Genomic DNA, 72,089 nt, shown 5'->3' on the forward strand with positions numbered 1-72,089 from the left:
GCCGTGAAAACCAGCGTTAGAGGCTCCTAACGTTGGTTTTAGGCTACCGCCGGTATTTGGAGTCATTCAAAAAAGGGTCTAACGCTCACTTTTCAGCCGCGACTTTTCCATACCGCAGATCCCCTTACATCAATTGCGTATCCTATCTTTTCAATGGGATCTTTCTAACTCCGGTATTTAGAGTCGTGTCTGAAGTGAGCGTTAGAAATCTAACAACAAAACTCCAGCCGCAGAAAAAAGTCAATAGTTAAGAGCTTTCTGGGCTAACGCCGGTTTATAAAGCTCTTAACTACTGTGCTCTAAAGTACACAAACACCCATAAACTACCTATGTACCCCTAAACCGAGGCCCCCCCACATCGCCGACACTCGATTAAATTTTTTTAACCCCTAATCTGCCGACCGCCACCTACGTTATACTTATGTACCCCTAATCTGCTGCCCCTAACACCGCCGACCCCTATATTATATTTATTAACCCCTAACCTGCCCCCCACAATGTCGCAGCCAGCTACCTACAATAATTAACCCCTAATCTGCCGACCGCAAAGAGCCGCCACCTACATTATAGCTATGTACCCCTAATCTGCTGCCCCTAACACCGCCGACCCCTATATTATATTTATTAACCCCTAATCTGCCCCCCTCAACGTCGCCTCCACCTGCCTACACTTATTAACCCCTAATCTGCCGACCGGACCGCACCGCTACTATAATAAAGTTATTAACCCCTAATCCGCCTCACTAACCCTATAATAAATAGTATTAACCCCTAATCTGCCCTCCCTAACATCGCCGACACCTAACTTCAATTATTAACCCCTAATCTGCCGACTGGAGCTCACCGCTATTCTAATAAATGTATTAACCCCTAAAGCTAAGTCTAACCCTAACACTAACACCCCCCTAAATTAAATATAATTTTAATCTAACGAAATTAATTAACTCTTCTTAAATAAATTATTCCTATTTAAAGCTAAATACTTACCTGTAAAATGAATCCTAATATAGCTACAATATAAATTATATTTATATTATAGCTATTTTAGGATTTATATTTATTTTACATGTAACTTTGTATTTATTTTAACCAGGTACAATAGCTATTAAATAGTTAAGAACTATTTAATAGCTAAAATAGTTAAAATAATTACAAATTTACCTGTAAAATAAATCCTAACCTAAGTTACAATTAAACCTAACACTACACTATCAATAAATAAATTAAATACAATTCCTACAAATAAATACAATGAAATAAACTAACTAAAGTACAAAAAATAAAAAAGAACTAAGTTACAAAAAATAAAAAAATATTTACAAACATTAGAAATATATTACAACAATTTTAAACTAATTACACCTACTCTAAGCCCCCTAATAAAATAACAAAGCCCCCCAAAATAAAAGAATGCCCTACCCTATTCTAAATTACTAAAGTTCAAAGCTCTTTTACCTTACCAGCCCTGAACAGGGCCCTTTGCGGGGCATGCCCCAAGAAGTTCAGCTCTTTTGCCTGTAAAACAAAACATACAATACCCCCCCCCAACATTACAACCCACCACCCACATACCCCTAATCTAACCCAAACCCCCCTTAAATAAACCTAACACTAAGCCCCTGAAGATCTCCCTACCTTGAGTCGTCTTCACCCAGCCGAGCCAAATTCTTCATCCAAGCGGAGCAAGAAGAGGTCTTCCATCCGATTGAAGTCTTCATCCAAGCGGGGCAGAAGAGGTCTTCCATCCGATTGAAGTCTTCATCCAAGCGGCATCTTCTATCGTCATCAATCAGATTGAGCTCGCATTCTATTGGCTGATCGGAACAGCCAATAGAATGCGAGCTCAATCTGATTGGCTGATTGGATCAGCCAATCGGATTGAACTTGATTCTGATTGGCTGATTCCATCAGCCAATCAGAATATTCCTACCTTAATTACGATTGGCTGATAGAATCCTATCAGCCAATCGGAATTCGAGGGACGCCATCTTGGATGACGTCATTTAAAGGAACCGTCATTCATCGTTCAGTCGTCGGCCAGGATGGATGTTCCGCGTCGGAGGTTTTCAGGATGCTGCTGCTCCGCTCCGGATGGATGATGATAGAAGATGCCGCTTGGATGAAGACTTCAATCGGATGAAAGACCTCTTCTGCTTCTACTGGATGGAGGACCTCTTCTTGCTCCGCTTGGATGAAGAATTTGGCTCGGCTGGGTGAAGACGACTCAAGGTAGGGAGATCTTCAGGGGCTTAGTGTTTGGTTTATTTAAGGGGGTTTGGGTTAGATTAGGGGTATGTGGGTGGTGGGTTGTAATGTTGGGGGGGGGTATTGTATGTTTTTTTTTACAGGCAAAAGAGCTGAACTTCTTGGGGCATGCCCCGCAAAGGGCCCTGTTCAGGGCTGGTAAGGTAAAAGAGCTTTGAACTTTAGTAATTTAGAATAGGGTAGGGCATTTTTTTTATTTTGGGGGGCTTTGTTATTTTATTAGGGGGCTTAGAGTAGGTGTAATTAGTTTAAAATTGAATATCTCCTTTCTTGTAAATGCATCCCTCTCAATCCACCTTCTCTTTCTCCCACCCCTCCTCCTGTATCTTTGTTTTGTTGTCCAGAACTAGTGATGTCGCGAATAGTTCACCGGTGAACATAGCATGTTCGCGTTTGCCACGGTGGGCGAACATATGCGATGTTCGATCCGCCCCCTATTCATCATCATTGAGTAAACTTTGACCCTGTATCTCACAGTCTGCAGACACATTCCAGCCAATCAGCATCAGACCCTCCCAGCTCCTGGACAGCAGCCATTTTAGATTCATTTGGAAACTGCATTGTTAGTAAGAGGAGGGACAGTGTAGCTGCTGGTGATTTAATAGGGAAATTGATAGCTAGGCTAGTGTATTCAGTGTCCACTACAGTCCTGAAGGACTCATCTGATCTCTGCTGTAAGGACAGCACCCCAAAAAGCCCTTTTAAGGGCTAGAACATAATTTTTTTTTTCCTGTGTAATCTAATTGCAGTTGCCTGCCTGCCAAGCACTTGCCCAGTGCCACCATTCATATGTGGTGTAACAGTAGTGTAAATTAAAAAAAACAAACTTTTTTGACTGTGAAACATCAGTCTGCTAGTGTAATCTAATTGCAGTTGCCTGTCTGCCAGCGTGTGTGCCAGGCCCACTTGCCCAGTGCCACCACTCATATCTGGTGTAACAGTAGTGTAAATTTAAAATTTTTTTTTTTTTACTGTGAAACATCAGTCTGCTCGAGTAATCTAATTGCAGTTGCCTGCCTGCCAGCGTGTGTGCCAGGCCCACTTGCCCAGTGCCACCACTCATATCTGCTGTAACAGTAGTGTAAGTTTAAAAAAAAAAAATTTTGACTGTGAAACATCAGTCTGCTTGTGTAATCTAATTGCAGTTGCCTGCCTGCCAGCGTGTGTGCCAGGCCCACTTGCCCAGTGCCACCACTCATATCTGGTGTAACAGTAGTGTAAATTTAAAAAAAAAAAAAAAAACTTTTTTGACTGTGAAACATCAGTCTGCTTGTGTAATCTAATTGCAGTTGCCTGCCTGCCAGCGTGTGTGCCAGGCTCACAGCGTATACTGTGCCCACTTGCCCAGTGGCCCCACTCATATCTGGTGTAACAGTAGTGTAAATTTAAAAAAAACTACTTTTTTGACTGTGAAACATCAGTCTGCTTGTGTAATCTAATTGCAGTTGCCTGCCTGCCAGCGTGTGTGCCAGGCTCACAGCATATACTGTGCCCACTTGCCCAGTGCCACCACTCATATCTGGTGTAACAGTAGTGTAAATTTAAAAACAAAAAACTTTTTGGGCTGTGAAACATCAGTCTGCTTTTTTTGTGTCAGGCTCACAGCGTATACTGTGCCCACTTGCCCAGTGCCACCACTCATATCTTGTTTAATAGTAGTGTAAGTGTACATTTAAAAACAAAAAAAACATTTTGGACTGTGAAACATCAGTCTGCTTTTTTTTGTCAGGCTCACAGCTTATACTGGGCCCACTTGCCCAGTGCCACCACTCATATCTTGTTTAATAGTAGTGTAAGTGTACATTTAAAAAAATAAAAACTTTTTGGGCTGTGAAACATCAGTCTGCTTTTTTGTGTCAGGCTCACAGCTTATACTGTGCCCACTTGCCCAGTGCCACCACTCATATCTTGTTTAATAGTAGTGTAAGTGTACATTTAAAAAAATAAAAACTTTTTGGACTGTGAAACATCAGTCTGCTTTTTCTCCTGTTAAGTGTGGTCAGTCCACGGGTCATCATTACTTCTGGGATATTAACTCCTCCCCAACAGGAAGTGCAAGAGGATCACCCAGCAGAGCTGCTACATAGCTCCTCCCCTCTACGTCACACCCAGTCATTCTCTTGCACCCAACTAATAGATAGGATGTGTGAGAGGACTGTGAGTGTGAGGGGGAGGGGCCTATTTTGGCGCTTGTGCTACGCATCAGAAAATTCAGTCACAAGTCTGTTTTCTTCCCTGCAAGCTCAGGGGTCTTCAAAAGTTAGTTTGAGGGAGGTAATCACTCACAGCAGACCTGTGAGATTGTGCTTTGACTGTGATAAAAAAACGTTTATATTCTGTACATTTTTTCTGCTATTCAGGGTTAGTTATCCATTGCTAATGACCTAACCAGTCCTGGAACAAGGGCAAGCAGGCCAGAAAACCTGCTGCTGCCCCTAAGACAGCATGAATCGAGGGCCCCCGATCCGGGAACGGATCTAGTGCGTTAGAGATCATATCTCAGGGATATCTTCTGGACTTCAAATCCTCTCCCCCAAAAGGGAGATTTCATCTGTCAAGGTTGTCAACAAACCAAATAAAGAAAGAGGCGTTTCTACGCTGTGTACAAGATCTTTTACTAATGGGAGTGATCCATCCGGTTCCGCGGTCGGAACATGGACAGGGGTTTTACTCAAATCTGTTTGTGGTTCCCAAAAAAGAGGGAACCTTCAGGCCAATCTTGGATTTAAAGATCCTAAACAAATTCCTAAGAGTTCCATCGTTCAAAATGGAAACTATTCGTACAATCCTACCCATGATCCAAAAGGGTCAGTACATGACCACAGTGGATTTAAAGGATGCTTACCTTCACATACCGATTCACAAAGATCATTACCGGTATCTAAGGTTTGCCTTCCTAGACAGGCATTACCAGTTTGTAGCTCTTCCATTCGGATTGGCTACGGCTCCAAGAATCTTCACAAAGGTTCTGGGTGCTCTTCTGGCGGTACTAAGACCGCAAGGAATTTCGGTAGCTCCGTACCTAGACGACATTCTGATACAAGCTTCAAGCTTTCAAACTGCCAAGTCTCATACAGAGTTAGTACTGGCATTTCTAAGGTCGCATGGATGGAAGGTGAACGAAAAGAAGAGTTCTCTCTTTCAACTCACAAGAGTTCCCTTCTTAGGGACTCTTATAGATTCTGTAGAAATGAAGATCTACCTGACAGAAGACAGGTTAACAAAGCTTCAAAATGCATGCCGCGTCCTTCATTCCATTCAACACCCGTCAGTGGCTCAATGCATGGAGGTGATCGGCTTAATGGTAGCGGCAATTGACATAGTACCCTTTGCACGCCTACATCTCAGACCGCTGCAATTGTGCATGCTAAGTCAGTGGAATGGGGATTACTCAGATTTGTCCCCTACTCTGAATCTGGATCAAGAGACCAGAAATTCTCTTCTATGGTGGCTTTCTCGGCCACATCTGTCCAGGGGGATGCCATTCAGCAGGCCAGATTGGACAATCGTAACAACAGATGCCAGCCTACTAGGTTGGGGCGCTGTCTGGAATTCTCTGAAGGCTCAGGGATCATGGACTCAGGAGGAGAGTCTCCTGCCAATAAACATTCTGGAATTGAGAGCAGTTCTCAATGCCCTTCTGGCTTGGCCCCAGTTAACAACTCGGGGGTTCATCAGGTTTCAGTCGGACAACATCATGACTGTAGCTTACATCAACCATCAAGGAGGGACAAGAAGCTCCCTAGCGATGATGGAAGTATCAAAGATAATTCACTGGGCAGAGTCTCACTCTTGCCACCTGTCAGCAATCCACATCCCGGGAGTGGAGAACTGGGAGGCGGATTTCCTAAGTCGTCAGACTTTTCATCCGGGGGAGTGGGAACTGCATCCGGAGGTCTTTGCCCAAATACTTCGACGTTGGGGCAAACCAGAGATAGATCTCATGGCGTCTCGACAGAACACCAAGCTTCCTTGTTACGGGTCCAGATCCAGGGATCCGGGAGCGGTCCTGATAGATGCCTTGACAGCACCTTGGACCTTCGGGATGGCTTATGTGTTTCCACCCTTCCCGATGCTTCCTCGATTGATTGCCAGAATCAAACAGGAGAGAGCATCAGTGATTCTAATAGCGCCTGCGTGGCCACGCAGGACTTGGTATGCAGATCTAGTGGACATGTCATCCTGTCCACCTTGGTCTCTGCCTCTGAGACAGGACCTTCTGATCCAGGGTCCCTTCAAACATCAAAATCTAATTTCTCTGAAGCTGACTGCTTGGAAATTGAACGCTTGATTTTATCAAAACGTGGTTTTTCTGAGTCAGTAATTGATACCTTAATACAGGCTAGGAAGCCTGTTACCAGAAAGATTTACCATAAAATATGGCGTAAATACTTATATTGGTGCAAATCCAAGAGTTACTCATGGAGTAAGGTTAGGATTCCTAGGATATTGTCTTTTCTACAAGAAGGTTTAGAAAAGGGTTTATCCGCTAGTTCCTTAAAGGGACAGATTTCAGCTCTGTCCATTCTTTTACACAAACGTCTGTCAGAGGTTCCAGACGTTCAGGCTTTTTGTCAGGCTTTGGCCAGGATTAAGCCTGTGTTTAAAACTGTTGCTCCACCATGGAGTTTGAACTTAGTTCTTAATGTTTTACAGGGTGTTCCGTTTGAACCCCTTCATTCCATTAATATCAAATTGTTATCTTGGAAAGTTCTGTTTTTAATGGCTATTTCCTCGGCTCGAAGAGTCTCTGAGTTATCTGCCTTACATTGTGATTCTCCTTATCTGATTTTTCATTCAGACAAGGTAGTTCTGCGTACTAAACCTGGGTTCTTACCTAAGGTGGTCACTAACAGGAATATTAATCAGGAGATTGTTGTTCCATCTTTGTGTCCTAATCCTTCTTCGAAGAAGGAACGTCTTCTACACAATCTAGATGTAGTCCGTGCCCTGAAATTTTATCTACAGGCAACTAAGGATTTTCGACAAACGTCTTCCCTGTTTGTCGTTTATTCTGGTCAGAGGAGAGGTCAAAAAGCTTTTGCTACCTCTCTCTCTTTTTGGCTTCGTAGCATAATACGTTTAGCTTATGAGACTGCTGGACAGCAGCCTCCTGAAAGAATTACAGCTCATTCTACTAGAGCTGTGGCTTCCACTTGGGCCTTTAAGAATGAGGCTTCTGTTGAACAGATTTGCAAGGCTGCAACTTGGTCTTCTCTTCATACTTTTTCCAAATTTTACAAATTTGACACTTTTGCTTCTTCGGAGGCTGTTTTTGGGAGAAAGGTTCTTCAGGCAGTGGTTCCTTCCGTATAAAGAGCCTGTCTGTCCCTCCCGTCATCCGTGTACTTTAGCTTTGGTATTGGTATCCCAGAAGTAATGATGACCCGTGGACTGCCCACACTTAACAGGAGAAAACATAATTTATGCTTACCTGATAAATTCCTTTCTCCTGTAGTGTGGTCAGTCCACGGCCCGCCCTGTTTTTATGGCAGGTCTAAATTTTTAAATTATACTCCAGTCACCACTGCACCCTTTGGCTTCTCCTTTCTCGTTGGTTCTCGGTCGAATGGCTGGGTGTGACGTAGAGGGGAGGAGCTATGTAGCAGCTCTGCTGGGTGATCCTCTTGCACTTCCTGTTGGGGAGGAGTTAATATCCCAGAAGTAATGATGACCCGTGGACTGACCACACTACGGGAGAAAGGAATTTATCAGGTAAGCATAAATTATGTTTTTGTGTCAGGCTCACAGCTTATACTGGGCCCATTGCCACCACTCATATCTTGTTTAATAGTAGTGTGTGTACATTTAAAAACAAAAAAAACTTTTTGGACTGTGAAACATCAGTCTGCTTTTTTGTTTCAGGCTCACAGCTTATACTGGGCCCACTTGCCCAGTGCCACCACTCATATCTTGTTTAATAGTAGTGTAAGTGTACATTTAAAAACAAAAAAAAAATTTTGGACTGTGAAACATCAGTCTGCTTTTTTGTTTCAGGCTCACAGCTTATACTGGGCCCACTTGCCCAGTGCCACCACTCATATGTTGTTTAATAGTAGTGTAAGTGTACATTTAAAAAAATAAAAACTTTTTGGACTGTGAAACATCAGTCTGCTTTTTTGTGTCAGGCTCCCAGCTTATACTGGGCCCACTTGCCCAGTGCCACCACTCATATCTTGTTTTTTTTTTTTTTTTTTTTTATTATTGAGATTAAGATCAAAATACAACATATATGTGATACATCAAAAAAAGAATGCATAAATACAAAAGAGAAATATTCACAATATACACATCATGAAAAACTTATTATTATTTCTGTTGCATCGCAAAAAGAAAAGAAACAAGAAAAAGAAGTAGTCTCAACCTCATTTTTTCTATTTATTTTTTCCCCTAGCTTCAGGATATTCATATATAAAAAAAAAAGTAAAATATAATGATATAGTACTTATTCTTTTTCAGAAAATGTTAATGTAAATTAAACTTTCAGATGCAACATATACTATAATTTACATTATTTTGTCATACTATATCTTATCTTTTAAGTAGCAGCCTTAACAATAGTTAAATTTTACCCTTTTCTTCCCTTTCTGTCTTAGGTCAATTATTCACATAAAAATCAACCAACCTAACATACCTAATCAACTAGGGGAAGGGGGACCTAAACAACCAAACAGCACTAGGCATAATAACACTAAAGCACAGCATATAACCTTTCCCAAAGGAGAGAAGGAAGTAGAGAAGAAAAAAAAAAGGGGGGGGGGCTGGGAGATGAGCAAGGGAGGCTACCATAATCCCAACAATGCCAGTTCTGAGTTCATAAATGGGTATATCATATGTTCTCTTTCATTTAATGGAAATATTTTAATAAAAACTGTCCATTTTTTAAAGAAACCTTCAATGTCATTCTCTTCTTCCATATTAGTGTCTCTTTGCTCTATCATATATTGTTTTTTAAGCAGTCTTTGAGCTCATTTATACTGGGGCTTGCCCTTCCTTTCCATTTTTTGAAGATTAAATACCTTGCGGCTAGAATAATCATATTAACTATATTATTATACTTCTGAAGATCTTTTGTTGCTTCTCATAAAAAGATTACAGAGATTATGTCCAACCTCAGAGGAGAGATTTTTAAAACTTGATTCATCCAGTATTCTATTTTAGCCCAAAAATGTTTAATCTTGGGGCATTCCCAGATCATATGGATAAGATCTGCCGATGGTAATGAACATTTTGGGCATATACAGAAATTAATATTCCCACATCTTGTCCCTTTTTTCGGGGTATAATAGGTCCTATACAGTAACTTAGTGTGGGATTCTCTCCATGTGGCTGATTTTATTTAGATTTATGGGATGTTGAGTTATCATAGAATCCCATGCGACTGCTAAGTTTCCTAAATTCATCTCCCCTTTGTTAGATATTAATAATTGATAGCATGGTGAGATTGACATGAACCCATTTTTAGCTAACACAAGCCAATTCTCCAACTTCCCCCAGGACCAGTTCCAACCAGATTCATTTATCATCTTAGTTATGAAGTGTCTGATTTGTAAATATGCGAAAAATTCTTTATTGCTAAGGCTAAATTCTCTTTTTAAACTCTCAAATGTTTTAATGCAATGGCCAGTTTATCATCTGAGAGATGTTATTCAAACCTAATGTGTGCCATTTTTGGAAAGGTGCCGATTGTATTCCCGCTTGAAATTTAGGGTTCCCTTTAATTGGCATATAATTGGAGACATTTCCTTTGATGAATAATAACTTACATATCTTCCTCCATGCCTGTAGTGGATATATTAATGTTTTGAATATCTTAATTTCCTGGGGGACTGTCTTAGAATTGCAGTGTATTAAGGCTGTGGCGAGGTATAGTAGACTTACATTTTTTTTCAAGTTCGTTATTTGTTACGTAATCTTTATTTAGAATCCAATCTACAACTATTCGGGCCAATGAGGCCAAGTTGTAAAATTGTATATCCGGCAGTGCAAGTCCGCCGTACTTCCTAGGAAGTGAAAGTTTCATTAACGAAATTCTGGGTTTTTTATTCTGCCATATAAAAATTCTCAACATACTATTAATTTTTTCAATATCTTTTCTTTTAAGAATTATTGGAGTATTCTGTAAAATAAATAATAATTTTGGGAGCAAGATCATTTTAAATGCGGCAATGCGACCTGAGATCGAGAGTGGGAGATTTTGCCATAATTTCAAACTCGCCTCAATCTCTCTCAATACTGGTTTTACATTAAGATTGTAACATTTATCTAAGTCGGAAGTGATCATTATCCCCAAATATCTAAATGATTCTGAGACTCTAAAAGGAATTTCTATCAAAGAGTCAGGATTTCTTCTAATACATAATAATTCAGATTTTAACGCATTGATCCTGTAACCCGAGAAGGATCCGAATTGTTCTATAATTGAAACAAGTATAGGTATATTGTTTTGCGTGTTAGAGATATATAGCAGGATGTCATCCGCGTATAGCGCAATTTTAAGCTCTGCTCTACCTATCTTTATTCCTTCCATTTGTGTTCTTATCGCTATTGCCAGAGGTTCAATTGAAATGTTGAGGAGAGGAGAGAGGGGGCATCCCTGGCGCGTTCCCCTTTCCAGTGGTATTTCCGAAGATAATGTATTATTGACAATTAACCTTGTGAATGACTTTTTATATAAGTTCTCCACAAATTTAGGGAAGTGCCCTCTGAACCCAAACCTGTAGAGGGACGAGAGCAAATGATCCTGGTGGATTGAATCAAATGCTTTTTCTGCATCAATTGAGACAATTGCTAGATCTGGGGAATCCCCCTCTCTCCTCTGTCCCGCCAACTCAGTAGATTTGAAATAATCTATAGTGACTAATACTTCAATAATCTTTGCTGTTAAATTTCGTTTCTGCAAAAATCCTGCTTGATCTTTGTGTATTATTTCCGGGAGTACCAGTTGCAATCTCTTGGCTAAAATGGAGGTCAGGATCTTATAATCGGAGTTTAATAATGCTATGGGCCTATAAGATTCCTTTTTCGTCGGATCCTTCCCGGGTTTAAGAATCAGAGTAGTGTGAGATGCACAGAATTGAGTCGAGACTACCTTTCCATTAATAAACATATGGTTAAAAAGTTTACTTAATGGTGAAACAATGAATGGTGCAAGGATTTTATAAAATTCATTTGGTAATGCATCCGGACCAGGTGCCTTGTTTGATGGAAGATCCTGAATAATCTTTAGAATTTCTTCCTGTGAAATTGAGGAGTTAACCATTAGCATTTTTTCACCGTCAAGTACAGGGTGGACAATTTTGCTCCAGAATTCATCTGATTTAACCTTATCTGAATCCCTTAGAGAGTAAATCTCTGTAAAGTATTCTGAAAAGATGTTAGATATATCATCTACATTTGTGTGAGTTTTCTGCTTATGCAGAAGCTTATCTATTAATGGGGATCTTTTTTCTGTTTTTAACAAATTGGCCAATAACTTTCCAGCCTTGTTGCCATAGCGATAAAGTCTTGCCTGGAGTTTAAGCTCCTTCTGGGTCTCTCTATATGTTAAAAATGAGTCTCTTTCATTTTTTGCTCCAATATATCTGATCCAATTTCCCGGGGAGTTATCAAGCAAATAGCGATTATATGAGTTAATTACAGCTTTTGTTACTTCTGTTTCTCTAATTCTTAATGTTTTATTTCTGTTAGCAATATATGAAATCATTTCCCCCCTAAGGACTACCTTTGCAGCCTCCCAGAAAGATTTTTAAAACTTGATTCATCCAGTATTCTATTTTAGCCCAAAAATGTTTAATTTTGGGGCATTCCCAGATCATATGGATAAGATCTGCCGATGGTAATGAACATTTTGGGCATATACAGAAATTAATATTCCCACATCTTGTCCCTTTTTTCGGGGTATAATAGGTCCTATACAGTAACTTAGTGTGGGATTCTCTCCATGTGGCTGATTTTATTTAGATTTATGGGATGTTGAGTTATCATAGAATCCCATGCGACTGCTAAGTTTCCTAAATTCATCTCCCCTTTGTTAGATATTAATAATTGATAGCATGGTGAGATTGACATGAACCCATTTTTAGCTAACACAAGCCAATTCTCCAACTTCCCCCAGGACCAGTTCCAACCAGATTCATTTATCATCTTAGTTATGAAGTGTCTGATTTGTAAATATGCGAAAAATTCTTTATTGCTAAGGCTAAATTCTCTTTTTAAACTCTCAAATGTTTTAATGCAATGGCCAGTTTATCATCTGAGAGATGTTATTCAAACCTAATGTGTGCCATTTTTGGAAAGGTGCCGATTGTATTCCCGCTTGAAATTTAGGGTTCCCTTTAATTGGCATATAATTGGAGACATTTCCTTTGATGAATAATAACTTACATATCTTCCTCCATGCCTGTAGTGGATATATTAATGTTTTGAATATCTTAATTTCCTGGGGGACTGTCTTAGAATTGCAGTGTATTAAGGCTGTGGCGAGGTATAGTAGACTTACATTTTTTTTCAAGTTCGTTATTTGTTACGTAATCTTTATTTAGAATCCAATCTACAACTATTCGGGCCAATGAGGCCAAGTTGTAAAATTGTATATCCGGCAGTGCAAGTCCGCCGTACTTCCTAGGAAGTGAAAGTTTCATTAACGAAATTCTGGGTTTTTTATTCTGCCATATAAAAATTCTCAACATACTATTAATTTTTTCAATATCTTTTCTTTTAAGAATTATTGGAGTATTCTGTAAAATAAATAATAATTTTGGGAGCAAGATCATTTTAAATGCGGCAATGCGACCTGAGATCGAGAGTGGGAGATTTTGCCATAATTTCAAACTCGCCTCAATCTCTCTCAATACTGGTTTTACATTAAGATTGTAACATTTATCTAAGTCGGAAGTGATCATTATCCCCAAATATCTAAATGATTCTGAGACTCTAAAAGGAATTTCTATCAAAGAGTCAGGATTTCTTCTAATCCATAATAATTCAGATTTTAACGCATTGATCCTGTAACCCGAGAAGGATCCGAATTGTTCTATAATTGAAACAAGTATAGGTATATTGTTTTGCGTGTTAGAGATATATAGCAGGATGTCATCCGCGTATAGCGCAATTTTAAGCTCTGCTCTACCTATCTTTATTCCTTCCATTTGTGTTCTTATCGCTATTGCCAGAGGTTCAATTGAAATGTTGAGGAGAGGAGAGAGGGGGCATCCCTGGCGCGTTCCCCTTTCCAGTGGTATTTCCGAAGATAATGTATTATTGACAATTAACCTTGTGAATGACTTTTTATATAAGTTCTCCACAAATTTAGGGAAGTGCCCTCTGAACCCAAACCTGTAGAGGGACGAGAGCAAATGATCCTGGTGGATTGAATCAAATGCTTTTTCTGCATCAATTGAGACAATTGCTAGATCTGGGGAATCCCCCTCTCTCCTCTGCCCCGCCAACTCAGTAGATTTGAAATAATCTATAGTGACTAATACTTCAATAATCTTTGCTGTTAAATTTCGTTTCTGCAAAAATCCTGCTTGATCTTTGTGTATTATTTCCGGGAGTACCAGTTGCAATCTCTTGGCTAAAATGGAGGTCAGGATCTTATAATCGGAGTTTAATAATGCTATGGGCCTATAAGATTCCTTTTTCGTCGGATCCTTCCCGGGTTTAAGAATCAGAGTAGTGTGAGATGCACAGAATTGAGTCGAGACTACCTTTCCATTAATAAACATATGGTTAAAAAGTTTACTTAATGGTGAAACAATGAATGGTGCAAGGATTTTATAAAATTCATTTGGTAATGCATCCGGACCAGGTGCCTTGTTTGATGGAAGATCCTGAATAATCTTTAGAATTTCTTCCTGTGAAATTGAGGAGTTAACCATTAGCATTTTTTCACCGTCAAGTACAGGGTGGACAATTTTGCTCCAGAATTCATCTGATTTAACCTTATCTGAATCCCTTAGAGAGTAAATCTCTGTAAAGTATTCTGAAAAGATGTTAGATATATCATCTACATTTGTGTGAGTTTTCTGCTTATGCAGAAGCTTATCTATTAATGGGGATCTTTTTTCTGTTTTTAACAAATTGGCCAATAACTTTCCAGCCTTGTTGCCATAGCGATAAAGTCTTGCCTGGAGTTTAAGCTCCTTCTGGGTCTCTCTATATGTTAAAAATGAGTCTCTTTCATTTTTTGCTCCAATATATCTGATCCAATTTCCCGGGGAGTTATCAAGCAAATAGCGATTATATGAGTTAATTACAGCTTTTGTTACTTCTGTTTCTCTAATTCTTAATGTTTTATTTCTGTTAGCAATATATGAAATCATTTCCCCCCTAAGGACTACCTTTGCAGCCTCCCAGAAAGTATCTGGGCGATCAACATAAGGCTTGTTAAATTCAGCGTATTCTTCAAATTTTTTTCAAAAGTTTTTAAATTTTACATCATTTGTCAGCCATGTGGGGAAGAAGAAGCGAGAAGATCCTAGTTTGATGTCATTATATTGAATTTCTATTGTAATAGGGCTATGATCTGATATACAAATAGGAAGTATTTTGGCTATTATTTTCATTTTATATAGTCTTTCATCAATAAGGAGTAAGTCTATTCTGGATAGAGTTTTATGAGCTCGGGACAAACAGGTGAAATCTCTTAGATCTGGATTCTGGAGTCTCCATATGTCCCTAACTAACAAATTTTGGGAAATTTTCTTAAACATTTTAGTTTCTAGGCTATCTCGCTTATTCTTCCCCACTGTAGGCTTCTGTCTAAGTCTATCCAAGGGTTGGTGTGGGGCCATATTGTAATCCCCGCCTAGAATTAGATATCCTGTCAATTCAGAAAGTATTTTTGATTGCAAAGTGTCCCAGAATATTGGATCAAATACATTGGGAGCGTATAGATTACAAAGTGTATACAGAATTCCTTCTATCTTTAATTTTAAAATTATATATCTCCCTTCCGGGTCTGAAATACTGTGCAAAATTTCATATTTCATTCTTTTCCCTAACAAAATTGCCACGCCTCTCTTCCTTTTTGTGCCTGTGGAAGCAAACACTTCCTTTACCCATGAGAACTTCAGTTTTAGCACTTCCTGCAAGTTTAAATGAGTTTCTTGTAGCATAGCTATATCAGTACCAATTTTTTGTAGTTGAGCCAAAATTGATTTTCGTTTGATGGGGGAGGTGAGACACTCATATCTTGTTTAATAGTAGTGTAAGTGTACATTTAAAAACAAAAAAAACTTTTTGGACTGTGAAACATCAGTCTGCTTTTTTGTTTCAGGCTCACAGCTTATACTGGGCCCACTTGCCCAGTGCCACCACTCATATCTTGTTTAATAGTAGTGTAAGTGTACATTTAAAAACAAAAAAAATTTTTTGGACATGAGTAGCTCGGCATCCAACCTTGTGCAAATGGGGTCTTTCATGCTGTCGTGCCTGTTGAGTGACCCTCGTATAAAAAAGCTGAAGGAGAACGACCTGTACTGGGTGTCCACGCTACTAGACCCCCGGTATGCCTGAAATGTTACCGAATTACCGCAAGTCGGAAAGGATGCAGCAGTTCCAAAATAAATTAAAAAGTATGCTTTACACAGCGTATAAGGGTGATGTCACAGCACAACGGGAATCTAACAGGGGAAGAGGTGAAAGTAATTCTACGACTCCCACGACCACGCCGGCAAGGACAGGAAGTCTTACAGACATGTTGTTGATGGAGGACATGCAGAGCTTTTTAACTCCTATGCATCGCCACAGCAGATAGGAATAGTACTACTTAACACACGTTATAATAATGCAGAGAGAGGCAATGCAGAGAGAGGAGTCTGAAGAAGAGGAGTCAGAGGAGGAAGGTGGCTTTGAGGAGGTGGAAGACCAAACACAGCAGGCGTCCCAGGGGGCTTGTTGTCACCTTTCGGGGACCCTTGGTGTTGTACGTGGCTGGGTGGAGGAAGAGACCTTCAATGACATCAGTGAGGACAAGGAACAGGACATGGCTAGCTTGGTATCCAACCTTGTGCAAATGGGGAGTTTGCGGTTGTGCAAATGGACTGTTTGCGGTTGTTTGCGGTGCGTTAAACGGGGAGTTTGGTCTGTCACTGTGAAGCGGGCGTAACCCTTACACTACCTGTTTGATACAAAATCATACCTGATGTTTTAAAGCACGTAATTCCAAACAATTTAGGAATGTTAGGTGATTTATGCCCTTTATGGATTAAAACCAGACTCTGCATCAACTATGTCATTTTCCGTGGGAGTTTTGCCATGGATCCCCCCCGGCATGCCACAGTCCAGGTGTTAGTACCCTTGAAACAACTTTTCCATCACTATTGTGGCCAGAAAGACTCCCTGTGGGTTTTAAAATTCGCCACAACATCACTATCCAGAACCTCCCTCATTTTTTGACTGTCTCTCTGTATCAGTTTCTAAATCAGAGGCGTCAGTACCTGAATCGTATGAGCCTTTATCAAATGTATACACATATACTCTTTTATTTTGATAATCTTCCTGGTCTCTATGCAGTTTTCTGCACTTTCTCACTTTTATTTCAGCTTTTAACCTTGAAATATATGTTTTTGTTTCTTCATTTAATTTAGCAAAGTTGGGGTCTTTGTCAAACGTTTTACTACTTGTAAGGCTTGCTCCACATCCTCTTTGATCTTATGTAGCCTTTTATTATTTATTTTAATTAGCACATCAATCATATCTAGTGCACAAGATGATAATTTACCATTCCACTCATCTAGGAATTCTAGGCCTCCTTCCTCTTCTTTGGCATTAAAGCCTGGGTCTAGAAACAACCTTAGTCTCTAGAGACAATTTTATTATCTACATAGTTTGCTAATTTCTGTTTAGCGGCATCAGCCTTTGCCTAAAGTATCAACGGATCTTGGATTGCAACAAGTTACACAGTTGTGATGCTAGCTGGAGAGGACGCTCTTACCTTGATACTCCAGCAATTGAATCTTGGATTGCAATAAGTTACACAGTTGTAATGCTAGCTGGAGAGGACGTTCTTACCTCGATACTCTAGCAATTGAATCTAGGCGTATTTGGCCTGATCATAACATCATAAAATGCTTTTTTCCTTTGCTTTGGGAATATGTCTCTCTTTAAATCCAAGCTTGGTTACGATGCACCAATCGTTAAGAATGACAATTTTCCAGTAATATCAGAACTATAAGGAAAACTTGATGCCATCTTATAATATCAGGTTGTATAATATTACCAACATCTGTTTGTGTATAGCCATATACACATTATATGTATCTTGTTTGCATATGATATTCATTGTTTTTGTGATTTTTTGGGCAAAATGTTATACTAGTTAATTCTAGTCTAGTAGGTGTTCCTCCACTGCAGTGGTAGTAGATTTTCCTATTTGTGTAGATATGATGCAATTATCTAAACAGTAATTATTTGTGAATAAATCTGTGTTCAAATGTTGAGCATGTGTGTAATTGTTTATTGGTCTTCTACAGATACTGTGCCATTCACTGCAATCGTAGTATTGAGCAGCTTCATTGACTGCTAATATCCCCCAACTTTACACAGTATCTCATATAGCTCTAATGTGGCCATTTTCTTTATCTATATTGTTCTGAAGCTTATATATATTGCATTGTGTGGCTGTTTTAGGGTCTCAGGTATTGGAAAGGACCTTGACGTGGTACCTGAGCTTGTCCCATTTGGCCAGATGCGGTGACTAACCTTTCCATTTTTGCTTTTAAATCTTAGCTGAGAGCTTGTAAGTGAATGCTGGCTTTTCTCTGTGTGTTGTATTAATTTGTTTTGTAATTTTCCCTATGGTTCTTGCACCCAGACCTGTCTGGGGTTAACTGCTTGTGGCTCTGGGGAAAGCACAGCTTCCTGTGAGTGCCAGTGGCACCCAGGGCTGAGCATGTTGCAGGGTCATGGGATGTGTACCCGGTCCAGTATGAGAGTGCAGTTCCCTTCCGTGTTTTGTATATACAGGGAGTGCAGAATTATTAGGCAAGTTGTATTTTTGAGGATAAATTTTATTATTGAACAACAACCATGTTCTCAATGAACCCAAAAAACTCATTAATATCAAAGCTGAATAGTTTTGGAAGTAGTTTTTAGTTTGTTTTTAGTTACTATTTAGTTAACTAGTTTAGGGGGATATCTGTGTGTGCAGGTGACTATTACTGTGCATAATTATTAGGCAACTTAACAAAAAACAAATATATACCCATTTCAATTATTTATTTTTACCAGTGAAACCAATATAACATCTCAACATTCACAAATATACATTTCTGACATTCAAAAACAAAACAAAAACAAATCAGTGACCAATATAGCCACCTTTCTTTGCAAGGACACTCAAAAGCCTGCCATCCATGGATTCTGTCAGTGTTTTGATCTGTTCACCATCAACATTGCATGCAGCAGCAACCACAGCCTCCCAGACACTGTTCAGAGAGGTGTACTGTTTTCCCTCCTTGTAAATCTCACATTTGATGATGGACCACAGGTTCTCAATGGGGTTCAGATCAGGTGAACAAGGAGGCCATGTCATTAGATTTTCTTCTTTTATACCCTTTCTTGCCAGCCACGCTGTGGAGTACTTGGACGCGTGTGATGGAGCATTGTCCTGCATGAAAATCATGTTTTTCTTGAAGGATGCAGACTTCTTCCTGTACCACTGCTTGAAGAAGGTGTCTTCCAGAAACTGGCAGTAGGACTGGGAGTTGAGCTTGACTCCATCCTCAACCCGAAAAGGCCCCACAAGCTCATCTTTGATGATACCAGCCCAAACCAGTACTCCACCTCCACCTTGCTGGCGTCTGAGTCGGACTGGAGCTCTCTGCCCTTTACCAATCCAGCCACGGGCCCATCCATCTGGCCCATCAAGACTCACTCTTATTTCATCAGTCCATAAAACCTTAGAAAAATCAGTCTTGAGATATTTCTTGGCCCAGTCTTGACGTTTCAGCTTGTGTGTCTTGTTCAGTGGTGGTCGTCTTTCAGCCTTTCTTACCTTGGCCATGTCTCTGAGTATTGCACACCTTGTGCTTTTGGGCACTCCAGTGATGTTGCAGCTCTGAAATATGGCCAAACTGGTGGCAAGTGTTATCTTGGCAGCTGCACGCTTGACTTTTCTCAGTTCATGGGCAGTTATTTTGCGCCTTGGTTTTTCCACACGCTTCTTGCGACCCTGTTGACTATTTTGAATGAAACGCTTGATTGTTCGATGATCACGCTTCAGAAGCTTTGCAATTTTAAGAGTGCTGCATCCCTCTGCAAGATATCTCACTATTTTTTACTTTTCTGAGCCTGTCAAGTCCTTCTTTTGACCCATTTTGCCAAAGGAAAGGAAGTTGCCTAATAATTATGCACACCTGATATAGGGTGTTGGTGTCATTAGACCACACCCCTTCTCATTACAGAGATGCACATCACCTAATATGCTTAATTGGTAGTAGGCTTTCGAGCCTATACAGCTTGGAGTAAGACAACATGCATAAAGAGGATGATGTGGTCAAAATACTCATTTGCCTAATAATTCTGCACTCCCTGTATATATATATATATATATATATATATATATATATATTAAAAAAAATGTGTGTGACAAATAATACTATTAAATACTTTTGTTTCTTTTTGTGAAGAAAACTCCAACATATGCTTGTCATATGGTAAGAAACAGAATAAGATTTAACAAACACAAGGCAAATTACAAGTGGAGCTTAAAAATATTAGTGCTTTTATTTTGTGCTCATATTACAAGATTAAAGTATTTTTTATCACTCATGTGGGTGCACTAACATCTGGGTGTCAGATAGCACGGGGACGTTAAGTCCCTCACATAATAGACTTCTTTGGAGGTGTACTGAAAAACTCATTTTCGCTATCGCTCGAACAACAAGGCAAAGGTGTGCAAAATGTCTGCTCAATTAGTAGAGCTATAAAGTGGAGCTATAGGGGCCGATCAATCATCGATCTGTCCGACATGATCCGCTCAGCATACGCTGTCGGCATTTATCATTGCACAAGCAGTTCTGGTGAACTGCTTGTGCAATGCCGCCCCCTGCAGATTCACGGATAATTGGCCACTAGCAGTGGGTGTCAATAAGCCCGATAGTATGAGATTGGGCGGATTGATGTCCGTAGCCTCAGAGCAGACGGACCAGTTAAGGAGCAGTGGTTTTAAGACCACTGCTTCATAACTGCTGTTTCCGGTGAGCCTGAAGGCTGGCGTGGAAACAGGGGCATTAGGTGCCATTCGGCCCTTGATAAATTGGCCCCATAGTCATAAACTGTGGTGTTGAACTGAAATATATGTTAAAAACCTTGCACACAAACACATACACACACACTTTTTCTTATCTTTATCATTGAGTGGACTCGTAACTATAACAGCACAAAATATAAAAGCAGTAAAAAAAGTTAGCACGACTGGATAAGTGTTAGGGCTACAAGAAAAGCATAACAAACACATGTAAGACATATTAACATAACATATTACGGTGGCGTGTGCAAGCAGAGACTAAGAGCAGTCACATCCTCAGAAGCTACTGATGAGACTTTATTTTACAACATTTATAAAAGGAAAGTTTATTTTCCTATACTCCATATCTTGTTGAGTCAATCTCCTGTTTATAACTTTGGATTTTCTGAGCGGAAATCTCGGGCCTACAGAGGCGGCTATCTCTTAGGCTATCTCTTGGGCAATGTGTGCAGTTGTTCTTTTCGTACAGGTGTAAGTTAACGTTGGGTTAACGCTTCCATCCAATGTAGGGTTTCTCGAAAATCATACCATAAGAAGTTAGTTGCTATGGTAACCCGACCTTACACTATAAAATGTACGTTTAACGTCTGTGCTCCTTACCTGTGATCACCTCTAAAGAGAGGCAAAAACAAAGATACACTTTTTTTATAAAACATATTTTTTAACTATAAGAAAATACTCTTTATAATAATTACATTTTCTACTTTTTTAATATATGTAATATTTATTTCTGCCCTAGGCATAGGTCTAGTTTGAATTTTGTACATATGTGTTTGCATATATTAGTATATGTAAATAAATATTGATATTTCCATAAGAACATAAGTGCAACTATTCCTATATATGGGACAACAATAAATATTACATTTTACAATATGTTTCTATACTGAAACACTTGCATTATTTGCAAGTTTTAAATTTCAATAGGAACTAGGCCTCAAAATGCTCATTTTCCTTTTTTTACACTTAGTTGAGCTGTGTGTAATTTTTTTCAATGTATCTACAGCCTCCAACAGTGTATTAATGCTTTGTGCTTTCGTTGGAAACCTGGTGTAAATTAGCGCTTAACGGCTTCTAATACTTTCTATAGGACGCAAAAATAATTTCTCCATTGGAAGCAGTCGATACACGAAATGGCTTCCGACAGCATACTTATTGGTTTACAACCTTGCACAAACCAAATTACGGCTCAGTGGAAACGAGCCCTAAAACGGCAGCAGAACATAATACTTTTACACAAGCTAAATGTCTGTGGTCAAGTTTTTCACCTAGTAGATTTGCATGTGGATCTCTGGACCATATTTTTTACTTCTCTAAAGTACTGTAATATGAGAGTACTTAGCTATCTCTATTCCAAGTCTATCTTTAATTTTGCACCTGCTATTGGTTAATACAGGTTCTCTACTTTTATCTTTTATCTGTTTATAATCTTTGGTAAGATTATATGACAGGTGCTCTATGGTATGGCCCATTATTAGCTTCATCATTATTTAACATTATTAACTTCACCTGAACTTCATCTATATGTTGCTTTATTTCTGCCTGGCTCACTGCTACCCCCGCTCTTGCTTTTTTTTCCCCTTTCCCTCTTTCCCAGTCCTCAATGTATTTTCTCGGTGATTATAGGTCTCTTAACATCATTTTGGATCTTACCATCTGCAGCCGGGACCGTGAGTCAAGTTGGAGTCTAACATCAACTACTTTAACCACCACTTTTGTATATCTTCTTACAGAATATATTTTTTATCCATTCTGTGTCTTATACTGGTTTAAATACCTATCTGTTTCTTTACCCTGGTCTTCCACATTTATATTATAAATACACCCATACCTTATGTGCTCTATAATAACAATACGCTTATAAAGAGAAATATACTGAGCCTACCACTTTACCTTGTTTCTTTACTAGATGCTTTAGGAGACTCACAATATCAATAGATCACATACTATTTTAGATGTTCTTTATAAATATCCCTTATGTTTCTTTAACTATTTTACGTTTAATTTGGGATTCCATATTACATAGTATGTATACTTCAACTTCCAACTCCTATATTTTCATTATGCCCCTGTCCAGTGAATATTTTTCTGCATTGTTTTTGAAAAAAGAGCAAGAATGGGAAGTAACAGGAAAAGGAGGGAAGGGAAAAGAGGAATTTTTAGGGGGCTTATATTATCTATAGATCCTAAAAAGTTGCCACATTTAGTTTAATTTCTAAGTTTAAAATAGAACTTTTAGATCCAGAGGTGGCCCTTACTTTTCTTATTTTTCTGGTTACATTTTACATTTGCATTACTAAAAGGTCCAAAAGCTGCCTTTTTTCTGGGACAACCCTTACTTTTTCTAAATCTTTTCATTTTTAAGGCTCATGAGTGGCCTTTTGCAATTAAAAGGGGAAAGAATGGGGACAGTCCTAATATATAATGTATACTGTTTTACAGATAACTTGTACAATTTTGATGTAAATTATGCTATTACTCTCTGTATATCTTGTATTGTAATGTCCTCAATAAAAATAAATAAAGTATATGTTTATTAAAATAAATGTATAAAAAGTGTTTAAAGTAATATGGTACATGATAAGAATTTAGCTGGAAATCAATCAACGGTGTATATGTGTGGGTATATTTGCATGTAAGTATGCATATATGTGTATGTACTGTAATGTTTTTCTCTCATTAAAAATATTTTATTTATTTTTAAATCTATCTATCTCTCTATTTATCTATACATACATACATACATACATACAAAGAAGAAAATCATTTTTCCAAACTGCTTGTGACTGGAAAAGGAATAGTCTGGATTTTGGAATATTTACATCTATAAAATAGGACAGTTTGGAGAATTGATGGAACCATGTGGCTGATTCTTGATGCAGCTGTTTCCGTGCGAGACTTCAGGCTCACCGGAAACAGAAGTTAAGAAGCAGCGGTCTGAGGCGGCGGACAGCAATCCGCCCAATTGTATACGATCGGGTTGATTGACACCCCATGCTAGCGGCCAGTTGGCAGCGAATCTGCAGGGGGCCGCATTGCACAAGCAGTTCACAAAAACTGCTTCTGCAATGATAAATGCCGACAGCGTATGCTGTTGGCATTTATCGATGTCTGGCGGACATAATCGCTACAGCGGATCATGATAAATCGGCCCCCAAGTGTAAACAACAATAACTCATGTCATTTAGGCAATATTTACATGTCTTTATACAGCTTACACATGTAACCTTGAATATAGTTTTATATAATTTTATTATATTATAAAATACTTTTGTATACATAGTACCCTCAGAAAGATAGCACAGTACTGTAATCATAAGGGTAATAGATGTAGTTTTTAAATAAATATACACTATTATTTGCATTTTGGAACTCAAAAAAACAAAACAAAGCAAAGACACAGGCAGAAACGATTGGGACTTAAAGGAGGTGAAAATTTTAATTTTTGATAATTTTATTTTTAAAACAATATTGATTTAAAGTTTGGATTTCAGAATTCTAGATTTTGGGGATTTGTATTTCTATATACATTTTCTTCTGAGTGAAGAACAATGTTAGGTAAACTATTTCTTAGCACACCTTTTTCTTTCGTGCACTTTGGGTTACAGCTTTAGGGTTTTGTACTGTGCTTGATAGAAGTTTATGATGAGAGGGATCGAGCGCAGATGCAGTGTAAGCCCTCAATAACCCTAATATTTTTTCACTCCACTTGAAACCTTGTCCTTTATGAGGGAATTATAAGTAAAGGACATTTTTAGACATTTTTAGATATAAGTAAATCCTGGAAGTTATATAATAACGTACACACAAAAAACAACTCCTCAAAAAATAAATGTTTTTTCAACTTGTGAAATGGATCTGCAACAGATCTGACTCACTTTAGTTAAAGAAACATGGAACCAAACATTTTTCATGATTCAGACAGAGCATACAGGTTTTAAACAATTTTGCTTAATTTCTTGGAATCTTTTATTGAAGTGGCAGCAATGCACTGCTGGGAGCAAGCTGACCACATCTGTAAGCCAATCACAAGAGGAATATATGTGCAGCCACCAATCAGCAGCTAGCTCCCAGCTCCTGAGCCTATCTAGGTATCCTTTTCTACAAAGGATATCAAGAGAAGAAAGCAAATTAGATTATAGCTGTAAATCGGAAAGTTGTTTTATTTTGTATGCTCAATCTGAATCCTGAAAGAAAATGTTTGAGTTTCATATCCCTTTAAAATGCCTAGTTCACTGTATTGGCAAATGGTCGGGTCTATGGTTTCTGTGTAGGAACACTTCAAATAATGACTGTGTGACCTTACTTTCCCTAAACCTACACTACCTGCCTCACACTGTAAAGTCTCGCCACTGAAAAGGTGGCGAGACAAACATGGCTGAAACCCTTCACGTAACCTGTTCTTTCAGAGATTGGAATACATCACATTACTGGCGATGTATCCCAATTTAAAGTGCAAGTTACTCCCTTGGATCGTCTGGCTAACTCCCACAGTATGCCTACACCTACATCATATTTTAGCTATACTCCACCCTGGAATGCCCAGCTAACTCCCTAATATCGCTTACACCTATGTCATGTCTTAGCTACACTCCACTGGAATGCCCAGCTAGCTCCCACAGACTGCCTCCACCTATTTCATGTCTGCAATCTACCTGACTATTAAAGTATACAAAAAAATGTAGTATAGGAGTACTATAGGAGCTATCTCGCTACATTTATATATAATGTTAAAATGATATGCATTGTCATGTAAAATGCATATTATTTTAAGTATTGTATATAATTTAAATTATAGTTATTTTTTATTGTTCATAGTCAGCCAGATTACGAGTTTTGTGTTATGGCTGCTCGCTAATTACTTGTACGTTATTTCCATTGCCTATCTTTTATAACGTAGGTATTACGAGTCTGAAAACAATCTCATAACTCGTCGCGATACCTAAGACTACCGCGTTTATTTAATAAGCGTAATTACGTGCACGTTAAAGATTCTCCCATAGAGATCAATGCTAAATGAACTAATCACAGATTTTTCATCTAACACTCGATTTCACGAGAAATACACACTGCTCTGTCATATTACGTATACGGAATAACGCACAACAAAAACACAGCTCAAATGTACAAACAACAATCTCTCACGCAACATAACACATACGCATTCAACATTCATAAAAAAATAAATGCATAACAAAAAAATAATGCACAACATTTACACTAAACGAGGAATCGCTCAATACGTTCAGATCTTGCAACACGGAACAAAACAACATGAAATAAGAATTGCACATTGATACACAAACAAAACATTTGCATTCCCGATTATGGAACATTAGTATAAATAAACATTTACACCACTTGACAAATATGAGACCATCACAAATCAACATTTACATTTACAGATACTACTTTTGGACAATGTTATGCAAAACGATCACTATGACATCATCGCATTATACACATTACACAAATACAAACTCAATATGAGCATGCGCAAATTCAAACTAATACACATTGCACACATACTAACTACTAAGAAAGCACACCTGAACCTCCTTTACTTTGCAAACCGGTACATCATTAAACATTTACATAGGGTATATAAGCACGCTCTAAGCATGGCTTCTTTGACTGTATTGCTTTTTCAAGTTAGGTGCAGGTCTAGGCGTTGGAGTGTTTGGAGAGATTTGAGAGTAGAGAGATTTAGTGAGAGTTAATGTGAGAATTAGTTAGTGTGAGTTAGTGTGAGAGTTAGTTAGTGTGAGAGTTAGTTAGTGTGAGAGAGTGAGTTAGTGTGAGTGAGAGTTTGGGTGAGTGTGTGAGTGTTTTGTTCCTACATTCATTATATAAACACATTTACACGCAAACACATTCAATACATATATACACTGATCACTAACACTACATACACTCCATACCCCATTCCCTCTCATCCTACACTCCATACCCCATTCCCTTTCATTCCATACCCCATTCCCTTTAAGCCCATACTCCATTCCCTTTCATCCCATAGGTTTTTGTTTTCTTAAAAAACTTATTGTTTACATATCCTCATTTTCATCTTTTTCCACATATACGTTTGTGTGTTTAATACCCCTTACCCTCTTTTATTTATATCCCATTCACACTTTAAGCACTTTTTAATTTTTGTTCATTATTTTGACCCCCTTTCATTTGGGCACCTTCACATTTTGTTTGAGTATGTCGGGAGGGGGGATAGGGGGCAGATTAGCCCGGAGCTATTAGAGCTCATTAGGCAGGAGGCTAGGGCTGAGTTCAGGGATGAGCTTGTAGAGGAGGTTAGGCAGGATTTTAGGAACGAGAGAGGGAGGGGGAGAGGAAGGGGGACAGGAAGGGGGAGAGGAAGGGGTGGGTGGACCCGGCCACATTGTTGAAGATGAACAAGTGGCTGGGCCCAGTGGTGTGAAGCATAGACAGGGAGCTTCACAGTCTGGGGAACAGAGGCTCACATCACAGGGGAAGTCCAGGCAGAGGGAGTAGAGATATACCATGGATGAGAAGGAGGCCCTTATAGAGGCTTATATGGAGAGGGCTAGGAGGCTGCAGGCACTGAGGGCCACCCCTTTGGATAAGAGGAAGTAGTGGAACAAGATCAGGGATGCCGTAAATGCAGTGGGGGTCTATAACAGGGATGTGAAGTCGATTCAGCATCGTTACCGGGACTGCAGAGCTGAACTGAAAAGAAAGCTCACAAGGGAGAGGGAATACCTAGCCGGGACCGGTGGCAGTCCAGAAATAATCTTTGAATATTTCCACTGGGAGGAAATGCTGCATCCCAACATCTCCGAGGTGGCCATAGTCGGTATCGGAGGAGTTGATACCGGGAACCTGCCCCTCTCATCTGCCGGTAAGCTCATTTACTAATCTCTTTACATCCACCTCATAACCCATTCACACGCAAAAATTATTTAAGGATATTACTAACGCAATTACGCTTTTTTATACATTATTATGTAAATGCATTCACAATTACCTTGCGAAAGTTGCATTTCAAGAAAAGCCATCACATTAGTATCTAGTCTACAGATTAGGTGTGCATTTAAACAGTTTTAAGACAAACGCAAAAAGACATTCAGATTGACCATATAGATATCAGAAAGACGGGTTTGCAAATGCTGAAATCGTATTGATTGCTTTTGCTTACAATAGAATTACGAAGGAAACCTTATTAATACACGTTCAAATAGAACATTTACATCTTTATTTGGAACTGTGCTAATATCTCAATTTCTTTCTTTTTCAAATATACAGAGTCTAAGCCCGGGGAGGAGGAAGCACAGAACCCACAGGCTTCTCCTTCACCCAGGCATGAGAGTGGTGCAGATGACTCGCCACCTCTGGGAGACCTGGAAGACATCCCTGTACCATCATCCCCTGAAGAAGCCCCCGCTGCAGAAGAGATCCCTGCAGCAGCCCCTCGTGCACCAGCAGCCCACAGTGCACCAGCAGCCTACCATGCAGCAGCTCCTCAGGAGAACATCTCCCCAGAGATAGCAGAGGTGCAGATATTGAATAATTTTCTCGAGGAGATGCGTGCCTCCTGGAGGGAACAGGCAGAATACAGAGTGTACCTGACAGGAGTACTGAATGATATTCACGAAGGCCAAAGAGATATTTTTAATACTCTTAAGGATATGTTGCAGATCCTCCGGGAGGCACCAAATGCACAATCTGCTCCCGCACCATCTGCTCCTGCACCATCTGCTCCTGGACCATCTGCTCCTGCACCATCTGCTCCTGGGCCTCCTCCATCTTCTCCTCTGCCTCAATCTCCTCCCCAACCTGGTGATCCCTTAACCACTCACAGTACTCCTCCTCCCCCTCTTCCCCAAACATCTCCTATGAGAACTTGTCGGAGGGGGCAGTTGCCCCCCCAGAGCCTCAATCTCGTGGGAAGAGGGTAAGGAAGAGGAAGTAATTTTGTATATATTTTTATTTATTTAATGTGTAAAGGATAGGTATGTGATGATGTGGTCTTCTTACACTTGTGGAGCACACTCTGTATTTAAAAGGCCTCTATGGGACCGGGTCCATGGAGCCAGATTGTTTGCAGAGTGTGTTTTACAAGTGTGTGGAGACCACATCATCACATGCTGTCCTTGTTGATTACATTGATTGTTTTTTGCGATGTGATGTCCAAACTGTTCTCCTAATCTCAAACAAAATGACCGTTACAATTATACATGATGGCATATCACTGTTTTGATGCCAACAACACAGCTTAAAGGGACAATCATAACATGAATTGTTGTTTACAAATAAAACACTTTATTATGCAATATCAAGTTTGGAATAACAAGACTGTTATAGAAATACACGTTTTACTTCTGTGATTAACCTTGTATCTATGCCTCTGCAAAATGACCCCTTATTTATGTTCTTTTGACAGACCTGCATTTCATTTAGGTGTATGAAAGCAGAACATTCGCTTACATGATTTTGAGAGAGTATAACATTTTAAACAACATTCACACTTACATTCTTTGACTTGTTATATTGTTATCCTTTGTAGAAAGGTTTATCTATGACTGCTCTGCTGATTGGTGGCTCCATATACCTACCAATTGTCATTGACTCACCCATGTGTTTACTTAAAATATAGTAGTGTATTATACCAAGAGACTGAAGCACATTTAAGAATAGAAGATAATTGCACACCGGCTTAAAAATGTATGTGAAATAAAATAATTCTGGTTTCATGTCCTTTTAAGAGTTACATTAGAAATATATGCTCACAGGACTATATTTAAAGATCAACAATGTGGAAGCCATACATGACACGATACTGAGCATTTACATTAAGAAAAAATATCAGGACATAACATCTAGAATAAGTAGACATCTCATATATTTATCATATGATAAAGGTAAATGCATATTGATTATTTCATTCAAATACAAAAGCGCATCTTTAGAAATTATATATGTAGAAAATTCAACACAACACATTAATTATTTAGTAAAGTGAAAATATTGTTGACAAACAAATGATATTTTTGTGTTCTTTATCAGCTATGGTTCAACAATGTACATGATTGACACAATCCATAATCCAAGAAAGTCATGGTTTTAAACTTGTGTTCTCATTCGCAAACGTAGGTTACATGGAAAATCAAATATTGCGGCACATGCATGGTGCATCCGAGATCGTGTAAAAACGTAATCTAATCAAAGGTGCATCCGAGATCGCGTAAAAACATCATCCAATCAAAGGACGGATTTTACAGCTTTGCATGTGACGTCTTAAGCAACATGGCGCATCTGAGATCGCGTAAAAACGTCATCCAATCAAAGGCGCATCCGACATCGCGTAAAAACGTCATCCAATCAAAGGACAGATTATACAGCTTTGCATGTGACGTCTTAAGCAACATAGCACATCCGAGATCGTTTAAAAACATCATCCAATCAAAGGCGCATCCGAGATCGCGTTAAAACGTCATCCAATCAAGGGACGGATTTTACAGCTATGCATGTGACGTCTTAAGCAACATGGCGCATCCAAGATCGCGAAAAAACGTCATCCAATCAAAGGTGCATCCGAGATCGCGTAAAAACGTCATCCAATCAAAGGACGGATTTTACAGCTTTGCATGTGACGTCTTAAGCAACATGGCGCATCCGAGATCACGTAAAAACGTCATCCAATCAAAGGCGCATTCCAGATCGCGTAAAAGCGTCATCCAATCAAAGGATGCATTTTACAGCTTTGCATGTCAATAAGAAACGTATTTATATTTGAAAAACTAGTATGTGCTATATTGTTATCTATGAAGCATATTTGTTTCATGTAATGCACAGCTTCACATAATGTCACACTAGATAACGTAATACTGTGATATATGAAATATAATCCATTGTTGGTAACAAGTATAAATTTCATTAGAATAGGAGGATTCAGAACTATTTAGGAAGCAGCAGGGTTTAAATGGACATGAAACCCACATTTTATGTTACACGATTATGTAAGAGATTGCAATTTTAACTACCTTTCAAATTTACTGATATTATTTAAATTTGCTTCTTTCTCTTGTTATCTTTTGATGAAATGTGTTTCGAGGTAATCTCAAGAGCAACAAACAACCTATGTTCTAACTGCTGATTGGTGGCTGCATATATATATACCGATTGTCATTGGCTCACCTATGTATTCAGTTAGAAACCAGTAGTGCATTGCTGCTCCTTCAACAAATGATACCAAGAGACTGAATCAAATTTGAGAATTGAAGTACATTTTTAATTTGTTTAAAATAGTATGTTATACCTAAATGATAAAATACATTATTGGGTTTCATGTCCCTTTAACTGAGAAAGAATGCTACGAGATACATTATGAAAATGTGGATTGGTTATACATTATATGTTACTTATAGCTCTGGTGACCATCTTTCCGCTTTAAAAAGGGACACATGAGAAATACATATGTCAGGGATTTTTTCAGAGCTGTTTAAAGAATTGTTTGGAAGAAGAATAATGACAGATGTATTTATCATATGTATCACTTATTCAAGCAGAAATATGGTCAGACTACCTAAAGCAATATATCGTTGGATAATTAAAGAGAATCAATAATAATGGAAAGATATTAATCATGTAAAATATGTGCATTACACACAGTGATTTCTTTTATTATACTACTATAATAAGATGTAAGTAAAATTGGAATACATGTGTTGTCAACATTCAACTAATAGTCGGTTTTAAACATATTATATGTGTATGTTGATATCAAAAGTAAATAAATACATTAGAAATGCATATCCATAAATTAAGAATTGTGGTCAGCATCACTTAAAGGGACATGAAATACAAACAATTAAGTTCAGGATTCACAGAGAGGATACTATTTCCATCAACATTAGTTTAATAATCTTGGGATCATTTGTTAAAGGTGCATCAATTCACTAATGGTTTCTAAATGAACACATGGATGAGCCAATAACAACCAATATATATATGCAAACAACAATCAACATCTAGAACCTAGGTTCTCTGCTACTCATGATCTTGCAAAGATAAACCTTTCAGCAAAGTATATCAATAAAATGAAGCAAATTAAATAATAGATGTAAATATGAAATTTAGTTAAAATTGTATTATACAGTGGGGCAAAAAAGTATTTAGTCAGCCACCAATTGTGCAAGTTCTCCCACTTAAGAAGATGAGAGAGGCCTGTAATTTTCATCATAGGTATACCTCAACTATGAGAGACAAAATGTGGAAACAAATCCAGACAATCACATTCCTGTAAAATAAAACCTAACCTAAGTTACAATAACACCTAACACTACACTATAATTAAATAAATTTACTAAATTAAATACAATTACCTAAATTAAATTAGCTAGAGTACAAAACCCCCCCACTAAATTACAGAAAATAATAAGCAAATTACAGATATTTAAACTAATTACACCTAATCTAATAGCCCTATTAAAATAAAAAAAAACCCTAGCCTAAACTAAACTACCAATAGCCCTTAAAAGGGCCTTTTGCGTGGCATTGCCCCAAAGTAATCAGCTCTTTTACCTGAAAAAAAAATACAAACAACCCCCCCAACAGTAAAACCCACCACCCACATAACCAACCCCTCAAATAAAATACTATCTAAAAAAACCTAAGCTCCCCATTGCCCTGAAAAGGGCATTTGGATGGGCATTGCCCTTAAAAGGACAGTTAGCTCTATTTCAGCCCAAAATCCCTAACCTAAAAATAAAACCTATCCAATACTTACCGAAGATCGACTTACCGGGAGAAGTCTTCATCCAAGCCGGGCCGAAGTCCTCAACGAAGCCGGGAGAAGTCTTCATCCAAGCCGGGTGAAGTGGTCCTCCAGACGGGCAGAAATCTTCATCCAGGCGGCATCTTCTATCTTCATCCATCTGATGCGGAGCGGGTCCATCTTCAAGACATCCAACGCGGAGCATCCTCTTCATCCGGAGTCTTCTTACTGAATGAAGGTACCTTTAAGTGATGTCATCCAAGATGGCGTCCCTTAGATTCCGATTGGCTGATAGAATTCTATCAGCCAATCGGAATTAAGGTAGAAAAAATCCTATTTCAATCCTATTGGCTGAACCAATAAGCCAATAGGATTGAGCTCACATTCTATTGGCTGTTCCAATCAGCCAATAGAATGCAAGCTCAATCCTATTGGCTGATTGGATCAGCCAATAGGATTGAACTTCAATCCTATTGGCTGATTGCATCAGCCAATAGGATTTTTTCTACCTTAATTCCGATTGGCTGATATAATTCTATTAGCCAATCGGAATCTAAGGGACGCCATCTTGGATGACGTCACTTAAAGGTACCTTCATTCAGCTTTAGTCGTCGAATGAAGAGGATGCTCCGCGTCGGATGTCTTGAAGATGGACCCACTCTGCGCCGGATTGATGAAGATAGATGTGTCTGGATGAAGACTTCTGCCCGTCTGAAGGACCACTTCGCCCGGCTTGGATAAAGACTTCTCCCGGCTTCGTTGAGGACGTCGGCCCGGCTTGGATGAAGACTTCTCTCGGTAAGATGATCTTCAGGGGGTTAGGGTTTTTTTAAGGGTGTATTGGGTGGGTTTTATTTTTAGGTTAGGGACTTTGGGCTGCAATAGAGCTAACTGCCCTTTTAAGGGCAATGGGGAGCTTAGGCTTTTTTAGATAGTATTTTTTTGGGGGGGTTGGTTGTGTGGGTGGTGGGTTTTACTGTTGGGGGGTTGTTTGTATTTTTTTTTCAGGTAAAAGAGCTGATTACTTTTGGGGTAAAGGCTATTAGATTAGGTGTAATTAGTTTAAATATCTGTAATTTGTTTATTATTTTCTGTAATTTAGTGGGGGGGGTTTGTACTTTAGCTAATTTAATTTAATTTAGGTAATTGTATTTAATTTAGTTAATTTATGTAATTATAGTGTAGTGTTAGGTGTTATTGTAACTTAGGTTAGGTTTTATTTTACAGGTAAATTTGTATTTATTTTAGCTAGGTAGTTATTAAATAGTTAATAACTATTTAGTAACTATTCTACTTAGTTAAAATAAATACAAACTTGCCTGTAAAATAAAAATAAACCCTAAGCTAGCTACAATGTAACTATTAGTTATATTGTAGCTAGCTTAGGGTTTATTTTATAGGTAAGTATTTAGTTTTAAATAGGAATAATTTAGTTAATGATAGTAATTTTATTTAGATTTATTGTAATTATATTTAAGTTAGGGGGTGTTAGGGTTAGAATTAGGTTTAGGGGTCAATAACTTTAATATAGTGGCGGCGTCATTGGGGGCGGCAGATTAGGGGTTAATAAACATAGGTAGGTTGCGGCGACATTGGGGGCGGCAGATTAGGGGTTAATACATATAACGTAGGTGGCGGCGGTGTCCGGAGCGGCAGATTAGGGGTTAAAATTTTTATTATAGTGTTTGCAATGCGGGAGGGCCTTGGTTTAGGGGTTAATATGTAGTTTATAGGTGTTAGTATACTTTTTAGCACTTTAGTTATGAGTTTTATGTTACAGCGTTGTACCATAAAACTCATAACTACTGACTTTTAAATGCGTTAGGACTCTTGACGGGGTAGGGTGTACGCTCACTTTTTGGCCTCCCAAAACAGACTCGTAATACCGGCGCTATGGAAGTCCCATAGAGAAAAGACTTTACGAAGTTTATGTAAGTCGTTTTGCGGTAAGGCCAAAGAAGTGTGCGGTGACCCTAAACCTTCAAGCCTCGTAATAGCAGCGGTAGTAAAAAAGCAGCGTTAGGACCTCTTAACGCTGCTTTTTTACCCTAACGCACAACTCGTAATCTATCCGACAGTTTGGACATCACTAAATCACATTAGTCTAAAATATTCTAAATAATATACTTAGAAATGTGAAGACTAGAGCACTAATATAAACAATACATTTATGAGCTCATCAAGGTGATTGTAAAGAAAACGATGTCTTTCACATATGTTGGATTTCTTACTATATTAGACAGCCAATTCTTATCATATGAATCGATGGCATATCTAAATATAACCATTTTTCCCTGTTTTAAAATTAATACAGACACACACACAACACTTTGAATAACAACTGGTGACAACTAGAGCCTAATCCATGTGGCACATATCCATTTGTGCAATGTACAGTAATCTTAGGACACAACACATATTGATCACAATGCAAGACATAAGATATATTTAAAACTATGTCATCATGGTGCTGTTAGAATATTTATATATATATATATATATATATATATATATATATATATATATATATATATATATGTAGTCCAAGAGTGAAAGATGTGATTTATATATCAATATTGTTTCAGCAAAACAGTGTAATGATTAATTAAGATATTTTGTATTTATATTAAAAATAAAAATATCTTTATTTGACAATGTCACTGTTAATGAATTGTCTAGTCCATATGTTGATGTAATGAATGGGATAGAGCATGCAATTACAATCAAATATATAATTTCCTGCTATCATCAAAAATCTTTAATTATCCTTCTCTCTTAAAGGGACATGAAACTCCAAATGTTTAATTGTATTCATTTTCATGATTCAAATCCAGCATGTGATTCTAAACAGCATTCCAATTTACTTATTTTAGCTAATTTGCTTCATTGTCTTAGAATCTTTTTTTAAAGGAGCAACTATGCACTACTGGGAGTTATCTAAAGACATCTGTTGAACCATAAAAATGGGCAATTTTGTGCATCAACCAATCAGCAGGTTTCTCCCAGTAATGCTATGCTGCTCGTGAGCCTACCTAGATATGCTTTTCAACTAAGGATACCAATAGACTGAAGCAATTTAGATAATATAATCAAATTGGAAAGTTGTTTAAAATCACATGTTGTACCTAAATCATAAAAGAAAAATGTTGTATTTCATGTCCCTTTAATGATAAGAAGAAAATATCAAAGCATATGAGATGTATATTTATATAATCTGCACATATGTAAAAATGTGTTAGTGTTGTCTAAATGTAGCCAAAAACTGTCAAGCACTACCCAGGGGCAGAATACAAAATGGCCATGACCAAAAGATTACATTAAAATGAAGATATCAAGAATCAAAGGAATATTTTCAAATACTCATAAATTGAGATTTGTATTACAATGGAATCCCAACTCTGATTCGTGATTCTTATCATAAAATAACAAGCAAATTGAATTAGAGTACCCATATTAATATAGATCAATGTGAATGTATTAGGTAATGTTATGTCCAAGTTTGTAAGACAAAGGTATATTAGAATGAGACATACGACACTCTGACGAACACGGTCTCAAGGTTCCAGCACCAACATCCATATCTGTAAAAGATTCAATCAGGATTGGATATCATTAATACAAATCAGGCCATGGACACGAACAATCAGATATTTTTTTTCTAATTGACAAAGTAAAATTATATTTGTATTCACGTAAGTTCATTGTTTTAAAACTTAATTTATAAAGAGATCATGTATTCTTATTTACAATCTTTTATGTTGTTGACTGTCGCTTTAAGTCATTTTTTGTCTTCTTGCATTGTCATCAATTGTTAGACATTGTTCAATTTTTATTTTGATATTGCTAATATAGCTTTTCTAATGTAGAAGATTGTAAATAAGGATACTGTATTCTTCACATTTATACTAATTAACGTATACATTTGACCAACATGTCTAAAGTAATGCCACTGTTACAGCAAACACATGTTCACGTCTCTGCGCAATTATATCTTTCATGATCATTGCGCAATTATTAAAAGCGTAATTGCGCATCCCTGATTCAGAATTGATTTGGATATAGTGTGATGAGTATAATTTCTAAAGACTTCAAATATATTTGCAATTGGATATATTACGATATTCCAATTGGATATTTGTAAAGATTGAATGATACCAATTAATATTTCTAACTTTTGTATGATTCCATATTCAATGTATGAAATGGCGGATGATAGTGATTTCACGGATGTGCAATTTCATTTTAGCTCTGTGACGCATATTCTGGAGAGTGCAAGAAACATCATTCCTATTTCATGTGTGACAAATCTAAATTCAGATATCTAAACATCATATGTAGCGTGTGTTGTGAGATCTATATAGGTTGAATATATGACTATTTACACATTGCTTAAATATATACTTAAATATTAATATATCATATGAAGTCTGATATTTACTTGGTTCAGCTTCTCTACTTCCTTCTCCCAGGTCACCGATTGGAGAAGCAGCTGCACTGGGCTCCGAGTCTTGAGTGTCAGAGCCGGCAACTGGGGATTGAGAAGAAGTCGAGGAACGTGCGGATGCAAATCTGCTGGGGAAATGGAGATTGAGGAGGGTGCATAAAGTCTCCTCATAAGCTTGCAGGTATAGTTTCCATGGGGGTGGATCCTGCTTATCATCCCTCCGACAGACTTTTACCCACTCCTTCATGAGGCAGACATTATTGCGAAGCCTCAACCTCATATCCCCGAATCTCTGCATGGTTTGATCCGGGGTCCTCTGGATGTTACACACAGATTTAACATCTTGGGTGATAGACATACAGAGGGCCCTCCTAATTTTCGGCTTCGTCGACTTCTTCTTGTTCCCAAACAGCTGCGGATAAAACTCCTCAACCACGTTGACCAGTGCAGCACTTTCCGCCCGTGTGAACCTGGGAGACGTCATGCCTGCTAGTATTTATGATAATAAATATAATATATAAATATATATCTGCCAGCAGGCATTAGAGAACTGACAAAAATGGCAACGTGTAATGGACTTTTATATGGTGAAGTAAACATTATATGCACCATGGAACATGGTGTCTGTACATCTGATTGGATAAAATATTGAAATTTTGTTATCATGTCTGTGAGGCCATACTGACTCAAGTTATGTTTGTGTGATGAACTCTGATTGGCCGATCCTTAATGTTTCATGGATTCATATCTTTGTAACTTACATACACATACCTCCTGGGGGTGCTGTTACTACATTTGGCATGTAGACTTATTTGTAATTTATGGGACTGTTATGCGTATATGTGTCACGCAGATTTAATATATGTGATCCATTACATATTAATATATTAAGTTTACATTTGATCTCAATTTGATTTTTACTCATGATAGTAAATATAATCCAGTCACATTAGTAAATGTTTTAAACATTTTGATGTTTAATATTGATCAGGTTATTTAATATAAATATATTTTATTCAAAAAATTAAACATTTTATGTATTCATTGTTTATTAAAGAAATATTGTGACTCATTGTGAAGTATTGACATTGCTCTATTAAATGTATTTACAATCCCAACAATGCACATCGATTGTGTGCTAGTTAGTGCGTGACATTAGAATATAATTTTTAATTATGCTAATCTCGTGTTGCAAGATAGTTTAACACGCTATATTTCTGAAATGCGTAATTTGTATTTTTAATGGACGTAACTTGAATTAAAATGTTTTTTTAATTTTAATATCAACGTTTGTTCATTATTTTTTTTTGCAACGGCGTCTTTATTTTTAAAGGGACATTACACCCAAATATTTTCTTTCATGATCCAGATAGAGAATACAGTTTTAAACAACATTAAAACGTAACTCTATCTATTTAGCTTAATCTTTAGATATCCTTTACAGAAGAAATAGCAATGCACATGGTTGAGCCAATCACACAAGGCATCTCTGTGCAGCCACCAATCTGCAGCTACTAAGCATATCTAGATATGGTTTTAAAGGAAAGTATATCAAAAGAATGAAGGTAATTAGATAATAGAAGTACATTTGAAAGTTTAAAATTATATTTTCTATAGGAATCAGGAAAGAAATGTTTTTGGATTAATGTCCCTTTAATGAGCTGATATGCAATATTTAAATTTATCTAAAGACATCTGTCTAAACATTGTTACTATGCATTGTTGCCCACCCACAAATAATTTTATATTTCACAGTAATGCTTTGCTGATCATAAGCCTATGCATCTTGTTTGTGAAAACTTAGGATAACATGAGAATAAACCATATGTGATTATTAAAGTCCATTTTTATTTTATATTCAAATCTGCTCTGTCTGAATCATGGCAGATTAGATTATTTAGTCATTTCCCTTTCAATAAAAATGAAATATCCATCACAAGCTCTAAAGTAAAACTTTTTTTTTTTAAATATGCAGTCATGTGTGAATATGAAAAATATATTTAAATATATGATTTTATATACATATAAAAGGGATAGTAAACCCAAAAGATATTTACTTTAATACACTACTAATTATTGCATATTCGATCCTGTTATATGAATATACGTTTGACCTGTGTGAGAACCTTGTTTGTAAAATGTCCCCTTATCTCCATCCTTTGATGGAGCTTTTTAATGATTCAGTGCAGACTCTTTAAGGGACAGTATACTATAATATTTTGAGAAATTAATGTGTTTAGAATTCCTTATTATTTTATTATCAGCATAGTATATAATGCATGAAATTAAATGGTTCATGTTGGTCTATTAATTATTATTGGGAAGCGAAAACCACAAATATGTGTATTAGCTTGGATAGATAGTCTGATCTACTAACTTTATCCTGTTTTTAGACATATACATACTTCTTATATCTACCAAACAATCAACATAAAACATTTCTAATTTGTATTACCTTATGTATTGTATGCCCCACTGTGAGTGAAATATCTTACAATGGCTGTATTTATACAGCTTTGACTTAAAGGGACATTAAACCAGAATATTTTCTTTCCTGATTTAGATGGATAATACAATGTTAAACAACTTTCTAATTTACTTCTATTATCTCATTTGCTATTATCTCTTGATATTCTTTCCTGAAAAGCATATCTAGATAGGCTCAGGTGCTGCTGATTGGTGGATGCACATAGATGCCTTGTGTAATTGGCTAACCCATGTGCAAAGCTATTTCTTTAACAAAGGATATCTAAAGAATGAAACAAATTAAATAATAGAAGTAAATTTGAATGTTGTGTAAATTTGTATTCTCTGTCTGAATCATGAAATAAAATTTTGGGTTTAATGTTCCTTTAAGGACAAAACAATTAGGAATAGGTGGAGTTAACATTGGAGAAATAAACTAAATTAAAAAAAAGGGTAACAGAAATACTTATAGAAATGTGATACACTCCAACAGGTAAAGAGTATAATTGTGAGAAATTATATTTTGATATATCTATAGTTAACTGACCCTTCAAATGACTCCCCTAGAGTGAAAAGTCATCAATATGGCATACAATAACTAGCTTGGTATAAATGTGAAATTAACTTACGTTTTCTTTAAATATAATTTAAACTAGATTGCCATGCAAATAATGAAGGCATAATAAATAACCTATATTTATTTTAAGAATGTTTTTTGTTACCTAAGAAAGATTATAGAGATTAGAATGTAAATATAACATTAAACTACACTGTCACTTTAATGTAAGAAGTTAAACACTTTCATTCCTTAAAATTGAAATGAGCAAAGTTGTTATGTACAATTCATACTGCATATCCTCGTCATAAACATTTTATGATTTTGACATCTCTAAATCACACAACCAAATCATAGATTGCTGTATCTAACTCCACCTTAAATTTTGTAAGATACTTGACTTTAACATGCATTGGTTAGAAACATGATTCAATAGATATTAATTAAACAAGGTCATTTGTTATAATTCCTAATCACTTAATACCATGACTGTTAGGCAATGTCCTGTCCCTTTAAATTAGCATATACGGGGTTTCCTATACCTGGGGACTCAGGTGTATTTAAGTAGCATTTCTATGTGAACTTATCAGTCCATGAATAAGGCAGAGGGCTGCCGAAACGCGTAGGACCCGTTCAGTATACCCCTTATGCAAGGGCATTAAGCTTTTATGCTGTTTTATTGTTTCTCCAATAAAGTCAACTTTGATTTAACGCCTGGAGGTCTCGCTGGTTTTTCTACAATTACGTCTATTACCTTTCCCAGCTTGAGCCTTGGCGTACACCGGAGCAGCAGTGGTTGGATTGGTGTTGTTGATCTGACGTCATTACGTAAAGCAGGGAAGATCGCATCAGGCAGACAGCGTGGGCTACGGTTGGTAGCGAGAAGCACGCCAATACTGATACTCACCCGGCATTTGCATCGAAGAGGTTAGTGCACAGGAGGCCGGCGGAGATGGGATCCTCAGTACAGCTGGGAAGAATCGGTTGATTACTCCGCAACCGCATAGTGGGGCCACGTTTACGGCACGACCGGTACGCTGCCGGGTGAGTCATTTTACATATTCTTCCATCTTACCTACAACACTAAATAGCCTGGAGCTGCAAAGGGAGACGCTTTTGTACATTTGTATATTGACTTTAACATTATCTGCTTAAGCTGTGTTGATATTTTTTATTCAATAAATTAATCAAAATTAGTATATTTGATATCAGACATGTGCTTGTAAAATGTATACTTTAACAGTCATGGGATTAATATTTTGTTTACATGTCAGAATATTAGATGAATGTATTTCTTCTTATCTTACTGGGATAGAGATATGTATCAAATCATATGTATTTCAATAAATAAAATTGAAAAATATAGTTTGTAAATAAATTTATAAAAAAAAAATAGTTTTGGAATTCATCAAAAATGAAAATCTGAAAAAGAAAGAAAAGAAATATTAAAAACATTAGTCTAGTACTGTAAATAGCCTGCATGTAAAGAGAATATTAGTAAAATAGTAAATCCATAATTCACCAAAATTAATATATGGCCTGGGACTCAGGAGAATAAGGGATGAGGAACAATTGTGTCCGCAATAATAAGTTCATTATCAACTTTTTTTATATATAACAATATAAGTATATTTTAATTAATTATGTTTTATATATATTTTTAATGTATTCCACACAAATATGTGCATCCTTTTTTACCTTTTTTTCTTGAATCTATAGATCTAGTAGGCAATATAAACATATAATAATTTTATTATGTATATATATATACTTGAAGTTTTTAACCGTTTGATAAACAATGTACATAGAATGTATAAGGTATGATGAAAAAGGGCACTAGGACCCAGTACAAACACATACCTGCACCGGTGCTTGGTCTATTGTCAGGCAACATCCGGTTTAGGATTTTAAATGTTGAACATTTGGGTAACATTTGCAGTCAAGCAAAGGAGAACAATACCCCTGAAGAAGTTTGCTTGTTGCAAAGGAAACGCGTTGGGTCTAAACGGGACAAAACAGTGACAGGTCCTGAATTACCGTACACCAGCTGTAAGCAAAGAAAGAGTATACAAGCCGCTTACTTTGTGGAACATCATACGCTGCTGTGAGAGAACAGCTGAGGCGGCAAAACTGTTTTGAACAGTATTATAACACGGAACTCTAAGCTTGAATCAGCCTTTGGTGGATAAACGGACATTTGCTGACAACATTTTTTAAGAAAGGCATTACTAACACTACAATCTTGTAAGTGTAAATTTTTACTTTTTGCGCATAATAAATTGTTTTAAAAGCTACCTTGATTCGGTGGGCGCTGTGTGTTTGTTATTTATTTCAGCTGTTCGCTTCTGCCGTAACTAGGACATCCAGACTACACACTAGGCAGCAACCGATCAAAGTTGGGAAGTCAGAAAGGAGCGTCATTTTTTCAAGATTCAACAGTCTGGAGATTAGCAGCCTACTTGGTCTGGACATTTGATCAGATGCATTTGTGGTAATTAAATATCTATATGGTGTTGTAATTATAACATTTGTTCAGACAAATTGACAATTGACTTAGCATATGATATTTTAATTGGTTGAATCATTTAAACATTGTTACAAGGGTGTCTGTGCCACAGACACAGATTCCCAAAAAAGCAGTCTATACAATAATTTTTTATTCAAAAACTGGCTATTTTAAATAAGTACCGGAACATTTTAATTTTAATTTTAACTACAGGGAGCGCTGAGATTTAGCATTGTGTTATAAATGAGACGTGTTTACAATTGCCTACTGTTTGTGAATATTGAAATGTTAAAAAATAATTTTCTGTCCGTTTAAATATGATTTAATTTTGGAAAACTGATTTCATATTGGTGATGATAGAATTGATGGTGATTTCTAGTTGATGTAATGTAATTTCGTAAAAGATTTTGATGTTGTAGTGATGTTCACACATGTAAAAGCCATAACTCCATAGGGAAATAGTAATTTCTTGATCTATTTGTCATAGCGGAACTAACGCAAGAATGAATGAATTAGCGCCACAATTCTAACGCTGATATTATGAGTTTTAAAGTCTAAAAATTTTGCGTGCGTTAGGTAAATCTGCCGGTCGTGTGCACAAGCACGTATTCCCCATAGAAATCAATAGAGGAGAGAAATTTCAAGGGAAATAAAATCCAACACTTGTGTTGTGCGTAAAGTGAGTGACGTCATGTTCTTTTGTGAAAAAGTAGCTAAATCGTATTAATTTTATAATAAAAATATGTTTTGTGTACGTAATGTGCTGTATATTTTTTGTATGTATCTAATTCTGTATGTATGTAATAATTTTTGTAGTTAGATGTAGCTAGATGAGTGTATGTTCCCGTATGTCTATGTAAGTCAATGTAAAATGGGTTTGTGTGCATTTGTTTTCAAACACCCGAGATCTTGTAACTTTGATCCGTTATATTTTGACATGGAAAAATTTAATTTAAAAAAGCAATATTGTAGAGTGTTTGTATGAGTGTAAGTGTACTTTGTGTAATGTTTTTGAAGAGATTCGTGAATGTTTTTGTTATCGGTATATCATTAACTACTGGGTCTGTGTGAGCGTTATGTATTTGAGCGTAAATGGTGATATTTGTGGCGCTACGGAAAATTGTAATAGCAGTGGTAGGGAAAATGAAGCGTTATGGCCCATAACAATGATATTTGACTCATAACGCACAACTCGTAATCTAGCTGTTTATTATTTAAAACATAAATATATATTTTAAATGTTATAATTATATATAAAATAAGGGACTGTTTGCATTGGTGGGATTGTGGCAGTTTAGGGGTTAATAAGTTAGGGGGAGTTTTCAATGGGGGTTATTGCGGTATACTGGTTGATAGGTAAGGAAGTTTAATGTGGTTGTCTATTGGTGGTATAGGGGTTAATAGGTTAGGAAGTTTATTGCGGTGGACTATTTGCAGTACAGGGGTTAACAGGTTAGGAAGTTTATTGCAGTGGGCTATTGGCGGTATAGGGGTTAATAGGTTAGGAAGTTTATTGTGGTGGGCTATTGGTGATATAAGGGTTAATAGGTTATGAAGTTTATTGCGGTGAGCTATTGCTGGTTTAGAGGTTAATTAGTGTAGGGTTAGTTTGTGGTAGGGGGATATGTCGGTTTAGGGGTACATAGGTTCATTTATTAGGCTTGGTGCAAAATATTTAAAAGGAATCCTTTACTTTACATTGGCAATGTCGGTGCCAATGCTGCTTGGCATATTTCACCAGCATCGACACCAATTGTTATGTATAGTAATATGCCTCTCTGCTATGTTGCCTTTAAACAGTAATGTTGGCACTTTTGAATATTTGCTGGCGTTCTTGACATTGCGTCAGTTCCCTTTATATATATTGCCGCCTCCCAGCACTTTCGATAATCAGTCATAAAAAGCCTGAGAAGATAGTCCTGAACCTAGAAACAAATATTATATATATATTCCCACATGGGTAATGAGTGTATTTAAAATAAATTAAAATCAGATCTAATTAAAGAGAGATTTGTCTATATAAATGAAATGTGTATTTATTACATCAAATGAAATCTTAGAGAAAACATAAGCAAAGACCTGGGTTATTTATAATATTAAAACATCCTATATATAATAAAATAGTTAATGCAGAAAATTTCCAGATATTATAATGTTACTGAAAGGCAGTATAATTTCAGTTCAAAAGTGTCTTATGAATTGGGTCATCACCCACCTTGCCTCCTATTATGTAAAATGGAATTTCTCACTTCTTGACATATGTCTCCCAAACTGGTCCGGATCTTCCCTTTGCTTAGTAAAGCTGCCTAGCTCCTATAAAGCAGAGATGAGACCACCTGACCTCCCTATGATTTTTGATTTGTGAGTTACTACCGTATGTTTGTTAGTACGGCAAAAGCTCAAAGGACACTCTTCTGAGTGAGTCGTATTGCAGTGCTCTTCTTTATCCAGGCGGTGGTCCATCTTCATCCACGCAGCGGTCCATCTTCATCCAGGCAGTGGTCCATATTCAGCCATCTTCTTCTTCAATGGCGTCACTCTGCTGGGGAAGTCTTCATCCATCTTCCATCCAATGTATCTTCTTATCTCCAGATCTTCAGTCCGTGAAGTTCTCTTCCTGCAGTGACTGCTGTACACTGAAGTTATAATACGAGGTACCCCCTTTTTATAGGTACCCTTGCATTTCTATTGGCTAATTTTTATTCCAAATTCAAATCAGTCAAAATATAAAGGGGGTACCTAGCATTTAAACTTCAGTGTGTGGTGGTGACCACATGAAGAGGACGTCAGGGATGGAAGATATGAAGATAAGAAGCTAAGAAGACTCATCAGATGGAAGATGTATGAAGACATTCCCAGCGGAGCGGCAACGTTGAAGAACATAGCTGAAGATGAACTGCTGCCTGGATGAAGAGGATCACCGCCAGAGCTGAGCATGTAGGAGCCGCATTCAAGTTGGGTGAATAGAAACTTTGGGGTTTAGAGTTAGTATTTTTGGGGTGTTTTTTTAGGATAGGGTTTTTTTTAGAATAGGGTATTTTTTGTTTTATTAACAAAAGAGTTTTATTTGCTTTAGGGCACTGGTTTTCAAACCCATCTTCAGGCCTCTCTAACAGGCCACATTTTGAGGTTATCTGAACTAGAGCACAGGTGAAACAATCAGCTGACAAGTAAACATGGTTATTTTACCTGCTCTCATCCAAGGTAATCCTAAAAACCTGGACTGTTAGGGAGGCCTGAAGACAGTTTTGAAAACCAGTGCTTTAGGGCAATTGTCTACCAAATGCCCTTTTCAGGGCAACCTATTTTTTTTTAAGATAGGGATTTTTTTGCGTGATTTTTTAGGATAGGATTATTTTTAAAACTGGATTTTTGTTTTTTTAACTTGAAATCACTTTAGGGCAATGTCAATGCCCTTATGAAGCCAACCTTTTTTTTAGGATAGGGATTTTTTTTCACGTAAAGATTTTTCAGGATAGGATTGTTTTTAGAATAGCAATTTTTTTTTTTGTCTGGGCAAAAGCGCTTATCACTTTAGGGCAATGCCCTACCAAATGCTGTTTTCAGGACAACTTTTTTTAGGATAGGGTTTTTTTAGGGTAGTTTTTTTTTAGAACAGATTTTTTTTTAAATGTAAAAGAACTAAAGACACTTTAGGACAATGCCCTATAAAATGACATTTTTTTAAGGCAATTTGTAAAGTAGGTTTTTTTAAGATAGCTTCTTTGGGGATTTTTTATTTTAAATGTAAAATCGCTTTGGGGCAATGTCCTACCAAATTCCCTTCTAAGGGCAATTGTTAAAGTAGGTTTTAGTGTTAGTAAAGGGTTTTTTATTTTGCGTTGGGCTTTTTTTTAAGGGGACCATTTATTTTTATTTATTTATTTTTAAAAACATTTTTATTTTTTGTAGCTGTAGTGTTTGTAATTTTTTGTAACTTAGGAGGTGTTCAGTTAGGGGTCTGGGTGGGGTTAGCTGATAGGTAGTGTAGTGTAGGGTAGTTTGCAATAGGGGGTGGTGGTTTAGGGGATAATAGGTTAAGGGGTTTCTTGCGGTGGTGGTTGTGGTGCTTTAGGGGTTAAGTAGTGTAGGGTTTATTGAAGTTGGCTATTGTTGGTTTAGGGGTTAATAGGTTAGGGGGTGGTTAGGTTTTAGGTCATGGCAGATTAGGGGTTAATAGTGTAGTTTGTGCTGGGGTGATGGCACATAAGGGGTTAATAGTTTAGAGTAACATTACATTTCTATAGCATGTTAAAATGTATTTTCATATATAATGCATATTTTTTTAGTCATTGTATAGAAATTAAACTGCTTTTTTTTTGCATCTTCTTTTTAAGTATAAAATTGTTTTAAATCATAAAAAGAACATGCAAAAAAAAGGAGTTTCATTTCTATACAATGATTAGCACATGAAAATGCATATAATTTAAACATTGCATAGAAATGTATCTACATAGCTCCTATAGTTATAGGTTGTTTTTTTTCCGTAATTAGTCAGCTATAGCAAAGACATGACGTAGATGTAGGTGTTCTGTGGGAGTTAGCTTGGGGTTCCAAGGGTAGTATCCGGCATTTTGATTAGGATACATCACCAGTAGTGTGATATATTACAATCTCTGAAGTGCAGGTTACGTGTAGGGTTTCAGCCATGTTTGTCTTGCCGCTTTTTCAGGAAATGGAAACCCAGACTGTCCTGGTCATTCCCGTACAGGTGGCAACCCTATTGAAAAATCATACATGTGTTTTGTTAAAATTTTATTCTAGCCCTAACACTTTACTTCAGGTCTCCAGGCGCGCTATTTATTTTAGCGTTATTATGAGGCGCGCAACACATAACTCACCATTTGTAATATGTGCAAAGATAACAAGCCCTGCCCTAAAAATAGCGCACAATCTAGTATTCATTGAAAGTGTAGGGCACACTAAAAAAAGATGGTCGTGCTAACTTTTTTACCATGCACTTGTGCACTATTTTTAAGGCAGTGACACAATATGGAGTAATGCTCCTCTTGTAATTTAGGCCTCTAATTTTTATTTATAACCAAAAAGTGCCTTTTATTTTTTACAAAATAATGACAGGTTTTGGCTGACCGATTCATGTGACTGACACGCTGAGTTCTTTGGTCTTGAACGCTGTGGCAGACGTCGGAGTCTAGGCGAGTTTGTTGGATGGCGGAACTATTCTGTTAACTGGATATGTAGCAGTGAAGCTTGGATCCTTTCATTTAAAAAATTAAAGCAGGAGCTCTTTGAGTCCGTACAACGTTTTGCAGGCAATTACACATGCAAGTGCGACTGACAGAAGGGTATGTGACTGCTGTGCTTATCGCCTTAATCACATGTTTGCTTGGCAATATTAACCCTGCTTTATGCTTACAAACTGGCACTCCTCTTTAATCACACTTCTAATCTACTGGAGTAAGAAGCAACTATGTTTGCCCTATCTGGATACTTAAAATCTGGCTCTGATTGTTACACCTGTTCCCTGGCTGGGACTTTGCTCATTACAGCTAATAACCCTGATTGTGGACATTTTTGCTCTACACCTGTCCCTTTTATATCTTGGTACCCGTGGTATTGAAATACTTTGTATATGTGGGTTTTTATACAGAGCTCTGTTTTGTCCCATACAGCGTGGCCACGCCCCCTGCTATTACATCCTAAATGTTGTTGTATGTATGTTTACCCTTCCACGTGTTGAGTGGCTATGTACAAACAACTTAGATCCCTTATATTTTCCTCAGCTCAGACCTTGGGGCCTATTTATAAAAGGTCTTGCAGACCTGATCCGACAGTGCGGATCAGGTCCGCAAGACCTTGCTGAATGCGGAGAGCAATACGCTCTCCGTATTCAGCATTGCACCAGCAGCTCACAAGAGCTGCTGGTACAACGCTGCCCCCTGCAGACTCGCGGCCAATGGGCCGCCAGCAGGGGGTGTCAATCAACCCTATCGTACTCGATCGGGTTGATTTCCGGCGATTCCTGACCCCTTCATCAGAGTAGGCGGACAGGGTTATGGAGCAGCGGTCTTTAGACCGCTGCTTCATAACTGCTGTTTCTGGCGAGTCTGAAGACTCGCCAGAAACACGGGCCCACAAGCTCCGTTCGGAGCTTGATAAATGGGCCTCCTTGCCTCCTCTGTCCTTTGGGGATTCTGATTCCTGAGTGGGTGTAGTTGGTGTGTTCTTACTCATACAACTCATATTCTTATGCCTGAGGGGGTATTCATTTCCTTGTGCTTTATAAGGCACATTCTCAGCTGTGTCATTCCAGGACCGGTCCTGTTTAATTATTATTTTGTCTATATGTATATTTTTTCAGTGATCCTTTTATCAGTGCTGCTGTTGCGACTTCTGACTCGATATTTTGTATTAATAAATTTGTATTTTTTTAAATTTGTTGCATTATTTTTCTTCAAGAGTGCTGTCTTCCCTGTCTTGTAAACAGTGTTACTACTGTATACCACTGTTCTCTCTTTTTTTATAGATTTGTTTTTTCAAAACTATATCTTATCTAAAGCGTAACAAATTATTTTATCCTACAGTTCAAACAATTATGTTTTCTTTAGGCTGTCAAAAAACAGCTTTATGAACGGGCACATTTTTTTGATGGATATTTTCACATATAAAATAAAATTTCATACCTCATTAAATTTAGGCTTGTGTGCAAAATATATTACCAACAACAGCAACAAGTATTTTGTGCTAGCTATTTAAATCCCTCACAGGATCTGCTCACAGCAATAATGGGGATGTATCACTCTTGGTAATTCCCTGCTGTTAGAAATTAAAGCTTAGAGTATGTACTTAAAGGGACACTGTACCCAATGTTTTTATTTTGTAATTCAGAAAGAGCATGCAATTTTAAGCAACTTTCTATTTTACTCCTATTATAAATTTTTCTTTGTTCTCTTGCTATCATTATTTGAAAAAGAAGGCATCTAAGCTTTTTTTTGGTTTCAGTACTCTGGACAGCACTTTTTTATTGGTTGTTCACCAAAAATGGGCCGGCATCTAAACTTACATTCTTGCATTTCAAACAAAGATACCAAGAGAATGAAGAAAATTTGATAATAGGAGTAAATTAGAAAGTTGCTTAAAATTTCATGCTCAATCTGAATCACGAAAGAAAATTTTTGGGTACAGTGTCCCTTTAATGGTTACAGCAAAGACCCTTAAGTCATCAAAAGAGCTATTTATTACATTTACATTTTTTGTTAAACTCCAAGCTACATTTTTAAAGGGATGTAAAATCAAAATTAAAGGGACACTAAAGTCAAAATAAATAAAAATGTAGTCAAAATAAAGTTTTAAGATTCCAATTTACTTCCATTATCAAATTTTGCAGTCATTTTTTTTTTTTTTATAAATAATTTTTTATTGAGGTCAAAGTCACAGAGTAATGTACAAAAGGCATTTCAATACACGTATGAAAACAAAAGCAAGGCGGAAGACAACCTTCCGGGTTAGACAGAATACATACAATGATCAGGAATCAAAACCATATATGATCAAGCCTGAAGGAATAGACCTCAAAGTAAAGATTTTTTTACAATTTAAATATATTTAACCAATATTAGAGAAGTAAATATTACAAGAAAGTTGTTCAGAGACTAAGTCAATGTGCTTAACAAAATGTGCTTGCATACCTGGGGGCAAATAGAAGTCCGTTTGACAAGTTTCTGGTAGGAAAATCCCATGGGGGAACAGGACAGGGGGGTAGTTGGGGAAAAAAGGAAAGAAAAAAAAAAACACCCTTATATAACCTGCCAGTCTCAGGGAGGGGGGGAATGATACAGTCCCCTCCCACTGGTACAGTCTGCTGTTGGTATCAGCTACCTTCCTTTTACATAGAGAGAATTGTGCCTTCCCCCAGTGAGTCCCAGGGCTCCCAGATCAGCCGAATGGCCCCTGATGCCCCTGTTTTCATGCGAGCCTTCATGCTCACTGGAAACAGCAGTTATGAAGCAGCGGTCTTAAGACCGCTGCTCCTTAACTGGTCCGGGTGGACATCAATCCGCCTGATCCTATACGATCGAGTTTATTGACACCCCCCGATTGGCCACGAATCTGCAGGGGGCGGCATTGCACAAGCAGTTCACTAGAACTGCTTGTGCAATGTTAAATGCCGACAGCGTATGCTTTTGGCATTCAGCGATGTCTGGAGGACATGAAATCGGCCCCTATGTCTTTTCATTATGCAATTCTACTATATTTAATAATTTAGGTAGAACACTTACTTTCTAGAGCCTTTTCAGTTTAATATAACCAATACTTCCCTTCATTCTCTTGGTAGCCTTTGTTGAAAAGCATACTCAGGTTGGCTCAAAAGCAGCAATGCACTACTGGGAGCTAGCTGGTTATTGGTGGCTACGCACATTTGCCCCATTGGCTTATTGGTTCAGCTAGCTTGTAATAGGGCATTACTGCTCTGGAGCTGACTTTTAACTAAGTGTTTAATCTATTTGCAGGTGTTACTGTTAAACACATAATTATATAAGAAAGAATTTAGTTAAATAAGTGAAAAGGAAACATGTATTAACTAACGCCCCCTTCTCTTGTGTGACCACTCGCGCAAGAGAAAATTCTCTCTGAAAACTCAGAAGTGGCAGATATTGTAAAAAGCAGCAGTCATCAGACATTACATTGCAGGAAGCAGGTTTGCATGCGCGAATCTGCCCCACAAGAGCTCAGAAGCAGATTATGCTGCTTAGTACATGGAGTCAAAAGTGAGAATGAGAGGAGGTGCTCCATGATATAGCGCATACACAATTCATTGTGAAAGGGAAAATAATGAGAATTATCTGAGTTAAACTATTCCTATACCACAAGATGGGATGGCAAGCAAAGCTTCTGATGGGTGCATTTGTCCCTCATTAGGCCGTGTGATGAATGACCAGACATTAAGTAATACATGCAACCGTTAAAGACACATGGAACTCATAACTAAACTATAATAATCCAGCTAGAGAATACAATTTTATAAAAAAAATTCAATTTAATTTTATTACTTCTATAATCAAATGATCGTCTTTGTCTTGGTATCATTTGTTGAAATATACTTCAATGGCGTGCGCAAACTAAACACATCGCATTAGATCTACGACACTAAAGTTGAAGGTAATTATTAATATTTTACATTCCAATGTTCTTCACATAGAATAATTTATTTTTAAGAATATATTGCTACATATATCTGATGATTTTGTTTTGTAAAATATATATCTATACCTATATAGCTATTAGAGATGTGCATGCGGCAGTTTCGTTCACTCCCGAATGCGGAGGTAGAAGGCTATTTTCTGTATTCAGCTTTTTTTTTTTAAGTCAAATATTCTCTTGTGCATGTGAAACACACTAAGATCTGTGCAAAACCAGATCTTAATGTATTTCACTTGCACAAGAGGATATTCGGCTCTGAAAACAGACGAATACCAAAAAATAGCCTCCTACTTCCGCATTCGTCAATGAACAAAACTGCCGAATGCACATCTCTAATATATATATGAATATATAGGCATAGCTATAAATACTGTAGAGATATATATAGAAAATTATATTTAAAAATACAAAGAACGAGGTTCCGGTAGGAGGAGCCAGTAACTTGCGTTGCTGGTGATACGCTAGTGAGAGAGCGTTGTGCTCAATCGACCTAACTCTGCTTTACTTCTTGGCTGCAAGAAAATCTTTCGACCTTAAAACCTTACTCCGGATAAGGAGACTAGGTGGGTGGTTGTGCCCATTTGCCCGGGCGCCACAAGGTATCCACACTACAATGCTTATTGGAACTAGAATATCGGTCTGAAGCCTGGCCAAATTAAAGACAAGCAAAGTAGGTGAATTTGTGTACAGCTTGGCCAGACGCCACAGACAGATACCAGATACCGAGCATGCTCTTTGTGCTACCAAGGCTCATACAGCAAATAAGTCCTGGAAAAGAGCTACAACCCTGAACTTGGATGATACGCTGCATCCACGGGCTGGGACGCAGCGGTAATAAAGAAAAGAAAGAAAAAAAGAAGACCAACATACAAACCGCAAGTATATTCCTCCTCAGGAAGGAACTTAACCACGTTTTGGTACATGATCAGAATATCTTGGGGGAATAGTATTCATGTCTATGCATTGGCAAAATACATGATATAATATGTTGGTGTATAGAGTTTTGTAAGATACAAACAAGATTTAGGGGGATATTTATCAAGCTGTCAACCTGAAATACGCTGAAATTCCGCAGCGTAATTGTGGCGAGCTTGATTCGACCTAGTTATCAAAGCCTATAGACCGGCAAAATTTAAAATTTGTGACGTACCATACGATCCACCGGTCTCAATCCGACACAGATTGATGCTTACGTCATTACAGATGTTCTGAATACACATTCGGCACTATTTGACACTTTTTAAAAGTTATCAAATAGTTAACCGGTACGCTCGCGGCTATTCTGGCCCAGCGTACCTGGTTTTCAATCCACCACCCTGGAGGCCGCGGATGCCATAGGAATCAATGGGAGTCTGAAAGCAGCAAAAGCTTATATTTGATGCTGCCAGATATCCCATTGATTTCTATAGTAGAAAACCAGTAACGTTTACACCTAACAGGTGTTATAATCGTATGTACCTAGACATACAATAGGGTGCGCTGTGTGAGGTGATATTGGGTGTGAGAATGTCTGTGAGTTTGTACAAAGTGAAAGAAATCTAAAAACAGTGTGCTAAACAACGTAATCTGATATGACTGAACTAAATAGTCCAGCAATATCAGAAAAAACTGCACATTAATATTTCTGAAATATCATAAGTGATTAGAAATTTGTGTATAGGTGGTGTGCAGAAAAAGACTGTGCACTATCCCTAAAGGAGATCCTAAACTAAAAGTAAAAGATTAATAGTAATTAAATATCGTATGTGATTGAAATTATATATACGCACGATATGCAGAAAAAAACCTGTGCACTAATCCCTACAAGTGTATCTAGTCACAAGTTAAAAGTTGATGGTGGTTAAACAAACAGTGTGATGTCAATACAACAAATATGTGATGTCACAAAACATGTACCAGGTGTGGGAGGTTGTGTAATGATATTTGTGAAGGTATCGTCAACCTAATACGGAAATATAGTAATTTGTATGCTAAGATACAAAGTAACAGAGAAAACGTATTATTCACAGTGGTGCAATCTAACACAATAATAAAAAAAAAAAACAATTGTTAAATCTAAAAATAAAATGAAAAATCAGGAATAAAATCAGAAAAAATAATCCGTATGAAAGTCTTTAGTGAAAAAGTACCAAATGAATAAAAAACAACAAATCTTGTATAGTTCGTAAAGGTTGAAAAAAAGGGGGGGTGTAGGCAGCTCCTCTTCGGCACCGATGGTCAGTCAGGTAATCTAGAAGTGAAGACAAAAAAGAAAGGGAGCGCCTAATGGCATAATATCGCCAAACACAGGATAAAGCCCAAATAGGTCACAGAACGTTGAAGTGTTACTCACAAGCAAGTTGGCACTACAAACTAGTGCATGCGAGCAGGCTGGTCTTTAACAGCAGCCAGTACGCTGACGGGAGTCCGCAGGGAAGCCGGGCCAGGCTAAACCAGCAAGCCGCCCAGAAGGATGTCTCAGTGTGTGGTGTCTTCCAATTTGATCAGCGTGTCGAGGTCTGGTGATATACCTAGCAAATCACGGCAACCATCAGCTGTTTGAAGGTATTCATGCAAGAGTTCGACCTTTTAGGATAGTGGATATTAGATCCAGTAAAATACGCCAAAGGTATAAAATCTGATAACACAGACAGAATCAGATGTGTTGTATTAAAAGAAAATATTTATTTGAGCACTACAACGCGTTTCTCTGCCTTAGAGCTCTGGCCGTTTCATCAGGTAGTATATAAGGTTAAAACTCTGTGAGTGCTTTTTAAACCCACAAGTAAGACAGGATTGGTCGGAACTTCCGCCAAAAAACTAACAAACACATCTGCTTGCATAAAAACAATCACAGGTAGCGGTATAATTGTTACGATTTTAAAACATATAACATTAAAACCTAATCTAACACATAAATAATCTACATGTTGTATGAAATAAGCAATAAACACCTATGCACAGGTAAAAACTAACTAATTGTCTGCAGACATATATATTATATAATGCAATGTATGTTCATATGAGAATCTGGAATATAAAGGGAAGGAAGAGAACAAGTGCCTGCAGATGTATAAAACCCTAAATGCATAAATATAATGATATATAATAATCTTCCTAAAAATAAATTAGAAAGCACAACAAAAGATTCTATTAAAAACAAAATGTTAATCTATCTAAGAGAAAGTGTATGCAAATACACTGTGTTGTGTATCCAGGACATAAGAATATGTTATAGTCGCTATGGAATCAGATGTGAAAAGTGGACCACTGAAAGCACTACAAGAAGTGAAAAAAAAAAATAATATAATATGAATACAGATATCATGTCATATATATACATATGAATAGTGTGTATTTGAAGGAAAAAAAATATATTGCATGAAAGTGAAAAGAAAAACAGAATGAAAAACAATATGATTGGGCATGGAATATATATATTAAAAATGATAATAATGCCCCTAAAAGATAATAATGTGTGATGATATGGACTGTAAATAATAAAATAGACATGCAAATGTAATGATAATCTTGTGATGATGTGTGAGAGCTTGGAATTTTTATATATTGAAAACAAAAGGCGAGTTTTAAAGTTAATTATTATATATAAAGCAATAAGAGTAGACCATAGGGACTGAATGAACCTAGTGTGTCAGAAAATAAACCTATTAGAGCCGCTAAAATCCTATTGGCTGATTGGAACTGCCAATAGGATGAGAGCTGCTCAAATCCTATTGGCTGATTGGAACAGCCAATAGGATTTTAGTGGCTTTAATCCTATTGGCTGATTGGAACCTTTCAGCCAATAGGAATGCAAGGGACGCCATCTTGGATGACGTCACTTGCATTCAAGATCCAGTTTACGGCGGAGACCTATTGAAGAGGAGCTCCTCATCGGATGTCTTCAGGATGGACTCGCTTCACGCCGGATGTCTTCAGGATGGACCCATTCCTCGCCTGATGGATGAAGATAGAAGGGGTTGCATGGATGAAGATTTCACCGGCTGGATGAAGATGGAAGAGGCCGCCCGGATGAAGACTTCTTTCCGGCTGGATGGATCCTTCAAGCGGAACTTCAAAAACTGTAAGTGGAACGTTAGGGGTTAGTGTTAGGTTTTTAAGTGGGAGAGAGGAAAATGGTATTTGATAATCTGCAACAGCACTTGAATAATACTCTCCTTGAAGGAAAAACAATATAATTGCCTGTACACAGATTAGCTGAGATTTGCAAGTCTCTTATTTAGTAATATAACAGCCGGTACACAGGTGCTCTGAGATTCACAAGTCACAGATATAATAATACAGTCTCTGGGTTAATCAATTCTCAGCAGGACCTCTGAGTAATAATTTATAGCAACAGATTGACACAAGAGTTTAACTTGTAATAGCAGGAATAAGGTTATTGTAGAGAAAAATGAAGGAAGATGATTACTCACTCTGTGGTGGTTTGCTCAGCTGCTGGTTGATTCACTTCCAGAGCAGTTAGTGATTTTCAAAGCCAAAGTGGGAGGAGTTTTACTCCGATTTCAGTTCAGACTCCACAGGTACAAACACAAGCAAAATAGATTGTACAGTTGATGCAGATCTCTGAGGAAGAGAAATCAAATGAGGAATTTGCTTATGAAGAGGTTATACCTTTACAGTGAGATCCGGAGCTGTAAGGAAGAAATTAGCTTTGGTGCAGCAGCAGTTGTGAACGGTTTTATTGTCTTTAAGTAAAGTTGTTCCTTGATGCTGCAGCAGGAGATTTCTTGTAAGAGAGGATCTTTAACTCTTGGTGAGAGCTTTCAATTTCTTTTTTCCAAATATGGTGTATAGGAATACAAGTAGGTAGCTTAGGTAGGTTTATCAGCAAAGAGCTAGACATACACAAAATACTAAGCACTGAATATTGGGAGTTCAGCCTACTTAAAGGGAGGGTCAGGGTCAGGTGAAAAAGACTTAAAGATACAGATACAATACCAGATCGTTACACTTAATTGCTTGCTAATCATTTGAATATTGCACAAAGTGGTTTCTTTGCTTTTTTCTGAAAGTATATTCCTAAAATTGGTACAAGGAATGAGACAAAAACGCTTTTTTTTGGTTTCAGTACTCTGGACAGCACTTTTTTATTGGTTGTTCACCAAAAATGGGCCGGCATCTAAACTTACATTCTTGCATTTCAAACAAAGATACCAAGAGAATGAAGAAAATTTGATAATAGGAGTAAATTAGAAAGTTGCTTAAAATTTCATGCTCAATCTGAATCACGAAAGAAAATTTTTGGGTACAGTGTCCCTTTAATGGTTACAGCAAAGACCCTTAAGTCATCAAAAGAGCTATTTATTACATTTACATTTTTTGTTAAACTCCAAGCTACATTTTTAAAGGGATGTAAAATCAAAATTAAAGGGACACTAAAGTCAAAATAAATAAAAATGTAGTCAAAATAAAGTTTTAAGATTCCAATTTACTTCCATTATCAAATTTTGCAGTCATTTTTTTTTTTTTTTATAAATAATTTTTTATTGAGGTCAAAGTCACAGAGTAATGTACAAAAGGCATTTCAATACACGTATGAAAACAAAAGCAAGGCGGAAGACAACCTTCCGGGTTAGACAGAATACATACAATGATCAGGAATCAAAACCATATATGATCAAGCCTGAAGGAATAGACCTCAAAGTAAAGATTTTTTTACAATTTAAATATATTTAACCAATATTAGAGAAGTAAATATTACAAGAAAGTTGTTCAGAGACTAAGTCAATGTGCTTAACAAAATGTGCTTGCATACCTGGGGGCAAATAGAAGTCCGTTTGACAAGTTTCTGGTAGGAAAATCCCATGGGGGAACAGGACAGGGGGGTAGTTGGGGAAAAAAGGAAAGAAAAAAAAAAACACCCTTATATAACCTGCCAGTCTCAGGGAGGGGGGGAATGATACAGTCCCCTCCCACTGGTACAGTCTGCTGTTGGTATCAGCTACCTTCCTTTTACATAGAGAGAATTGTGCCTTCCCCCAGTGAGTCCCAGGGCTCCCAGATCAGCCGAATGGCCCCTGATGCCCCTGTTTTCATGCGAGCCTTCATGCTCACTGGAAACAGCAGTTATGAAGCAGCGGTCTTAAGACCGCTGCTCCTTAACTGGTCCGGGTGGACATCAATCCGCCTGATCCTATACGATCGAGTTTATTGACACCCCCCGATTGGCCACGAATCTGCAGGGGGCGGCATTGCACAAGCAGTTCACTAGAACTGCTTGTGCAATGTTAAATGCCGACAGCGTATGCTTTTGGCATTCAGCGATGTCTGGAGGACATGAAATCGGCCCCTATGTCTTTTCATTATGCAATTCTACTATATTTAATAATTTAGGTAGAACACTTACTTTCTAGAGCCTTTTCAGTTTAATATAACCAATACTTCCCTTCATTCTCTTGGTAGCCTTTGTTGAAAAGCATACTCAGGTTGGCTCAAAAGCAGCAATGCACTACTGGGAGCTAGCTGGTTATTGGTGGCTACGCACATTTGCCCCATTGGCTTATTGGTTCAGCTAGCTTGTAATAGGGCATTACTGCTCTGGAGCTGACTTTTAACTAAGTGTTTAATCTATTTGCAGGTGTTACTGTTAAACACATAATTATATAAGAAAGAATTTAGTTAAATAAGTGAAAAGGAAACATGTATTAACTAACGCCCCCTTCTCTTGTGTGACCACTCGCGCAAGAGAAAATTCTCTCTGAAAACTCAGAAGTGGCAGATATTGTAAAAAGCAGCAGTCATCAGACATTACATTGCAGGAAGCAGGTTTGCATGCGCGAATCTGCCCCACAAGAGCTCAGAAGCAGATTATGCTGCTTAGTACATGGAGTCAAAAGTGAGAATGAGAGGAGGTGCTCCATGATATAGCGCATACACAATTCATTGTGAAAGGGAAAATAATGAGAATTATCTGAGTTAAACTATTCCTATACCACAAGATGGGATGGCAAGCAAAGCTTCTGATGGGTGCATTTGTCCCTCATTAGGCCGTGTGATGAATGACCAGACATTAAGTAATACATGCAACCGTTAAAGACACATGGAACTCATAACTAAACTATAATAATCCAGCTAGAGAATACAATTTTATAAAAAAAATTCAATTTAATTTTATTACTTCTATAATCAAATGATCGTCTTTGTCTTGGTATCATTTGTTGAAATATACTTCAATGGCGTGCGCAAACTAAACACATCGCATTAGATCTACGACACTAAAGTTGAAGGTAATTATTAATATTTTACATTCCAATGTTCTTCACATAGAATAATTTATTTTTAAGAATATATTGCTACATATATCTGATGATTTTGTTTTGTAAAATATATATCTATACCTATATAGCTATTAGAGATGTGCATGCGGCAGTTTCGTTCACTCCCGAATGCGGAGGTAGAAGGCTATTTTCTGTATTCAGCTTTTTTTTTTTAAGTCAAATATTCTCTTGTGCATGTGAAACACACTAAGATCTGTGCAAAACCAGATCTTAATGTATTTCACTTGCACAAGAGGATATTCGGCTCTGAAAACAGACGAATACCAAAAAATAGCCTCCTACTTCCGCATTCGTCAATGAACAAAACTGCCGAATGCACATCTCTAATATATATATGAATATATAGGCATAGCTATAAATACTGTAGAGATATATATAGAAAATTATATTTAAAAATACAAAGAACGAGGTTCCGGTAGGAGGAGCCAGTAACTTGCGTTGCTGGTGATACGCTAGTGAGAGAGCGTTGTGCTCAATCGACCTAACTCTGCTTTACTTCTTGGCTGCAAGAAAATCTTTCGACCTTAAAACCTTACTCCGGATAAGGAGACTAGGTGGGTGGTTGTGCCCATTTGCCCGGGCGCCACAAGGTATCCACACTACAATGCTTATTGGAACTAGAATATCGGTCTGAAGCCTGGCCAAATTAAAGACAAGCAAAGTAGGTGAATTTGTGTACAGCTTGGCCAGACGCCACAGACAGATACCAGATACCGAGCATGCTCTTTGTGCTACCAAGGCTCATACAGCAAATAAGTCCTGGAAAAGAGCTACAACCCTGAACTTGGATGATACGCTGCATCCACGGGCTGGGACGCAGCGGTAATAAAGAAAAGAAAGAAAAAAAGAAGACCAACATACAAACCGCAAGTATATTCCTCCTCAGGAAGGAACTTAACCACGTTTTGGTACATGATCAGAATATCTTGGGGGAATAGTATTCATGTCTATGCATTGGCAAAATACATGATATAATATGTTGGTGTATAGAGTTTTGTAAGATACAAACAAGATTTAGGGGGATATTTATCAAGCTGTCAACCTGAAATACGCTGAAATTCCGCAGCGTAATTGTGGCGAGCTTGATTCGACCTAGTTATCAAAGCCTATAGACCGGCAAAATTTAAAATTTGTGACGTACCATACGATCCACCGGTCTCAATCCGACACAGATTGATGCTTACGTCATTACAGATGTTCTGAATACACATTCGGCACTATTTGACACTTTTTAAAAGTTATCAAATAGTTAACCGGTACGCTCGCGGCTATTCTGGCCCAGCGTACCTGGTTTTCAATCCACCACCCTGGAGGCCGCGGATGCCATAGGAATCAATGGGAGTCTGAAAGCAGCAAAAGCTTATATTTGATGCTGCCAGATATCCCATTGATTTCTATAGTAGAAAACCAGTAACGTTTACACCTAACAGGTGTTATAATCGTATGTACCTAGACATACAATAGGGTGCGCTGTGTGAGGTGATATTGGGTGTGAGAATGTCTGTGAGTTTGTACAAAGTGAAAGAAATCTAAAAACAGTGTGCTAAACAACGTAATCTGATATGACTGAACTAAATAGTCCAGCAATATCAGAAAAAACTGCACATTAATATTTCTGAAATATCATAAGTGATTAGAAATTTGTGTATAGGTGGTGTGCAGAAAAAGACTGTGCACTATCCCTAAAGGAGATCCTAAACTAAAAGTAAAAGATTAATAGTAATTAAATATCGTATGTGATTGAAATTATATATACGCACGATATGCAGAAAAAAACCTGTGCACTAATCCCTACAAGTGTATCTAGTCACAAGTTAAAAGTTGATGGTGGTTAAACAAACAGTGTGATGTCAATACAACAAATATGTGATGTCACAAAACATGTACCAGGTGTGGGAGGTTGTGTAATGATATTTGTGAAGGTATCGTCAACCTAATACGGAAATATAGTAATTTGTATGCTAAGATACAAAGTAACAGAGAAAACGTATTATTCACAGTGGTGCAATCTAACACAATAATAAAAAAAAAAAACAATTGTTAAATCTAAAAATAAAATGAAAAATCAGGAATAAAATCAGAAAAAATAATCCGTATGAAAGTCTTTAGTGAAAAAGTACCAAATGAATAAAAAACAACAAATCTTGTATAGTTCGTAAAGGTTGAAAAAAAGGGGGGGTGTAGGCAGCTCCTCTTCGGCACCGATGGTCAGTCAGGTAATCTAGAAGTGAAGACAAAAAAGAAAGGGAGCGCCTAATGGCATAATATCGCCAAACACAGGATAAAGCCCAAATAGGTCACAGAACGTTGAAGTGTTACTCACAAGCAAGTTGGCACTACAAACTAGTGCATGCGAGCAGGCTGGTCTTTAACAGCAGCCAGTACGCTGACGGGAGTCCGCAGGGAAGCCGGGCCAGGCTAAACCAGCAAGCCGCCCAGAAGGATGTCTCAGTGTGTGGTGTCTTCCAATTTGATCAGCGTGTCGAGGTCTGGTGATATACCTAGCAAATCACGGCAACCATCAGCTGTTTGAAGGTATTCATGCAAGAGTTCGACCTTTTAGGATAGTGGATATTAGATCCAGTAAAATACGCCAAAGGTATAAAATCTGATAACACAGACAGAATCAGATGTGTTGTATTAAAAGAAAATATTTATTTGAGCACTACAACGCGTTTCTCTGCCTTAGAGCTCTGGCCGTTTCATCAGGTAGTATATAAGGTTAAAACTCTGTGAGTGCTTTTTAAACCCACAAGTAAGACAGGATTGGTCGGAACTTCCGCCAAAAAACTAACAAACACATCTGCTTGCATAAAAACAATCACAGGTAGCGGTATAATTGTTACGATTTTAAAACATATAACATTAAAACCTAATCTAACACATAAATAATCTACATGTTGTATGAAATAAGCAATAAACACCTATGCACAGGTAAAAACTAACTAATTGTCTGCAGACATATATATTATATAATGCAATGTATGTTCATATGAGAATCTGGAATATAAAGGGAAGGAAGAGAACAAGTGCCTGCAGATGTATAAAACCCTAAATGCATAAATATAATGATATATAATAATCTTCCTAAAAATAAATTAGAAAGCACAACAAAAGATTCTATTAAAAACAAAATGTTAATCTATCTAAGAGAAAGTGTATGCAAATACACTGTGTTGTGTATCCAGGACATAAGAATATGTTATAGTCGCTATGGAATCAGATGTGAAAAGTGGACCACTGAAAGCACTACAAGAAGTGAAAAAAAAAAATAATATAATATGAATACAGATATCATGTCATATATATACATATGAATAGTGTGTATTTGAAGGAAAAAAAATATATTGCATGAAAGTGAAAAGAAAAACAGAATGAAAAACAATATGATTGGGCATGGAATATATATATTAAAAATGATAATAATGCCCCTAAAAGATAATAATGTGTGATGATATGGACTGTAAATAATAAAATAGACATGCAAATGTAATGATAATCTTGTGATGATGTGTGAGAGCTTGGAATTTTTATATATTGAAAACAAAAGGCGAGTTTTAAAGTTAATTATTATATATAAAGCAATAAGAGTAGACCATAGGGACTGAATGAACCTAGTGTGTCAGAAAATAAACCTATTAGAGCCGCTAAAATCCTATTGGCTGATTGGAACTGCCAATAGGATGAGAGCTGCTCAAATCCTATTGGCTGATTGGAACAGCCAATAGGATTTTAGTGGCTTTAATCCTATTGGCTGATTGGAACCTTTCAGCCAATAGGAATGCAAGGGACGCCATCTTGGATGACGTCACTTGCATTCAAGATCCAGTTTACGGCGGAGACCTATTGAAGAGGAGCTCCTCATCGGATGTCTTCAGGATGGACTCGCTTCACGCCGGATGTCTTCAGGATGGACCCATTCCTCGCCTGATGGATGAAGATAGAAGGGGTTGCATGGATGAAGATTTCACCGGCTGGATGAAGATGGAAGAGGCCGCCCGGATGAAGACTTCTTTCCGGCTGGATGGATCCTTCAAGCGGAACTTCAAAAACTGTAAGTGGAACGTTAGGGGTTAGTGTTAGGTTTTTAAGTGGGAGAGAGGAAAATGGTATTTGATAATCTGCAACAGCACTTGAATAATACTCTCCTTGAAGGAAAAACAATATAATTGCCTGTACACAGATTAGCTGAGATTTGCAAGTCTCTTATTTAGTAATATAACAGCCGGTACACAGGTGCTCTGAGATTCACAAGTCACAGATATAATAATACAGTCTCTGGGTTAATCAATTCTCAGCAGGACCTCTGAGTAATAATTTATAGCAACAGATTGACACAAGAGTTTAACTTGTAATAGCAGGAATAAGGTTATTGTAGAGAAAAATGAAGGAAGATGATTACTCACTCTGTGGTGGTTTGCTCAGCTGCTGGTTGATTCACTTCCAGAGCAGTTAGTGATTTTCAAAGCCAAAGTGGGAGGAGTTTTACTCCGATTTCAGTTCAGACTCCACAGGTACAAACACAAGCAAAATAGATTGTACAGTTGATGCAGATCTCTGAGGAAGAGAAATCAAATGAGGAATTTGCTTATGAAGAGGTTATACCTTTACAGTGAGATCCGGAGCTGTAAGGAAGAAATTAGCTTTGGTGCAGCAGCAGTTGTGAACGGTTTTATTGTCTTTAAGTAAAGTTGTTCCTTGATGCTGCAGCAGGAGATTTCTTGTAAGAGAGGATCTTTAACTCTTGGTGAGAGCTTTCAATTTCTTTTTTCCAAATATGGTGTATAGGAATACAAGTAGGTAGCTTAGGTAGGTTTATCAGCAAAGAGCTAGACATACACAAAATACTAAGCACTGAATATTGGGAGTTCAGCCTACTTAAAGGGAGGGTCAGGGTCAGGTGAAAAAGACTTAAAGATACAGATACAATACCAGATCGTTACACTTAATTGCTTGCTAATCATTTGAATATTGCACAAAGTGGTTTCTTTGCTTTTTTCTGAAAGTATATTCCTAAAATTGGTACAAGGAATGAGACAAAAACTCTTCAGAGGTTTATAGATAGCGGGAGTAAGATTCCTGTGTATGCAGAGTTATAACGTTATTTATAGAGAGTTTGGCGTGATTGATATTTGATAAATGCTCTGCAATACACCTACCGATACACATTTTTTACAGCTTAAATAACAAAGAGAAGACATATTTGTACTAGATGGGTAATCTTATATTCAATATAAAAACATTGTCATATTTAAGGAAAAAAATATATGTCTAGGTGCTCTTTGTAGAAAATTGTATAACCTGAGTCTGGATGTTTGTTTTTGAATTCAGTATTCATAAGTTTGCATATCCTGACTGATAACTGTCTTTGTAATATATTTATTAGGGTTCATTTTATATACCCTAATTATTAATACAAGGCATGACTGCTTTGGTTAGTTAAATTAATCACTGATAAAATAAATATACTAGAAAATAATAGTCATATCTGTGAGTGATAGGTTGATACTTTCGAGTAAAGTTGATTGTACTGTAGACAAGTTTTCTTCTAGTGGCCAAATAGGTTCACTCATAAAGGTCATTAAAAGTTAGATAATAATAAAAAATACTTCCCCAGAACAAATATCTAGGATTAACATCTAGTGGAGGTCTGTAAACACACTATACACAGTATTCATAGGTCACAGAGAATTCATTGCACTATATATAGACTCCGCTGAGTTTTTAATTATATTTTAAGCTGAATTGTTTTGTTATTTTTTTTTTCCTTCTTTTTCTTAGTTTTGTATTGGCTCACTTTCACCTATATATGGATACATTTGTATATATGTATACATTTGTCACTAATACGCACAATTTCACAATGTCTAAAAAACAAAAAACAGGAGAAAAACAAATATCTAGTAGGAAATAACAGGGAGAGAACTCCCTGGATGGAAGTGCAGAAGAAGGTATAATAACAGGGGAAGGAGACATAATAGTTAGAAAACTGTCAGAAATGTTTATTCCACGACTCGATAAAATCCAAACTGAAGTATCAAAATTGGCCGAAGACGTTAAAAATGTTTTAGTTAGAATACATGAAACAGAGGAACATATATCAGAAACTGAAGATAGACAAAATAGATAAGATGCAATACAAATCAAGAATAACACTCAAATTAGGGAAATGGCTCTAAAGCTTGAGGATTTAGAAAACAGAGCTAGAAGAAACAATCTTAGAATTATTGGTCTACAAGAAGGAAGCAAGTATAAAGATTTACAGGAATTCATGACAAAGCAGTTACCTAGATTAGTAGGCTATGAAGAATTAGATCTCCCCCTAAAGATTGAAAGAATTGAAGAACCCATAGGATTGGCATTTTAAGAGAAAATGTTAGCGAACAGAGACCAAAACCAGTAATAGCCAAATATTTAGACTATCAAGATAAAATGAAATTTATGAATCTCTTTAGGAAAAAAGGTCATTTGGAAATAGAGGGGAAAAGAATTTTAATTTTTAGTGATTACTCTTTCGAAACATTGAATAAAAGAAGGAAAATGACCCCACTATGTACAAAACTAATTACAGCTGGACATTAAGTAGTAGTCATTTTTCTGGCTAAATTAATATATATAGGCCCAGAGGGGATCAAAATTTTCAACAAACCAGAAGAAGTTAAAAGATATTTTAAGATAGAAGATGAGTAAGTTATCTAGACTAGTATGTGAGATAACGGGGAAATATGAACGTATTAGATATATGTTGTATAATAAATCCACCCCCCTTTTTTTTCTTCCCTTCTCCCTTCCTGCTCCCTCCCCGCCTCCTCCATAGTGGCTACCTCTCTTTTCCTAGTGTTGAGAGTAATTTAAAAAGGCATTATATAGAAAAGAATGGAATTAAAAAACTTTAAGATAATATCATGGAACGTTGGAGGAATAACATCTCCTATTAAAAGAAAAGCCATAATAAAACATTTAAAAAAACTTGGTACAGATATAGCATTAATACAAGAGACATATGTGAAAGAAATAGAGAACATTAAACTTAAATCTAACTGGATTGGAGAAGTCATTGCATCTGACTGCATGGTCAGGAAGAGAGGGGGGCCATACTTAATAATAAAAATTTAAACTATAAAATTTTGGAAAAAGTTATTGATCCCAGTGAACGATTAGTTATTATTAAAATTGAAAAAATACACTCAGAAATGTTCACAATTTGTAACGTATTTGGACCTAATGAGTTTAGTAAAATATTTTGGGATAAACTACAGGCTAAATTATTAGAGTATTTAGATACCAAAATAATATTGGGTGGAGATTTTAATATGGCACCCAAAATGCTAATTGATAGATTTAAGATAGGAAATAGAATACAACAATGCAGATACTCTAAAAAAGAAACTAAGGTGATTAATTATATTTGTGCAAACTTAGATTTACGTGACATTTGGAGGTAGAGAAACCCCGCAATTAAAGGGTATACATGTGTCTCAAAGGCCCATAAGTCATATTCTCGGATAGATCTGATATTAATAATGAAAAAATTGACAGCTTTAGTTACAGACACTATAATATATCCAATGACAATATCAGATAATGCCCCCATAGGAATTTCATATAGAAAACAAGGTAAAAAGGGAAATTATTTTTTCTTCCCAAAATTTCTGTCGACAAACATAGATTTCTTTAATTTTTTTTAAAAAGAAATTAAATGAGTATAAACTATTTAATAAGGACTACTTACAGAAACCAATATTATATTGGGAGATGGCAAAAGCGGTGTTAAAATCAGAAATTATAACATATGTAGCTCAAAAAAGAAGAAGCTAATGGTGCAAGAAATTCAAATAAATAATACATTGAATAACATATATAATCAATACTTAAAAGAATCATCTCAGGAAAACTGGGATAAATATATATCAGTTAAGAAACAAAGGGATACATTTATTCTCCAGAAAACCACTCAGGAAGATATTAAATTTAGAAGTAGATATCAAAGACATGGGAATAAGGAAGGTACATTTTTAGCAAGCTTAAATAAGATTCATAAAAAGAAAACTATTATTGGTAGTATAAAAATAAATAAGACAGTAATATCTTCACAAGAAGAGATCTTAAAAAGCTTTACGTAGTATTATTCCCAAATATACAGAACTCAAGGGATTGATCAGAAGGAAAAAGAAAGGTTTTGGGGAAAAATAAGAGTGCCTCAGATCTCTATAGAGCAATTGGAAGAGCTAAATTGCTCAACTGAAAAAGAGGAAATAGAGAATATGATTAAAACCCTTCCTTTAAATAAGGCCGCTGGACCAGATAATTTGCCAAATGAATTCTATAGATTAATGAATAATGAAATAGTCACGATTTTACAAAGGGTATATAATCACCTGTTTTCTACTACCCCGAAACAAAGTTTAGACCGGTTCCTGGACTCGTTAACTATATTAATCTTAAAACCTGGAAAGGACAAGCAAGATATGGCGTCTTTCAGACCCATATCATTATTAAATTCTGATTTTAAAATTCTAACTAGTATAATTGCAAAGAGGTTACAAATAGTGACTTCTCTTTTGATACACCTGTATCAATCTGGGTTCATAAATGGTAGATCAGCGTTTTATAATATTAGGAGGGTAACTAATGTGATCTCATATACTTGGGCTAATAAGGATACATTGTATAAAAAGGGTCTGGATTTATTGTTGTTGACATTGGACGCCGAAAAGGCTTTTGATTCAGTAGAATGGGACCATCTTTTTACTTCATTGGATAATTTTGGCTTTAAGGGTAATTTTATGGAGTGTATGAAAGTTCTTTATTCTTCCCCTAAAACTGCACATTGTATAAATGGCCAGCAATCAGATTATTTAAAAATGGATAGAGGTACACGGCAGGGCTGTCCTCTCTCACCAATATTATTTGACCTAGCCCTTGAACCATTGATGGTGCAAATCAGGGAGTTAATGCAAGGTATCCAGATAGGAGACACAGAATTAAAAGTAGCAGTATATGCAGACGATATGATAATATTTCTTAGAGATTCTAAAACACAGATCCCGGTAATATCTTCCATAATAGAGTCATTTGGAACCTTTTCGGGGTATAAGGTTAATATAAATAAGTCCAAAATATTATGGATGCTAAAACAAAAAGAATCTATTCAGAACCCTAGATTTAAGGTAGCGGAAACAAGTATAAAATATTTCGGTATAGTATTTTCACAAACTCCAGGAGAATGGTATAAACTAAACTATGACCCATTATTTATCAAAGTTATAGATGAAATAAAGAGATGGGCATGTCTACCAATTACACTGACAGACGGAAAATAAACATGGTTAAAATGATTACAACTCCTAATATTAAAAGTAAAGATATAGTACGAGTTAAGAAGGCAATAAATCAGCTTTGTTGGAATGGTAAGAAACCAAAAATATCAAATACTAAACTTTGCATCTCAAGAGAATGGGGAGGTTTGGGATTACCCGACTTAGTCCTATATAACCATGTATTTTTGGCAAAAATTGTATTGGCTTGGATTGCTGAAAATAAGAATTTTATCAATTTAGATCTAGAGGAAAATTTAATTAGACCCTTTGAATTGAAACCATTAATACACATTGAAATAAAATGTTACCGGTTAAGATTAAAAGAATGGAGAATATAGGTAATGTAATTTTAGCTTGGCAAAAAATCTGTAAAATTTTTCAAAATAGACTTTCATTTTTCAAAACACCTCCCAATAAAGGGAAACCCGGAAGTTATGATTAACACAAGGATATGCAGAGAATGGCAAGAGAAGGGATTTACCCACTTATATCAAATAATTGATGAGGACAAGAAATGTATTCAGATTTTTGACCATATGAAAAATTGTTTTGGGTGGGTGAATACACAATTCTATATATCTATCTTCAATTGTGGCACTACTGCCATAAGTTAGGGGATATTATTTATAATAAAGAAAATTGGAATATACTGAACCCAATTATAAATATATTAAGGTGACACTTCATGCTCAACTTTTTACAAGAATCTTACGGCTAGATTTAGAGTTCGGCGGTAGATGGGCTGTTAACGCCACGCGTGTTTATGTCTAACGCACGTCATTGTTTGACTCCGGTATTTAGAGTTAATATAAGACCATCTAACGATGCTCCTAACGCGTGTATGTCACACGCGTAATCCTGCCCGCGTTAGACAGTCTCCCATAGAGATCAATGGGAAAGCAAATAAATTGCCTTTTTTCACCTAACACTCGATCTCGCGAGAATACGCACAGCTCGGTCATATGACGCATACCACATCATGCACAACAATAACACGCCGCAAATGTCACAACAACAATCAATCAACAAAGCACACAAGCATTACACATTCACAAGCGGGGGAAGTTTTAATACTATTTATACGGGGAATACGCATATACTTTAAGATGCGGAAAATCGCACAATAACAACAAGGATTAAAAAATATATACATACACTAGAAACAAAATCGCATTCAATATCATTATATATTATGAAAAACATACATATACAACACTTCACGAAGAACACACCATCGCAAATTCACATTTAAAAAGAATACTTTTGGACAATGAAAGCGAAAACGAACACTATGACATCATCGCATTCTACACATTCCACAAATACCAACTCTAAATGAGCATGCGCAAATTCACACACCTAATACACATTGCAATAATATTAATTGCTAATAAAGCACACCTGAACACTAATTACAATGGAAATTGGGACATCATTAAACATTTACACAGGGTATATAAGCACCACACAAGCATGGCTTCTTTGACTGTGTTGCTGGTGGGTCTTTGGAGATTGGAGGTTTAAGAATAGAGAGTTTGAGAATTTTTGAGAGTGAGTTAGTGTTAGCGTGAGAGAGTCAGTTGGTAGTGTTAGCGTGAGAGAGTCAGTTGGTAGTGTTAGCGTGAGAGAGTCAGTTGGTAGTGTTAGCGTGAGAGAGTGAGTGAGTTAGTGGGAGTTAGTGGGAGTGGGAGAGAGTCTGTTAGTGGGAGCGTGAGTGAGTTAGTGGGAGTTATTAGTGATAGTTGTTAGTGTGAGCGTCAGTTAGTGGTAGTTAGTGAGCGTTAGTGGGAGTGTTTGTTATTGAGAATTAGAAGTAGTGTGAGTTAGCGAGCGAGTGATTTATCTGTACACTTAACACATTTACACGCAAACACATTCAATACATACATACACTTATCAATAACACTACATACACTCCATACCCCCTACCCCCTCATACTACACTCCATACCCCATTCCTTGTAGTCCCATTCCCTTTCATCCCATTTACTCTTATCCCATACCCCATACCCATCCCATACCCATCCCCTAGTTACATTTAGTTTACATATCCTCCTTTTAGTCTTATTCTTTTCGTTTATTTAAATACTCCTTACCCTCTTTGTTTTGTTTACATCCCTCACACTTTAAGCACCTTTTTTGTCTTTTTAGTTCTTTATTTTGACCCCCTTTCATTTCATCACACTCACTTTTTGTTTGATTATTTGGGGTTTAGTTTAGGGAGGAGATGGAGGCCAGGCAGGGGACAGGTAGAGGGGGGAGTAGAGGGAGGGGGAGAGGAACAGGGCAGGAAGGGGGGCAGGAAGGGGGGCAGGAAGCGGGGGTGGAAGCGGTGGGTGGACCCAGCCACTTGGTTCAAGATGACCAAGTGGCTGGGCCCAGTGGCGGTCAGAGTAGGGCTTCACAGTCCGGGAAACAGAGGGCATCGTCACAGGGGAAGGCCAAGGCGACTAGGGAGGCGAGGTTTACGATGGAGGAGAAGGAGGCCCTCGTAGAGGCCTATATGGCCAGGCATAGGATGCTGCAGCACCAGAAGACTACCCCGACTGACAGGAGGAGGCTCTGGAACGAGATTAGGAATGCAGTCAATGCAGTGGGTGGCCGGAACCGGGATATGGATTCTATCAAACATCGGTACCGGGACTGTAAACTTGAACTTAAAAAAAAGTTAAGCCTGGAGGCCCGACATGCCGCAGGGACCGGTGGCGGCCCTGCCCTTGAAATGGAGTACTGCAGATGGGAGGAAATGTTGCGGCCCAGCATCTCCGAGGTGGAAGTAGTCGGTATCGGAGGAATCGATACCGGGAACCTGCCACTCTCATCTGACGGTAAGCTCATTGAACAATAATTTCACATACGAATGTATTTCAATGGACACTATACGCAAACATTTACTTTCATGATTGAGGTAGCGAATACAATTTGACAAAACATTCAAATGTACTTATATTACCTAATTTGATTCATTCTTGAGATATATTTTAATGAAGAAATAGCCATGCACACAGTGAAACAATCACAGGAGGCAGCTATATTCAGCTAACAATCAGCATCTTATAAGCATATTTAGATATGCTTTTCAGCAAAGAATATCCAGAGAATGAAGCTAATTAGATAAGAAAAGTACATTCGAAAGTTAATACTAAATGTATGCTTCTAAATCATGAAAGATAAAACATTGGGTTTCATGTGTTAAGGATCAGATTAATGCTATTACGCTGTTTACACGCATTCTATTACTTTGCGGTTACATCAGTATCTAGGCTATAGGTTAGGTGTGCATTTAAACAGACTGAAAACAAACGCAAAAACATTCACATTGACCAGATATCACAAACACGGTTTAGAAAAAGCGGAAATCGTATTGATTGTTTGTTAGATTTCAAAGTGGATTAATGATTCTGCATTTGTAATTGTATCGTAAGCTAAGTCATTTAAACCTTGATTTGCAAATATGCTAATATATATATATATATTTTTTTTTTTTTATTTATATACAGAGTCTGGGGACGAGGCAGCACAGCCTCCTGCATCTCCCCGGGATGAGAGTGGTGGTGAGGAATTCCCACTTCGGAGGGAAGAGGCCCCCCGTGACGAACAGCGCACGGGAGATGATGAAGAGGCCCCGGAAGCACAGGAGGATCCCGCTGAACCCGCGGAACCCGAGGTCCCTCAAAGACCCGCACTCCGCCGTGCACGGGCACCCCGCCGTGCACAGGTTCAACAGGCACAACAAGAAGAAATAGCGGAGGTGCAGGTTCTACTGGAGTACATAGACCAGATGCGTACCTCCCGGATAGAAAACATAGAAGGACGACGCAGAATACTTGATGGGCAGAATCAAATAATTCAAGGCCAAAATGAAATAATCAGTATACTGAATAGAATACAAGAAGGACAAACAAGAATGTTTAATCTTCATCAGGAAATGTTCACATTTTTCCGGGAGGCGCATGCTGGTCTACCTCCTGTTGCTGGGCCTCTTGTTGCTGGGCCTCTTGCTGCTGGGCCATCTCCTCCTGCCGGCCCATCTCATCCTCCTCCTCAGCCATCTACTCCTCCTCCTCCTCAGCCATCTACTCCTCCTC

The sequence above is a fragment of the Bombina bombina genome, chromosome 1, assembly GCF_027579735.1.
Source record: "Bombina bombina isolate aBomBom1 chromosome 1, aBomBom1.pri, whole genome shotgun sequence".
In the NCBI taxonomy this organism is placed as follows: domain Eukaryota; kingdom Metazoa; phylum Chordata; class Amphibia; order Anura; family Bombinatoridae; genus Bombina; species Bombina bombina.